Source organism: Antechinus flavipes, chromosome 4, assembly GCF_016432865.1.
Source record: "Antechinus flavipes isolate AdamAnt ecotype Samford, QLD, Australia chromosome 4, AdamAnt_v2, whole genome shotgun sequence".
Lineage (NCBI taxonomy): Eukaryota > Metazoa > Chordata > Mammalia > Dasyuromorphia > Dasyuridae > Antechinus > Antechinus flavipes.
This window is the reverse complement of record NC_067401.1, coordinates 389061329-389133417: the sequence shown is the minus strand read 5'-3', so window position 1 is coordinate 389133417 and position 72089 is coordinate 389061329. Positions and strand designations below refer to the sequence as shown.

Genomic DNA, 72089 nt, shown 5'->3' with positions numbered 1-72089 from the left:
AGCAAAGAGAGTTTCCATAGCTTTGGAATAAAAAGGTCACGAATGTGTCTGTTTTCATATAACTTGTTTAATTGAAAAATAAAATAAGATGGAAATAATAAAAAAGAAATTACAGGTCTAAATAAAAAAAATCAAGTATTTTTGAGGTTCACTGCTTGGCTGCTGAGGGATGAATCATGCAACCATAGAAGAGGTTGGAGATCAAAAGGCAGGAAGGATCTCCTGCTCTACTGGACATGGGGCTGACAATAGGGCGGGAAAAAATGTCTCTTGCCCTTAAAGGGCTATTTATGAACATGTAAATTTGCAAGGCAGGAGTGTCACTAGGTATATAGATTTATTTATGAGACTACTGAATAGCTACTTTTTAAAAACAAGTCTGATTTTATATTATATGTATATGTATGTATACATATGTGTATATAAGTATACATACATATTTGTATCTACCTATTTACTTTTCTTCTAAGGAAAACAGCTATGATTTACCCAAGTACTTAAATCAATTACTCAATAAACCATTTGCTAAGCATGTTTTATGGACCAGGTACCATGCTAAACACCGAGGATATGAAGGAAAAGCAAAAATAGTCTCTTCTCTCAAAAAGCTTACATTCTACTGGAGAAGACAGAGGTGAAAAGAAAGGGCATTGCAGGTATGGTATTAACAATCTGGAGAGAAAGAGAGAGAGATTAGCATAGATTAATTTCATAATTCAAGATCATCTAAACCAAATTTCTCATTTTACAGAAAAGAAAACAGGCTTAGAGAAGTAATTTACTCAAAGTTGCACAGCATATAGTAGATGCAAGACTTGACTCCAAAACAAATATTATGAAAAAGAGATTAATATTCTATTAAGGAGATTTCCAATATTATATTAAGACATGAATTAGCCTTTAGTCATGTGGTATTCTGCCCTCATTAAAAGTCAAACCTTTGAGAAAATGGCTATTTTTTTTTAAGTTTGCTTGCTTTCATCATTACTGCTGCATGCATTGGTTTTGTGCCATTTTCCACTCTGGTATGGAATGCTGCCCTGAGAATGTGTCTAATGAGGAGAAGAACAGAACAGTCCTTAAGACTTCTGGCACAAGGGCTGGGTTCATAGGGGACTCGCAGCAGCCACTCTTGCACAAAAGGGCCATAGTTCTCAACAGGCTGGAATGATAAGAATAAAACACAGGCCTTTCTGTACTGTCTGGCCCCAACTGGGGAATGCCTCTCTTTGGGAACAAAATATTCAGTTTCCTTAGAGTTAGGAGCCCTTCCTGGGAATGTCTTTGACAAAGATGAATTATCTCTTCCCTCCTTTATTTTTTAGTGTTTAAAAGGAAGAGAGTCTTTTTTTGCTTAGAAAGAAGCCAAAGAACTCAGGACCATGACTAAGGCCCAGACCACCATTTTTTAGAATGCTAATGCTAGAGAGGGTCTTCTGGTTCACCTAGAGATGCCATTAGTGAACCAGCTGTCACTCTTAGTACTTTCTTCCAGCACTCTGATTACAATTTACAATTTACAATTTACAATTACAAATTACAAAGTAATTTGCTCTTCTATTGCTGATTGAAAAGAATTCTTTGTGTTCATTTGCTCTTCATTGCATTTATAGTATAGAAAGATGCTGCTACATATTTAAATGTAGAGGAGGGAAACAAGCAATTTTTAAGCACTTACTATACACCTGGTGATTTACAAATATCATCTTGTTTGAGCCTTACAAAACCCTGGGAAGCACATGATAATTTTATCTTTATTTTATGTTTGAGAAAACTGAGGCAGACAGCTAAAAATGATGTACTTGCCTGAGTTCACAGTAGTTAATTTGAAACTCAGGTCTTTTTTGAGTCCAGGCCCAGTCCTCAATACTCCAGCCCACCCAGCCCCCAGTTACTCTGGTTCGTATGAAATTTCCCAGAACCCTAAAAACAAGTTCCTAGGCCTGAAGTTTATTAGGAATTTCTATGAGAATAGTAGACCATCATAGTATCATTGATTTTGAGTTGGAAGGGATCTTAAAGGTAGTTTAACTTATTTTAGTCAAATGCAGGTCCTCCTGACCCCAAATCTAGCCCACATTTATTTTCATCAAGTGAATTCCAAAGTGGCAACCATACATCCAAAGATAGAAGGTTTGTGGGAATCCTGGTTCTTGGGAACTACTCTTACAACTCAATCAATTATTTATTAAGCACCTTCTATGTGCCAGCCTTGCTATATTGTGCTAAACATTACTCCTGTCACCCATGGAGTTGGAGGTAAAGGTGGTAGATGACCAAAAGCAATGGCAGTATCTAAAACGCTGTAATAACTCCTCATGATTATAGAGCATTTTACAGTTTACAAAACCTTTTATTACATGATCCCTACAAAGTTTTCCTTTCAGTCTGGACTTGTGATTTCATGGGGATAGATAGATTACTTTGGTAACTAAATGGCTTTGTGGATACAAAACTGGGCCCAGAGTTAAGGAGACACAGGTAAATCATACCTATATTTATCTCAGTTTCCCCAACTGTAAAATGGATTTAATTCTAGCACCCTATTTTGCAGTTATTGAGAGGATTCAATAAGATAATTGTAAGGCACTTAGCATAATACCTGGCACATTTTTGCTATTCCATCATGTCTGACATTGTGACCCCACTTGGGTTTTCTTGGCAAAGACACTGCAGCAGTTTTCTGTTTGATTCACTAGCTCATTTTACAGATGAGAAAATAGAGGCAGGCAGGGTTTGCCCGTCTGAAGCTGGATTTGAACTCAGGTTTTCCTTACTCTGGGCCCAGTGCTCTAACTAGCATGTCATGGATGCTTCCTCTCCCTTCTCCTGCTATGGAAATGCCCTTCTCTAGAAATTGTCTGTAAAGTCTATCATAGAGTTAGTTGCTTTGGGCACTGTGAGGCTATAACTTGGCCACCGTCTCGGAGCCAGCAGGTACTCCCATGCCTATCCAACAAGGTTCAACTCTGGAGGAAAGAGGGAGGCTGACTACTTTGCACAGATTCACACACATTCCTTCGTGATGTCATTGGTTCTCTTAGAGAACGAAAGACCAATAACAACAACAATAATAATACAAATGGGGAAGCTGAAGATCAGAGAGCTGATGTGTGACTTGCCTAAAATTACAATTACCACCAAGTGTCAGGGACCAGAATTTGAACTCAATCTTCTGACTTCAAATTCTGTGTTCTCTTCTTCAGCCTATCTCACAAGAGATATAAACTCTGCTTTTGAATGTAAAAGTTAAATTTTTTAAAATTAAAAGTATTACTTTCCAATTTGGGGCCTAGACTAGGTTTTTTTTTTGTTTGTTTGTTTGTTTGTTTTTAATGGTAATGAGCCCACTAATTTGCACTTCCAGCTTGCCTGGTACTTTGCTGGATGGAGAACAAAGGTTACACGAGGAAGAGAATCAGATCCCTCCCACCTGGCCCAGAAAGAAGTGGAATAATTCTGAGCAAATGCACTGTGGCACACAGAATATGGTCAGAGCACATGTTCACTCTCTCTTCTCTATTACCATGGCCAGCTCTCTATGCCTTTGCACATATTTTGTCCAGCTCCCATATGCAAGAGTCCCTTGGGAGGAAGTCAATAATATGCTCTCTTTGTCTGGACACAAGCACAAATAACATTTCCTTTGTCCTTCTGGCAAGAAGGGTAAGGGGAACAGTTTTGCTTTATGTGCAAAACTTTCCTCTTCCCCCCTCCCTTCCATTCTCTGCCCATTTTCTGATATGCCCTCTGACACATCCAGAATGAAATAAAAGTATCCAGATTTGTAATTTATTCCTGAAATACATCTTCCAAGATCTACAGATATCTCACAACGTCAACCTCTCTTAACCTGAACCTGACCTGTCACCCACATTAAATTACTTTCTAAACCAGAGGCAAACTTTATATCATAAAACACCATTCATAGCCACATCAATCCAACCTGAAATCTGCATTACTCTCTTGACCCGAACTTTCTAGATATCCACAATTCATAGATCGACCAGCTTTCCTCTATCAATATGCCTCCCCCTGATAGTGTATTACACTAATATATTATGAGAGGCCCAGCTCGCTTTGTTGATGTATAAGGGCAATGCATTAGGAAAGCGGTAGCTCACTTCCATGATGTATAGCTGTAATACATCGTCAGAGGGAAGCACTTGGGTGATGAATAACTGCAACAAGGGCACCAACGGAGAGAGAACAAGTTCAAAGTGGATTCGGTTTCGCTTGCAGAGTCAAGATGAAGCACATCTAAGACTGGACCAAGTCCACCTCCTCACCCACCACAAACAATGCCGGGTCTGTGCATGAAGAAGGGCCGTCGTACAAATTCAAAGACCTAATTTTTCAGCCCATGTCTTCCCTGCTTTTCACAATGACAACTCATACAGAGGCAGGGCAGGAAAGCCAAGGAAATTCATATAAACATTCTATTGTAATGGCGCAGAGGCTTAGAGCCTATGTTTCAGATGAGGCTGATTTTCACTTCATCCTCTCCTTCCCTCCTCTGTCGCCATGTCACTTGCTCAAATCAAAAAACTCTGATGTCAAGTCGCCCAACAAAGGGAAATGTCGCAGCTTGTTTCTGCATTGCCACCTTCAACTCCACTCTCATCAAAAGTGCAAATCAGGCCTCACAAAAAAGTACAAATCATCCCCTCCAAAATGCAAATCACCCCCCCAACAAAAGTGCAAATCAGGCCTCACAAGAAAAGTACAAATCATCCCCTCCAAAATGCAAATCACCCCCCCAACAAAAGTGCAAATCAGGCCTCACAAGAAAAGTACAAATCATCCCCTCCAAAATGCAAATCACCCCCCCAACAAAAGTGCAAATCAGGCCTCACAAGAAAAGTACAAATCATCCCCTCCAAAATGCAAATCACCCCCCCAACAAAAGTGCAAATCAGGCCTCACAAGAAAAGTACAAATCATCCCCTCCAAAATGCAAATCACCCCCCCAACAAAAGTGCAAATCAGGCCTCACAAGAAAAGTACAAATCATCCCCTCCAAAATGCAAATCAGGCCCCACAAGAAAAGTACAAATCATCCCCTCCAAAATGCAAATCAGCCCCCCAACAAAAGTGCAAATCATGGCTCTAATAAAAGTACAAATCATCCTCCCAACCAAAGTGCAAATCAGCCCTCAATAAAAGTGCAAATTTTCCAATGTTATTATTTGGGGCCAGTCTAGCTAGACTTGGACTCAAGAGGTCAAAGTTGAAAGATGGTACATTCCATACCTTTAATTTGATGGGGTCTGGACCCATCATAAAGCAGTTCAAACTGTCAGCACAGAGCTGAACCAATATTTCTTCGGAATTTGGAAATGAGATGGAGAAGTCATATTTTTTGATTGGAAATATTAAAAAGATTGTGATAAGCACATGCATTATTTTACAATGGCATTTTCGCAAACAATATGATACATGGCAAAGAGAGTCAGCTGCTTCACAGAGGCTTGTTATATTACTGTAGAATTTCACATGCCCTAAGAGCTTAAAAAAAATGTTTATTGAATGAAATCAAGTGAGATATTTGCATTTAGGGTGACATCTATATTAACAGAGTACCGTGTTTTCATTTATTCAACAATCTTCATTTAACAACTACTATATGACATTGCACTGGCCCACAGATTTTATAGCAACCTTTGGACAAGTTCTTCAATATTCCGATGGACCAATAACCTACAATAGCAAATGATGGATTTAAGGGTTAGAGTGGGCTCTTTCTCCATGGATAGAGATGGAAATCCATACCTTACTTGGACCATTCCCCAATCTTTCCACAAATCTTATAGAAAGACCTCAATTCAACAAAAGATATAGTTTGCAAAAGCAGCTCATGTAGGCTTGCTTGAAGGGAATATATTCTAATTTAGACCAAGTTACCACCAAGTGTCAGGGACCAGAATTTGAATTCAATCTTCTGACTTCAAATTCTGTGTTCTCTTCTTCATCCTATCTCACAAGAGATATAAACTCTGCTTTTGAACCCCAATCTTTGGTGGTAGTTAGTTCCTCCTCAACTGAGATCTTCAAATAATGGCTAGATGTCAGATTTTTTTTGTCTAGTCAAGTCATTTTCAGGAATGGATTAGATTAGAATAACTTTGAAATCACTTCCTAACCTTGAAATTCTACAATCCTGTCAACACAGAGATTTTCCTCCAATTTTTAAAATTCTCTTTGGAAATATGTACAATTCTTAGGTTGTCTCTATATACAGTCCACATCTTTTTTTCTATTATATTAATCCTCAATGATGCCATATGCTAAGTAATCATTGGCAAGGCATGGCTACTATTTAAACAGAACCATAAATGTTAACAATAGCAATAAAAACAAGAGAAAAAATAATGGCTTAAACATTGGCAAAGAGATTATACAATTATCCTCATTTGCATGTGAAATAAATGCTTCCTAAGAAACCTCAGAGAATCAGTAAAAAAAAAAAAAATTGATATAACTAATAATTGAGGCAACTAGGTAAGAGTCAGGAAAACTTGAATCCAAATTCAGCCCCCAACATTTACTAGCTAACTATGTGACACAAGACTAATCATTTAATCTGCCTGTCTGTTTCCTCAAAAGTAAAATGAATATAATTGTTGAGGTTGGAAAAGGGGACCCCAGACTGCTGTTACAAGGTGTCTCAAAAGAATTTGAAGGCTTGAACCCATCTTCTAATCAAGGGGCAAAACTTTATTGTAAGTAACACTATTACAAAAGCAGGCTTGAATTCTAAGGGAATTCAGCAGAGAAACAGAGGCATTTATCCTGCTTCTACCATTGATATGCTAATTCAATGGCTCCAAGGTAGAGTTAGGGAGTAGGTTCTGGAATTTGGTTCTAGATGACCACATTATAGGTTAGCAATGAACTGAGGAATGGTTCTGGAACTTGGTTCCCACTAATAAGATTATCAGTCATCAATGAATTGAGGAGTGGTCTTATTCACTATTGTCTCAGGAGATAGTTTCAGGCCTCAGGAAAGTCCCACAGATCAATCTGACTAAGGAGTGGTCAGACATTGGGTGTGGGGATTTCCTGAGGCAGATTCCAAAGCTAGAATATTTAGGACTACTGACTTATTGTTAGAGTGGAAGCCCCCCCCCCCCAAGGTCAGGGGACCCCAAATCTATGGCTACATTTCTCTAGAAGCTATACCATATCATAATTAAAACATTCACCTCCCTAGATTGTTGTGAGGATCAAACAAAAAAGCTTTTAAAATGCTTAATGCTAGCACATAGTAGGCACTTACTTGTTCCCTTCCCTTCCTCTTTTAATTGTTTTAATATAGTATCGAGATATGAAATAAATCTACAAAATCATCAGCATTTATATGCAGCAGTAACAAAATCCATAAGTAAATAATAGAAAAAAATTATATTTTAAAGAACAACATAAAGTACCTGAGACTTCATCTATAAGGTACACTCAAGATTTTATCTAGTTCTTATCCACTATAGGCTCTGAGGATTGCCAAGGTCAACCTCACTTTGTTACTTTTGAAAATCATCCTTTCCTATTTTCTCCAGTAGGTTGTCCCTGCTATCATCATCATTTTCTATGTACATATTACTTCCTTCCTACCTGCAAACATGCCCAAGTCTCACTCATTCTTAAAATAGATTATCAAATTTATTGACATAAAGTTGGGCAAAATAATTCCTAATTATTGCTTTAATTTCCTCTTCAATGGTGGAAAGTTCTCCCTTTTCCTTCTTGAGATTAAGAATTCTTTGTTTTTTTAAATCAAATTAGTTTATCTATTTTTTTTCATCAAACCAACTCTGTTTTATTCAGTAGTTTTCTTATTTTCAATTTTATTAATCTCCCCTTTTATTTTTAGAATTTCAAATTTGGTATTTAATTGGGGGGGGGGGTAATTTGCTCTTTTTCTAGCTTTTTTAGGTTCAAGCCCAATTCATTGATCTTTTCTTTCTCTATTTTATGCAAGTAAGCATGTAGAAATTAAAATTTTCCCTAAATACCACTTTGACTGCATCCCACAAATTTTGATATGTTGTTTCATTATCATTCTCTTGGATGAAATTATTGTGTCTATAATTTGCTGTTTCACTTATTCATTCTTTAGGATTAGATTGTTTAGTTTCCAATTAATTTTTGGTCTATTTTCCACTGGCCTGTTATTGAATGTAGTTTTTATTGCATTGTGATCTGAAAAAAATACATTTACTATTTCTGCCTCTCTGCATTTGATTTTGAGGTCTTTATGCCTTAATATATGGTCAATTTTTATATAGGTTCCATGAATCACTGAGAAAAAAGTGTACTCCTGTCTCCATTCAATTTCCCCAAAGATCTAACATATGTAACTTTCATAATATTCTATTTACCTCCTTACCTTCTTATTTTGTGGTTTGATTTATCTAATTCCAAGAGACCAAGGGTGAGATCTCCCATTATTACAGTTTTGCTGTCTATTTCTTCTTGCAGCTCTCTTAACTTCTTTAGGAACTTAGATGCTATAACACTTGGTGCATATGTTTAGCATTGATATTACTTCATTATATGTGGTACTCTTTAGCAAGTTACAGTTCCTCCCTTATCTTTAAATTAGATCTATTTTTGCTTTTGCTTGATCTGAGATCAGGATCACTACTTTTTTTTTTTTTTTTAACTTTACCTGGAACATAAGAGATTCTGCTCCAGTCTTTTTACCTTTACTCTGTATGTATCACTCTGCTTTAAATGTGTTTCTTGTAAACAACATATTGTAGGATTCTGGCTTTTAATCCAGCCTGCTATCTACTTTCATTTTATGGAAAAGTTCATCCCATTCCCATATAACACTACTAACTCTGAATTTCCTGCCATCTTATTTTCCCCAAGTTACATTTTTCTCTTTCTCCCTTTTCCTGCTCACCAATGTTTTGCTTCTGACTACCACCTCTCTCAATCTGTCCTCTCCTTTTACAATTCCTCCCCTTTTTCTTATCTCTTTCCCCTTCTATTTTTGTTCTCCCTTTATTATTTTCCTTTTCCTTTTCCCTTTCTCCTTCTATTTCTCTGTAGAATAAGACAAGTTTCTATATTAAACTAAATATGTTTGATATTCTCTCTTTGAGCCAAATCTGATGAGAGTGGTGTTCATACAATGCTCATCCCTCTCACTTCTTTCCCTCAATTGTAAATAGGTCTTTTTTGCCTTTTCATGTGATATAATTTACCCCCTTTTACTTCCCCTTTCCTCTTTTTTTTCCAGTATAATCCCTTTTCCACTCATAGCTTCTTTTTTATATTACCACAATAAAGTCCAATTATACCTATACCCTCTAAGTATAACTCTAATAAATATATAGTTCTGAAGAGTTAAACATATCATCTTTCCATATAGGCATATAAACATTTTAACCTTTAAAAAACACATTTTTTCCCTTCTCTTTTTACCTTTTCATGCTTCTCGAGTTCTGTATTTGAAATTAAAAATTTCTATTTAGCTCTGGTAGTTTCATCAAAAATAAGTGAAAATCAGTATTGGAAAAATTACCCATGTATATGCTTTGCAAATAAATAGATTATTAAAAAAAAAAAAAAAGGATCAAGACCCCCTAACATTTTATTTAAATTAATTATCTGAAATAAAAGGGAAATTAAGAGCAAAAAAGAAAAAGATATTTTAAAAAGTGAAAATCCCCTATTTCATTGAATGTCCATTTTTTCCTCTGAAAAATAATGCTTAATTTTGCCGGATAGTTGATTCTTGACTGCAGGGCAAATTCCTTTGCCCTCCAGAATATCATATTCCAGCCCTTCAATCCTTTAAAGTGGAAGCTGCTAGGTTCTGGGTAATCCTGATTGTGGCTCCTCAATATTTGAATTGTTTCTTTCTGGTAGCTTGCAATATTTTCTCCTTGATCTGATAATTCTGGAATTTAGCTACAATATTCCTTAGAATTTTCATTTTTGGGTCTCTTTCAGGAAGTGATCAGTATATTCTTTCAATGACTCTTTTATCATCTGGTTCTAGGACATCGAGGAAATTTTCCTTGATGATTTCTTGAAATATGTTGTCTAGCTGTGAGAACTGAGTGGATCACAACATACTATTTTCATTCTTTTTGTTGTTGTGTGCTTGCATTTTGTTTTCTTTCTTTTTTTTTTCCTTTTTGATATGATTTTTCTTGTGCAGCATATTTGTGGAAATATATATAGAAGAACTGCACATATTTAACATATATTAGATGACTTGGGAAGGGGTGAAGGAAAGAAAAGGAAAAAAAAATTAAAACACAAGGTTTTCTAAGAATGAATGTTGAAAATTATCCATGTATGTATTTTGAAAATAAAAAGCTTTAATTAAAAAAAAAAGAAACATGTTTTCTAGGCTCTTTTTTTCAACGTAGTTTTCAGGGAATCCAATAATTCTTAGATAGTCTCTCATGGATCCAGGATATGGGAAAGGGGGAAAGGTGATAAAAGATAGGGCATATTGGGGGAGGGAGTTGCTATTGACATAGCACAACACTTTTGAAGAGCGATAATGTGAAATGAGAGAGAATAGAATAAATGGGAAGAAACAGAAATAACCGTAAAAAAGAATTTTTAAGCAAGTTTCTGTGATATGGCCTCCTTTCTCAAACACAGAGGGAACTGAGTTTCAATTGATAAATGATCAAAAGATATAATCTATGCCTAAAGGGCTACAAATTCATGCATATCCTTTGACCTAACAATACCACTACTAGGCATGAATCTCAAAAGAGATTAAAAAAAAAAAAGAAAAAGGACCAAGATGTACAAAAATATTTGTAGCAACTCTCTTCTCAGGAAAAAAAACCTGGAAATTAAGGGAATGTCCATCAGTTAAGTAATGGCTGAATAAATTGTGGTATGTGACTGTCATGGAATACTATTGTTCTATGGGAAATAATGAGCAGGATGCTTTCAGACAAAAAATCCAGAAAGTCTTCCGTGAACTCAAGCAAAGTGAAATGTGCTATATACAAATTAATAACAATGTTTTGGGATGATCCGTTGACAATGACTTTGCTATTCTCAACAATACAATGATCTATAACTACTCTGAAGGACTTAAGATGAAAAATCCTATCTATTCCCAGAGAAGAAACTGATTGAGTCTGAACACAGATTGAAGCATTATCTCTCACTCTTTATTTTTCATGAGGATCTTTTTTTTTTCCTCATTAGAGTGGGAGATCTGTTTTGTTTTACAATATGACTTTTATTGAAATGTTCTACATAATTTCACATGTTGTTTCTTAATGGGAGTTGGGGGTGGGGATAAGGGAGAGAATTTAGAATTCAAAAGTTTTAAAAACAAATGTAAAAAATATTGTTTAAATGTAACTGGGGGAAAATATTAAATAATGAAACTTTCCCTCTAAACCTACCTTTCTTTTGAATTTCCCTTTTACTATCAAGGGTACTACCATCCTTCTAGTGATCCAAGTATGCAAATATATTATCTTTGACTCTCTTCTCTCACTACATATATTCAATCAATTACCAAATCTTCATCAAGAGCATTTCTCACATTGTATCCTCTCCATTCACACCCTATTTCAGATGTTGATCTTTTCTCATCTGGATTACTGCAAAAGATTTCTAACCAGAGTCCTTCCTCAAAGCTTTTCCCCATTCCAATCCACACAACTATCCAAGTGACTTTCCTACAGTTCAGGGTTATGTCATGATCTCTCCAAGCTGCCATATAAACTTTAATGGCTTCATTTTACTTCTAGGATCAAATATAAATTTGGCATTTAAAGCTCTTCAAACCCTGGCTCCGCTTCAAACTTTTCTAGTCTTTTAATATATTGATCTCCTCTCCATAATCAATGGTCTGGCCTTTCTTAGTTTTCATTCAGCTTACTTCCTAATATACAATGCTTCATCTCTATCTTTGCATTGCCTGTCTCCCACACCTAGATTGTTCTTCCTTCTAACTTTTACTTTGGGGAATCCCTGGCTTCAATTGAGACAGCTCAAGTATTACCTCTTCCAGGAGATCTTTCCTAGTCCTTCTAGCTCCTAATGTCTTGCCCATTAAGGTTTCCTTTCATCTACTCTACATATTATGTGTATCTATTTATGCATATATTGACTTTCCCATTAGAATTTAAATGAATAATTAGGAGAGTCGATTTTTATCATAGCAAAATAATCAAGGTAATTCTCAATCATGAATTGGAAAAATGGATAAATGGACATTAATAAAATAGAAAAATTGAATATAGCAACATTTCCGATCCAGACAAAATTTATTAATAGCATTTTTGTTATAATATTTTACAGTTATAAACATGATTCTGAATAACAAAATTTATGTTTCAAAGCCCATTCAAACATAGGAACTTTAGGTATTTAGAATATAAATATGTACAAAAAATTTACACATTTGACTTAAAAAAAAGTTTTGACCAATGTAGTCCTGAGTTTAGAGGGGTTGAAGTAAAGATTAAAATAATGAATATAAAGATGAAACCTGCCTTAGGGAGGCCATATGAAATAGTAAATTACTATGCTGATATTTTAAGGCATAATAAATGCATGCTACTTTTAAGCAAAAAATAAAGCATGCATAAATATTTAGACTTTTGAATATTCTGGGAGGTGAAATTACAGTACAAAGATTTTATTAAAAATATCATGTTGAGGTTTAGAAAAAAATACAACTCAAATGCAAGAAAGCCAATTCAATTTGGCACATACTGAAAATAACATGTAATCATGTAATGACTAAGGTATGATGGCAGAAATTCATTAGAAGTTTCTGATTAATAAAACAATTATTAAATAAATGCATTATACCAAACAGCCAATTTCTACTAGGCAAGTAATGTGCTATACCAGTATTTAAAAGGAAAAGAGGCAAAATGCTTGTGTTGTTTAAAAGAATTACTTTCCAGGAACTGTTCGATGTCATGAAAATGGTATCTTCAACCCAAGACAGAATCACAAATTATCCACATTTCTTATATAGTTCAAAGATAATTTTATCTTTTACATGAGATCCTACAAGTAAAAATGTTCCTGTGCCCAAACATCTCATGGGCTTCAGTTTCCATGCAACTACAAATTCTTCTTTTAAATCCACAATGAAACAACTGTGCCATCTGTGAAAAGTCCTACCTTTGATTCCTTAGGTTCTTTCAGTAGCAGGCTGAGATTCTGGCATCGGGATGTGATTTTTAATTAGGCATAACAGAACTACTAAAAAAGAAAGAAAAGGTGCTCCCTATTATAATGTAGATTTGAATATTTGATGAAAAATTGGTTTTCTTCAGTTAACTAAGACTCTTTAAAGAAACAAAGACTGATTTGACATTTGAGTCAATGCCAAATTGACTCTCTAGGACAAGAAAATGAGACCTAATGTTAATTATAAACATTAATGATTTAAAGATTTGGACATACAGTCGTATAGCCATCAAGAGAAAGTGGAAGATTATAAAAAACCAAGATAAGGGGTCCCATAAATATATGCACAAAAGTATTCTATATTTTCTTACTTAGATGAAAATTCAGACATTACCTTCATTCATAAGATCCTATAAACAATAAATAAGTGCACACCTTTAAAAAAGCAAGTATGACAGAAAATACATTCCTACCAATTACCTAAACACTGACCCTTTTAGTAGGGTTAGGAAGAAATCGAGAGGGTATAATAAAGTAGGCACATAAAATACATATATTTTGGTAATCATCTTTATAGCTAGGGAAAATTAGGATTACTATATTCCTGAGTATTTTATTTTAAAAAATGATGCAAGAGCTTGAGAAGAATAGTTACAATTTAAATTTAAATCACCAGAGCTATGTTCTCATTAGCAACCCCCTTAAAAGACATATTTCCTGTTATTTTCAGGTTTTCACAAACTCTTTTTATCTGAAAATATATACAAACATATTTCATCAACTGTTGATATTTTCCACTTTTAGGGAACCACTAAAAAAGCTAATTTGAACTTCTGAGCTTTGATTAATAGCTGGTATCAAAACTTAAACTCCTAGCACCATAAAGCAATATAATTCTATCAGTGACTAAAAGCATGACGACCATAAGTTTGGTCTTGGATTCTTTACTTCACTTTGTCATAAATATTTGGGGATTTTGTTTACAAAATTCCAAGAACTCACAATTAATTAAGTGCTGATTTAATAAGGTATCTTTGATGTGCTTGCTGTTTTAACATAAGGGGGAAAATTGTCAAGTGGCTTTGTGGGTATCACATACATACATTTATTTCTTTTAAAATAAAGATTCCATAATACTTAACATGTAAAACATATTCTTCAGGCATATGTTTTTAATGCTAACTTTTCTCCTACATTAACAAAGGGACTAATCAAATTGCCTTTTTCTTTCTTTGATAGTCACAAAATAATATATACATACATATGAGTTTATACCCATTCAATATTATTAGGTGAAAGTTCCTCTGTGCAAAGAGCAGAAGATGGAATCTGGAATTTATAGACATATTTTGGTTCGTCGGTTCTTGTTAGTTTATATTTTTCTTCATCCTTACTATTTTGTTTAGATCTTTCCTTGGGTTTTAACAAATAAAGTTGTTCTTCAGATTCAAAATCCAAGAGAAGTGATTTGGCCAGAGATTGTATCTCTCTAAAGTCAACATCAGATATTCTATCATCATGGGCATTTGTTGAATCAGAAAGTGATGTAGACAGACTGAGGTTATCATTAAAATGTTCGACCAAGATACAAATATTTTCAACACAATTCTTGAGCAGAATAACATCACTGGAGGATCCTAATCCTATACAGGGAGGAGAAAAAAAAATTAATCACCTCTTAAGTTTTCTAGGCATTTCTAATTTTTGCAACTTAGTAATTTTCTTTTAGGTCAAATATAAACTAAGTACCTCAAGGCATTTAAAGCTGATAAGAAGGAATAGTCCTTGTTATTAGTTTTATAAGTTAGCAAGGAATTACTTATTAAATATTATTTACTAGTTAGCAAGAACTATTCCTTGTTAACTAGTAAATCTTTATCTCTGCAATAGTCACTCCATAGTCACCTTTAATTATGTGGACTTTTTATTAACTGAGTAAAAATGATTAGGTGTTATAACTAATACCCAAACTTAGTACATATCACTCCTGCACTTCAAAGTGTAGATAACACTTGAGTTAAACATTAAAAGAAGAAAAAGATTCTGGAAGGCAGGAAGGAGGACAGAGTACATTCCAGGCATTGAGGGACAACTTGAATGAACACAGATGAAAGGTGTCAAGCTAAGAACAGATTTAATAGCCTAGTTTGACTGGAAAGCTGAATATGTGAAGGGGAATGATGGCAAATGAAGCTGGGAATGTAGTTGAAAGTCATAGCATGTAGGGCTTTAACTGCTAGGACAAGGAGTTTGTATTTTATCGTATAGACCATTGATATCAAAGTCAAATAGAAATGAGGTCACTAAACTACACCTAAAAAACCCTGCAGGCACATATTGACTTAGAAAACTAGATAGTAACATTATCTACATTTTATTTTTATTTATTTTGCTAAATATTTCCCAATTGTAATATGTAATCTGGTTCTGGTGGCAGTTGGCAATATTGTGGATGGCATGAAGACCCGAGTTATGAGAGGAGGAAACATCTCTGTTCCAGATATCAGGAAATCATTGAAGATTTCCAAGCAAAGGAGTGACAACATATTTGTGCATTAAGGAAAATTACTAGAGAGGAAACAGACCAGAGTCAGGAAGACCAATTAGAACATTATGATAGACCAAGTAAGAGGTAAAAATCTAAACTGGTGTGACAAGGGAAATAGAGGTAGAAATATAATAGTGATAACATCAATAAAAATAGAGAAGCTGAGAGGAAGGACAGTTGGTTCTCTAAGAGATAAATATAACTGTTTGGAATATTTTGAATTTGAAGTACTGGTGGGACATCCAGGGAGACATGCCTAGTTAATAGCTGTATGATTACATATATACGTTTGAAATTCTTCTGCAGAAAAGTTAAATTTGAATTTATGAAGTTAATGATATCTTAAAGGGAGAAACTGTGGAGAAGAGGGCTAAGAACCGAATTTTGGGGGAAGTCCAATAAATGAAGGAGGCTTATAACCAGAGAAGGCAAAAAGGAAAATCAAATGGACAGGAGAAAACTAAGAGAGTAGTGTCATAGGAGTCAATGAAGTAGAAAAAATGCAGGAAAATCAGTTGTCAACAGCATTCCATGCTGCTGAAAAATGAGGCAGAAAGACAGCTAGAAAAAAAAAATCGAATCCCAAACTAACAGATTTAGCATTTTAAAAATCTGCTAGTGATCTTTAGAAACAATTTTAGTAAAATGGTAGAGTGTAATTAGTTGAGGAAAGATTGTAAAGTAAGGAAATGAAGTTCACACTTTCCCCTATTTTTTCAGGAGTGAATTATAAAACAAAAATAAAATAAAGATACTGAAGAGTTAAAGTCAGATTTTTTTTTTGAGGATAAAGAAGATAGAGTAGCAGGTGTTAAATAAATTAAATGTCTGTTGAAGTGGAAAGGGCTATCAAGTATTATTATGTCAATTATGTCAGTAACTATACTTGAAGTTAAAGCTGATGAAGAAAAGTAAGAGTCAACTATTATTAGAAGTACTAATGAAAGTGGAAGACAAGTGTGCTTACAATAAGATGATTTAATAAAACAATGAATCTCATTTGGAATAAATACCTTTTAATGTAGAAATAACAATTTGACTAATTTGTTCTAAGCAATGCTTCAACTTCAAGAATTCTGTAGCAAAATTGATTAGCTTCTCCACAACTTGATATACCGATTCCTCTTCTTTAACTTGAGCTCTAAAACCCTTCTGTATTTACAAAGCAAAGTTTATTTAAAATGTGCAGTATCATCAAAGCAGTAAAACTTTATCAAAATGACTTTCAATGGCTATAATCTTACTACTACCTTAAGTACTTTTGAAATAAAATTTTTGCAACAATATTTTGAATGTTAAGAAATATCAAGATAAAATTGTAAAGTTATGCTTCAAATGAAAGGATTCTGTGAATACATCCAGCCATTCTGGAGAGCGATTTGGAACCATGCTCAAAAAGTTATCAAACTCTGCATACCCTTTGATCCAGCAGTGTTGCTACTGGGCTTATATCCCAAAGAGCTCTTAAAGAAAGGAAAGGCACCTGTATGTGCAAGAATGTTTCTGGCAGCCCTCTTTGTAGTGGCCAGAATCTGGAAACTGAGATGCCCATCAATTAGAGAATGGCTGAATAAATTGTGGTATATGAATATTATGGAATATTATTGCTCTGTAAGAAATGACCAGCAGGATGATTTCAGAAAGGCCCGGAGAGACTTACATGAACTGATGCTGAGTGAAATGAGCAGGACCAGGAGATCATTATATACTTCAACAACAATACTATATGATGATCAAGTCTGATGGATGTGGTTCTCTTCAACAATGAGATGAACCAAATCGGTTCCAATAGAGCAGTAATGAATTGAACCAGCTACACCCAGCGAAAGAACTCTGGGAAATGAGTGTGAATCACTACATAGAATTCCCAAACCCTCTATTTTTGTCCACCTGCATTTTTTATTTCCTTCACAGGTTAATTGTACACTATTTCAAAGTCCGATTCTTCTTGTGCAGTAAAATAACTGTATGGACATGAATACATATATTGTATTTAACATATACTTTAACATATTTAACATGTATTGATCATCCTGCCATCTAGGGAGGGGTAGAGGGAAGGAGGGGAAAAATTGGAACAAAAGGTTTTGCCATTGTTAATGCTAAAAAATTATCCATGCATATATCTTGTAAATAAAAAGCTATAATTAAAAAAATTTTTAAAAAAGCAAATGAAAGAATTCCTTCTTAAAATTTAAATTATATCCATTTATATTATTCTAACAAAAAAAGTTGTTTTAAATGAAAAAATGGAGAAGGGATAGTGGCAGAATGCAGAGGTAGTGGAAGGATAAGTTTACTATCTGATCTGGCAAGAAAAACCTTTATTATTACTAGATGACCCTTTTTTGATACTATTAAATCAATCTGAATGACTTGAGGTTTTATGATCTTCATAAAAATGTAATATGTGACAGGCCAATTTAATATAAACTTTCTATGTACATTTACAGAGAAAGACAATATGGGAGCTCAGAAGGCACCTTAAAGATCATCTAATCCAACCCCATCATTTGACAGAGAAGGAAGTAGAGACCCAGAGAAAATTAAGTAACTGGAAGGTAGGTGCTATTCTTATCTCCAATTTAAAGATGAAGAAACTGAGGCAGATAGAGGTGAAGTGACTTGCCCAGGGACACACAATTAATAGGTATGATCTTCCCGACATCAATCCCACTGCTCTATCCACTGTACTACCTGCTATTTAGCAAGAGGAGAAATGAAAGATTCTTGAAGTATGAAGAATTATAGATCTAGTTACTTACTCTCATATCCAAGAATAATTCCAAGAAATGAATTCAAATGGAAAATAAGTTTATTTAACTACATGATCAGAGTCAGATTTACATTTTCAGAATCATAGGGCAAAGGCTCTTGCTTCCAGGTCAAGAACTACTCTGATCTGTGCCCATAATAAAGACCAAAAGACTCTTCTCTTTCGAAGATGTACCCAGGATACATAACATTTCTCTCCTAATTGCTAGCAATCCTATTTTCACCACTGCTTTTGCATTCTATGGCTTTAAAAAATAGCCATTTCTATTAAATCCTTTATTTTCCTAGAGTGCTTTCAAGAGATTAAATAGTATATATCATACATATATACAATATGTATAAATACTATATATAATTCTTAAACACATATCCTCATGGCATGGCATAAGTTATTATGTATGTATTCTTTAAAATATCAAGTGCCCATCTATAATTTCCTTATCAGTACATCATTCCACAATTTTTTCCATTTTTGCTTATAACATGGAAAAAAATTTAATACTTTTCCTAGTTCATTTATGTTCTCTTTATATATTTTTGTTATTATCTATGTATGTATGCACACACACACACACACACACACACACACACACACACACCTATGTTATTCACAATTTTCTTTTTTTATCCAATGATTTAAAAAAGCTAATAACTACTCATGGTAATAAAGAAATAATTAAATGAATTTATAAATCTTTTCTTTGTGTGTAGATAAATAAATGGAGGGAAGGAGTATATATTTTGCTCAGAGAAACTAGTTTAGCCAGTTTTCCTTAGGATTCAGCCAATATAATCAAATGATGATGAAAATGATGAATCAAATCGAAATGAGGATTAAAATAAAAATAAATTAATTAATTATGGAAGTGACTTTGTAGATTAAAAGCACTTTATATGGATATATAAATTATACTATTCAATTGTACTTTATATCAATTATTCAGGTAGGAAAGCATCATGATAAAATGGAAAGAAGATAGGATTAGGAACCAAAGGGATCAAGACATTCATCTCTCCACTAATGGAGGTATGTCACTTAAAATCCCTGAGATTCCATTTCTCTGTTTAAAACTAAAACAATTTAAATCTGCATTATTAATTTGTTGTGAAATTCAAATTCTTTGGTGTCAGACATATAGTAAGTGGCTAATGAATGCTTACTGATTAAAACACTGTTCACAGGTAGGAAATTATTAACTTTGGCTGATATCACTTTGAGATTCATGCTATGTATTTAGAACTGTTGAACAGAAATAATTCAGGAAGATCAAAAAACTAAGCTTCAATTAAATAAAAAAGAAAATCAACTGAAATGAATTATAGTATTTAAGGAGAAGATGTTAGGTATCTCATACCTTTTTCCAATCAGCAATGGTATTTTCAAAGGATCTGGTCAATGCCATAGCATTAGTTTTCATCTTTTCTAGAACCTATAAAGGAATTGTACTATTTAGACAGAATTAATAAGAACTACATAATCCCAGATTCTTTACCTGAAAGGAGGTAACGATGGTATAATAAAAATAAACAAAACAAAACCCTCTAGCCAGGAGATCAGGACATCTTGGTTCTAGTCCTAGCTCTCAAACACTGTGGGATCTTATATATAGCACCTCTTTACTTACTTACTTACATACACCACCTTTTCCTAGGCCTCAGATATTTAAATTCATAAAAATAACAGGTTAGGCTAAATCAGTGATATCAAACTATAACAGAAAGGAATCCTTGTGGGCTGCATATTGTATTGGAAAATCACAAAATAACATTGTTTTGTACTGCATTTTTATACATTTTGGTAAATATCTATTATATATATATTTGAGGCAATTGGAGTTAAATGACTTATGCAGGGTCACACAACTAGGAAGCGTTAAGTGTCTGAGCACAGATTTGAACTCAGATTCTCCTGATTTCAGGGCTGGTGCTCTATCCACTGTACCACCTAGCTGCCCCCATCGATTATATTTTAACCTGGTTTTCCCTCTACTCAGACAGCAGGCCAAGAGTTTGCACCTCTGGACTAGCTAGATCATCTCCAAAGTCTTTTCCATCTCTAAAACTCTATTATTTTAACATCTTATTCTAGATCATCTAGTTAAGATCCTGCCTCCAGACATAAAACTTGAAGAAGGCAAGAAAGATACATGACAAATAGGACCAATAGTGTTATAACTGACTACTGCTGCAATCCAAATCATTGCATAATGAGAATACTTGAAATTCCCAATAAATGGGCCACTCATTCTGAATCATATGCAATGTGATGCTTTGTTGATTTAATAGTTCTAGGATAAGGTGTCATACTGAGATGCAGACCATCCTTTGATGTAGACTACAACTCCTCCAAGTATTCTCTCTCCATTCGTACAATTCTTTTCTATTTGTCACTAAATCTTCCATAAAGGATTCACTTTAAAAACTGGGTACCATCCTCTGGCTCTTTAATATCTTGGAGGTTTTGGTTTTAAGTAGTCAAATTTTAACTTAAAGTATGTCAACTTGTGTCCTTTATTAATTGAAAAATAGTCAAAACTGGAAATCCTAATACAAAGTGACAAATTTGAATTCCTAACAATCAATAAGACTTGATGGAATGTGACTCCTGACTGGAATATGGGTAGAAGGGTCTACCTTATTTAAAAAGGAAAAAAACAAATAAAGAAGATAGGTCAGAGAAACAATATATAGCAATCAATTACACTCTTCTGAGAAAATTCACTAACAGGAGAAGGAAATATGCTGAAAATAGGTAGAGGGAAAAAACAAAAGTGATACAGTTGTGTGAGTATACATATGAAGAACAGGGTATTTCAAAAGTATTAGTTCAATCTAATACTATGGCTTTTAAGGACACCCTACATAACAGTGATGAATGATTTCAGTTAAGCAAATATTTGTTGAAGCTATTTTAGGGAGAAGGATGACTATCTTAGAATCTGTGAAACAAATGGAGAAAAAAAGGTATTATCTTCTTTCTCAAACTCTCCCTTTTTTCAAACTTCCCTGTCAAGGGGCAGCTAGGTGGCGCAGTGGATAGAGCACCAGCCCTGAAGTCAGGAGGACCCGAGTTCAAATCTGGTCTCAGACACTGTCTAGCTGTGTGACCCTGGGTAAGTTACTTAACCCCAATTGCCTCAGCAAAAAAAAAAAAAAAAACTTCCCTGTCACTGTTGAGAAAACCATCATTCTTCCAGTCACTGAAGTTTACAACCTATGTGTCATCCCCAAGTCTTCACTCTCTACTTCCCAGATCCAAACCATTGCCATGTCCAGTCAATTCTACCTTTGTAACATCTCTCAGATATGCTTACTTCTCTCTTCTGACACTGCCACCACAATGCCTGGCACACAGTCAGCACTTACTAAATTTTTCTTGATTTGATTATTTATATGAGAGATATAGTTTAGATTCTTTGGAAAGACTCCAGAAAGTTCAGGAAAAAGGATCAGTTCGACTTCGTGGAAAAAATTCTGCAGGGGAAGTCAACTAAGAGTAATGGCAATTCTTAAGAATGAAATTCAGAAAATAAAACTAAAAACATTTTTAATGAGGAAGAAAAGAAAATCTGTCTAAAGAGACTGAGGTAGATGCACAGGGAATTCACTGACCAACTTGGATTTTTAAAAGAAATGAACAGATGAAAATAAGAAAAGATAAAAGAGGAAACATAGCATAATCCTGCCAGGACAAGATCAGAAGCCCTAAAGCTCAGAAATAACTTGGACTGGTGATCACCAAAAAACAACAACAACAACAACAACAACAACAACAACAACAAAAGAGAGCTTCATGGATAAAGAGGAAGATCAAAGAAGGCTCAGAATATCTATGTGAGGTGACTATGTGGTGTCATTGGCTGATGGAGAGAATGCAGAACCATTCCACTTTTATTTTCCTCTGTTCTCCTTTCCAAGAAGAAAAGTCTTTAAACTAGAAAAGACAAAATTAAAAGGGTTAATAGGAGATGAAGCCCAAAACAGGAGAAGAACAGTCAGTTCCCCTTGATGAATTCTAGTAACCTAACTCAGATAAATTAAATGAATGTTGAATCACTGTCAAGGATATCTCAAAGCAGAGAAGAACAGAAAAAAAAAAAAAAAAGAGGTCACCAGACTAGAGAAAGACAGATTATGACCTAATGATCAAAAAGGGTGAGAATGAAATCTGCAAACTCTAAATCAATGAGCTTAATTTTGATTCTAGGTAAAATTTTAGAAGGTATCATTGTTATTAGTTCATACCTATGATAACATCAACATAAGGTTTGCAGTTAGATGGCTCAGTGGATAAGGTGCCAGCTTGGAGAATCAAGAAGAGAAGTTCAAATCTGGTATCAAATACTTATCAGCTACATGAACCTGAGCAAGGCATTTAAGCTATTTGTCTTAATTTCCTTCTTTGTAAAATGGAAATAATAAAAACACCTACCTCTCAGGGATGATGTGAGAATCAAATGAAAAAATAATTGTAAAAGACTTAGTATACTGCCTGATACTATATACATGTGAGCTATTATTATAAGCAATTCCCAAGGGAAAGCTTCATATTCAAACCAACTCTTCTGCAACTTACAGTCGTAAAGCATTGTCCTGGGCACAGAAAAGTTTAATAACTTGCCCAGGATCATAAAGTCAATTAAACTTGGTAGAGGGAAAATAGGGAGAAGAGGGCAGGAGAGGAATGACTTGAATCTAAGTCTTTCTCACTCTGAATATAACTTTTTATCCACACCAGTTCACTACATCTCTAGAACATATTATTAAAGAGATAGCTTGTTAATATTTAGAAAGGAGAGTGATGAGGAAGAATCAACATGGTTTCATCTAGAATAGGTAACATCAGATTAATATTATTTCTTCTTTCAATTGGGCTATTGGAGTGACAGATCAGAGAAATGCTCCAGACATTAACCTAGCCTCAAACAACGTAAGTGACTGGGTTTCAAAAATGCATAAATAGGATTATCTATATACTGTCATTTCTTAGTCGGTACAAATTTCCCTTTAATAAGGTCAAGGGAACAGAATGACTAACCAAACAAGAAAACCATACCCCTGGTTTTACCCCGGGCTTAAATAATGGGAGAACTATCAACAGTTGTTCAGGCCAGGACATCAGTGGAGACTCTAGGCTCAGGCACACCCAGGGAAGCAGACACTTGCATTAGGAGATAAAATGTCAATGGATTTTGAAAGGTAGAGAAGGAAAAAAGAGGGAGCCTGAAATATAGAGAAAGGCCTCCAATTTGTCGGGCAGATCTTCTATGAAGATCTATGAAAAGATAAGGACAATAATCACACAGGAGAAAGTATTAATGAAAAGAGTACAAACATTTATGAGCTCACATATTTAATGAAGTATATGTAGAATGTTAACAAGTTATAGTTATCACCTAACATAATCAAATAGCAACTAAATGAATTTATCAATATTCCTAAGGTAACATTTAGAAGACAGAAAGGTCATTTTTGCTAGAAAATGTGAAAATAAAATATTTATATCATTTAATTCATTTGAATATATTTTGTCTGTGTCTAACATATGAAAGGCATCTTCCACTAAAGTCTTATTCTAATATTTCAACATAGTGTGAATATGGCCTTGTGTTCTCAAAGACTGTAGAGCAATAGAGCACATGCTCTGGAAGGTATTGCTGAGCTAGACAAATCTGGAGTATGGGCCTACTTATGGACCATGTGGCTTTGCCTAAGGATTAGATTAAACAAGACAAAAGTTATTTCTAAATCACAAGAAAGCTTTCTATTATACTAATAGAATTTTTTATATTCTCATAGTTCAATCAATTAACAAATAACCATATAATAAAGCATTCATAAAAATTTGTCACAAATGCATGTTTCCCCATAATATGTCAAGTGAAGAATTAACAACATAGCAGGTATTTGAATACCATGAATTTTAATAATTCTGAAAAGGGATGCTTTTAAATAGATTCACTCATTACAAGAAAAATGAAAGCATTAGGAAACTGCATTGAAATTTGTCATCACCAGACCTAACCCATATTTTCCTAATTCTGCTACTTCCTGAACTATCAATCCATAATTTATTGCTAGGATAACCTTCAAAAAGAGCAACCACAAAATGGGCACTAGGTGGCACTGCTACATTTCAATTTCAGGAATTATTTCCACAATACTAAGAAAAAACATAACAAAAATCAGCAGAATGATTATGAAAGGAGGAGAGAGTGCTACAACTAAAGCTGCACAACATGCCACTGTGATAGTAATATTGATCTTCTAAAGTCATATATGTAAAAAAAAGTATAGATTCTATAATTAATCAATCTCTTCTGCAAGAAAATAATTCAACTATCTACATTTCTAAAGACTGAAATTATTCTGAAAGTCAACTATCAAATTTGCATTTACAGCCAGTTCTTACTTAAATTAAGGGAACATGGACCATAATGCAGACTTCCTATATCCCTCACCTTTGGCTCTACCTTCTTTGGAGATTCTAGTGAAGTAGCCAGAGGGGCTTCAGTGCCTGGAATAGAGGACATTGCATAGTTTCATTGGTACTGCTGTTGCCCCCACCACCGCAGCCCTTGCCAGTCTGCAGCCTGTCACGGAGTAAATTTTTCTAATGTAAATTTACATAAATCAAGAACTCTTTCTAGAGGATACTCACTCTATTGGGTTTTTATTACTATTTTATAATAACTAAAAATTTTCTTTCATCTTACCTTATTTTGTGAGCATTGTTGTCTGAAGAGTTCAAGTTCATGCAGAAGTTGCCTTATTTTTTCTAGTCCAGAATTCAAAAGAGTATTCAGACCAAACCTTACTCCATCACAAATAGCATTTATGAAATCCTCCTAAAAATGTATGCATTAAAAATCAAATATTGTTTTATATTAAACAAATAATCATGGAATAGTTTCACTGGAATTTACAGATACCTTTAGGACCATAATATATTTTGTAATCATTATATAGATAAAAATAATAATAGTCATTAAGCTTAAGAATAACAAGTGATCAATGTTCTATACTATTTATAATGAGTAAATCCTTGATTTGGGAATTAATTTGTTCTTCTATTAAGAAAAAATAATTATTTGTTACTTCAGTTTTATGTTCTGATGACAAATATCAGTACAAAAAACCCATTAAATCTGCATTCCTGATCACAGATAGCCTTTACCAATTCAAATAAATTTGTAGAAATTCAAATTTAGTCTCTTTTTGACAAGGGAAAGGGAAAAGAACCTGTAATTCAATTGCTATGAGGAAATCCAAATATGAACAGTCTTTCCATCAATGCTGATTAACAACCCATCAGAAACTTAGAGTTGAAAGGGAATTGCCTGTTGTCCTAAGAGGTTAAGTGACTTGCCTACAATCACACATGAATCAAAGAATGTTTTTTTTTACTTCAAAGTCCATTATGACACACTATTTTTTATTAATGACTAATGATTTTCATTTAAATAGAAAGAATATCTTCTTTAAAACAAATGATTAATCTTTATGATGAAATAGAAATAGGGACCTTATTTATTATCAGTCTCTTAGCTGCCTTCAAAAAGGCAACAATATATGACTGCCTAAGAAAAAAAAGACAAAAATCATACTAAAACCCCAAAATAAAAAACATACAATAGGTTTACAATTTATTTTAAAAATTTAGGATTATTCAAAATAGTTTAGTTTAATAGTTTTCAAATTACATATTAACATCTTAATCTTCCAAAATAATGCTATATTTTGAATGAAATGAATAACCAAAGTAAATAAATACTATATAATGCTGACCTCAGTACTGTAAATTATTTTTCATTAATTGATTGGCTAGTCTTGATTAAATTGCTGATAGCAGATCATTAAAGCTACCAAGGTAGAAAGATAAAATACTTAAAAAAAAAAAAAAAAACATTATTTTATTTTCCCAATTACATGTAAAGATAGTTTTCAAAATTAATTTTTGTAAAATTCAGAGTTCCAAATTTTTTCTTCCTTCCTACCTTCCCCCCCTCTTTCCTTAAAACAGAAAGCAATCTGATGTAGATTACACATGTACAATCAGATAACATGACTTTTTAAAAATCATCTAATGAATTAAGAGTTAATATCCTAAATTTAGAGCAAAATACACATAAAGATTTTAAAATACTTCAAAGCTTATATATAAACTTTTGAAATTTATGTAACAGATCTTTTCTAGAAAACTAAAAACTTGTCATTGACTAACAAAACTCAATAGAAATCCTCTTACATTCCTCTACACATATGTTTTAAAAAATATATATAATCCATTTTACCTGAAGATTCACCATTTTATCCCTATTGTTTTCTGAAAGATGAAATTTGGCTCCTTTAAAAACTGCTATCTGCCCGACATATCTTAATGCTTGCAGCACAGTTTGGATAATTTTCTTTTGAACCTCATTCACCATTGAGGAAATATCTGAACAGCATCCCTGAAACATTAAAATTGGCCATCTTGTTAGACTGGGAAAGTTAGAAATAAGAAAGCACTGACAAGAAAATCTGAGAAAAGTAATTTGACAGACAATAGTACAATGACCATTTGTTGTTGTTCGGTCACATCTGACTTTATGACCTCATTTGGGGTTTTCTGGCAAAGATGCTGGAGTGGTATGCCATTTCCTTCTGCTGCTCATTTTTACAGATGATGAAACTGTGGCAGATAGATATTTGGTTTAAGTGACTTATCCAAGATCACACTGCTAGTAAAGGTCTGAGGCTGGATTCAAACTCAGGCCTTCCTGATTCTAGGCCCAGTATTCTAGTCATTGAGCACCTAGTTGTTCCTATAGTTCACAGAATTTAGAACAACTTTCAGATTTAAATAACTACAAAAATGTATGGAATTTTATGATTTGAATTTTATCCTTTAAAAAAAAAAAGGACCTTATCCTATTTCTCTATTTTTATTTTTATAATAACAAATATATGAAAGACAACATGAAGTAGCAAATGACTGGCTTTGGAGTCAGAAAGATCTGGGTTTAAGTCTTACTTTTGCCACATACTGACTCTGTGACTAGGAAGTCACTTAATAAACCTAATCATTTGTCTTAGTTATTATCAATGAGATCATACTTGTAAAGTGTTTCACACAGTAAACATTTATTGTATTACATTCATTTAACCTATTAAGATCCCAGACAACTCTCCAAAACAACTGTTAAGATGCATTGGTGTAAGACTTTCCTCACTGAAAGCTCCCTATTATATCTCTGTAAAAAAGTAACACAAAGATAAACCAGATTCCTAGAATGTGATTTCAAGGACAGCATATTAAAACTGAGAAAACATTTATGGACACCTATAATTATCAAATACCTATATGTACACATTTTCTTTCTAAGCCAATTCTAAAGCTCATCGTGGCATAAAGCTAAGGTTGAGTTCTTGAAGCTACATTTTTATGTTATTTTATTTTATTTATTTTTTCTGAGGCAACTGGGATTAAGTGACTTGCCCAGGGTCACACAGGCAGGAAGTGTTAAGTGTATGAGGCCAGATTTACTGACTTCAGGGCTGGTGCTCTATCTACTACACCAACTAGCTGCCCTAAAGCTACATTTTTAAAAAGAAACACCAGTGAAAAAGAAGCTCTGCAAGTCCTATCATATTGGATAGGGTTCATCAAGTAAGGTCTAGTGACTAACTATATCATTACTATCTGAGGACAGATCTAGTTAAGTTCAGAGAGGCTCATCACCAGGTTGGCACAAGAGCTCTAAAAATCTTCAACTATTGTAATTTTGTTTGTCCATTTTATAAAATTGTAACCTGTGTAAGTAAAACTAGCACCCACATTAGAAGAAAATAATTTGGTTCAGACCCAATTTCTTTACGATAGGCAACTGTCCAAACCCCACGCAGACCTGCTTTGCAAATTACAACATTAGCTAGCTGCCACTGTGAGGGGGCTTCTCCAAGACGTCCTAGCCATTATGGGTCAGAGTGGGAAGCTGAAATGAGAGCTGTATCTACTATGTCAACATGGCTCTCTTCATACACATTAGTAAAATTACAGCTTTCTTAAGTATTAATACTTAGAAATTTACACATACAAATATACGCATGTATACACACATATATGTAGTATGTGTTCTATTGAGACTATCAGGGCATCCTAAAAACAAGAAAGTTCTTCATACTTGCCACTGATTTCATCAGCAAATACTCTCCGAGAGTATAAGGAAAACTCTTATTTTAGAATGCTATCTTAGAACTCCAGCCACGACTTGTTTTATAGCAAACTGGCAGAATATGAAATATAAACTCTAAAACACACTAATCACTTTACTACACTGTAAGCAACCTAAAATATAAAAACTGTACTTTGCACAATGTAGTAACTGAAACAAGTTTGTATTTTAGAGCATTATAATGCTTTTTTGGAGGCTTTTCAATTGTGAGGTTGCAAAGAAGCTGCTCTTGTGCCTCAGTAGCTAGTATAGTTAGAACCCAGTTTTGTTCAGCTTCTCTTCTGGACTTTTTCCTTCCTGTTTCATAGGTCCTCTCTTCTAAATCATGTTCTTTCCTCTACCTCATACTGTATCTCATAATATAGTACATAATACAATTTGTATTAAATATATTTAATTATTAAATTGTCGGGTAGGCAACTTGTCCACTTATTATTAAATATTCATAGCACAAGTTTAACTAGTCAAAGCACAAATGCATAATATTTTTACTACATTTGAAGAGAGGCTACATATCTATATATAAATTATGTTAATTACCCCGATGCATAGAATTTAGCTAAAAACAGTTTTATATAAAAGAAAACCTTTTCCAATAGCAAAAACTTTCAAGTACTAAAACAGAGGAAAATCCACTGATTAGAACAAGATTTTGCCATTTTTCCTTAAAGATTTTTTGAGATCAAATAGTTTTGGTACCTCAAGAAGAGAATTACTAAATTATCTGTAAATCAAAATTTCAAAGACATCAAATGAATTTACCTGCAAAAACAATTGTAAATACCCTCCCAATTTTTTAACTTCCTGTGTCAAGTCGTCATCAGGTCTTGAAGTAGATTGTGGAAAATCATCAAGCCAATGTTTGGTTAGAACAACAAGCTGTTCAAAAGCAGATGTCATTTGTATACAAAATAACTGAGTTGCTCGATCAGTAGAAAAAACTACAAAAAAGTATAACATTAATCAGCAACAATCTCCTGATAAAAGAAAACTTTATTCTGAACAACACAAATACATTTTAATATGGTCAAAAACAATCTATAAACAACAAACAATAATTCAAATTAGGGCAAAAAATATAGAAAATAATCATTAAAAAGCTGAGATGGCACTCACAATTATCTTGACTTTCTTCATCTTGTTGTTCATAAGCTTTGGAAATGGCAATCATACAAGAATGAATTTTAAGAAAACTGGTAATTAAGCTGTCTTCCATAGTCTTTTCCTCATCATCATTTTGACTTAGGAAATCTAATGTTGAACCAATCAATTCCTTACAAATTCCAGGCAAGAAAGATTCTGCCGAGTTTGAATAGATACTGTCTGATTTCTCCATTAAACCTATATAAATAAAAAATAACAAACAAAAAAAGATAGCAGTTGTACCCAGCACTCAATCTTTGAAACAAATCTATCTTTTGAAGGAACAATCTAAGTGTAACAGAGAACCAACCCAAAACATTTTTAAAAATCATTACTATGTAACTTCCTTATATTCTTTTTCTACAAGGTAAAACTAGAATGACTAATATTACACAGTGGAATAAGCAAATGCAATAAATACATTTATTTGTAATAATAGATTAAATTCCTCTACATCAATAAGAATAATCCTCAATAAATGAAATTCATAGATGAGCAGCAAATTTTAACCAAATTAAAAGTTTCATCTCCTCCCTTATCAGAAATTTCAACATAACTTACCGTTCTCTAACTGATGGTACTTAACAAATACATAGGAAAGAAAGCAGAAAACAAGGCAAAAATAAAATACAAACCATAAAATCAGTTACTAATAGAGCTGACTCTAAGATAACCAGCTTTATTTTATGGTACAAGAACAGACTAATGATAACCAAGCTTATATAGTAATAGCCTATTTATTCAGAGATGAGACTTTTATCAACCTCAGTGCTGTAAGTAAAATAAAAACAGCACTGAAGTAGTAGCTACATAACATCTTCATGAATTATTACTGAACTTTTCTTCTAATCTGTCTTACTGATCCTTATTTCACATATAATTCTTAATCACAACTTGAAGTTTTCTAATGTTCCAATTCACAGGACTAGAAGTTACAGATTAGAAAGGGAGGCAGAGGGGGAACTATAAGAGTCCAACACTATGAAAGCAAAAGTGACATCTGGTAGCCTGATGTAAAAGGAGAAGAAAGAAAAACTGAGAGGCACAGAAATGTATTATTGCAAAGCATAACAGATATTCCTCATGATGACAAGTCATCAAGAAGAGATAAATTATGCTCCTTATCCTGCCTGAGGTCCTATTTCAATGTTTCACCCCAGTAGGGAGATGACAAGATTATAGCAATGAGTTCAAAGGAGAATAAAAAAAATTTGATAACATGACTTAAGTTTGAGAAGCTAAAGAGGCCAAAACCTTATAGATTACTGAGGGGCACAGTAGATAGATCTCTGGGCCTAAAGTCAGTCAGAAAGACCTGAGTTTAAATCCAGCCTCAGACACTTACTACCTGGGAGACCCTGGACAAGTCACTTAAGTTTTCTCAACTAAAAAATGGAGATAATAGCATTTAACCGACAGGGCTGTTGTAAGGATAAAATCAGATATTTGTAAAATACTTAGCACAGTGCCTGGAACAAAGTAGGCACTAAATAAAAGCTTATTCTCTTCCCCACTGTATATTTATTTTAGCATTTTTTTTGTCAAGCTTTCAGTACAGTCTCAGGAATAGACTAACTATATTATCTAGATGCTAACTTAGCTGAGAATGGCAAGGTTCATCACCAGAAGCTACAAAAATCCATGAATCAAAGAAAAATTTAAAACAGCCCTCTGTTCTGGTTGTCTTTTGCTGCCCAGTGATGGTAGTGGGAAAAAGGGTGGCTGATGCTAAGACTCAGTTTTCAGATAAACTATAAACATTAATTGTAAAAAGTCTAAATGTGAACTGTTTGTTAAATGACTAACAAAATAACATGTAATTAGAAGATTTAAAACCACATCATGTTGATAATTTCGGAATAAATGAAACTAGGAGACAAAAGGAAATTATATCCAAATGGAAGGATCACTTATGGATCCTTGAAGGAGCAAACTAAGGAGCTGATTTCATTATGTACCCAAAGGTAAGAATAAACTTCATTTGATGAGACACTTTATCATCCTATCATGTGGTCATGATAACTACAGTTTAGTATCAATATATATTGCATATGATGAGAAAACAGAGGAATTCTCTGAAGATGTTTCGGACCAAATCAACACACAATTTGATACAGAGGAATATCAAAGCAAAAGACTAGCATAGGAGAGGGTAGTGAAAAATATTTGAGTGTACAGCTTTGATAAATTAAGGAAATCTCATAATGATATATCATGAATATTTTCCTCAATAAAAAAGCAGATATTCATAGATAATTTTCTACTATAGTTCATATCATTATAGCTGACTATAAAGTACAAAGAATACAATACCACTGTACTTAATGTTTAAGGATTATTTTTTATAGGCTTTTTATTCAATAGAGCATTAATAGTCTTACAAACTCTACTTCAAGGTGGAGCACCTCATGCATATATTAAGAACATACAAGATTTCTTGAGAAAAGCAACCACAGAAATAATTGAATAAAAATATCAAGCAAAGATGAAAATAGAGAAGTGCATGCTTGCTAACAGTGTTTGTCACTGATACTGAGGAAGTATTATACAAATGTCAGAGGAGATATTCCCTATAGATAGTAAGATCCCGCAGGTGTTGCTGTTTTCAGATGATATTTTTCTGATTTTATCAAAGCCCAGAACCTTACAGGTTCTCCTGAAAAAGACTCATAAATATTCAAGAGATTGGCCCAACATCTATGCAAGAAAAACTAAAATGATGAAAAATGTTTATTATCCAAATTATGCTATGCAGATAGGTACCCAGCCATTGAATCAGGAAATATATGTGTTTTTTTGTGTGTATGTGAATGTGTGTGTATGTGTGAATACACATATACATGCACACACACGCACATGTAAAAGTTGTATAAGTAAGGCTCAGAAAGGAACAAAACAGGAGGAAGCATAAGGTAAGTTGTTGCATTTGGGAAGCTGCTGTGTTTTTAATAATCCTAGTTGCTGCTCAGTGAAAAAAATCAATTTATCCTAAAACAAATCTTTTTCTTAAAAGTGCTATATAAATACAAATCTGAGAACACTAAAACTCATAAGGAATTAAAGTTGCAGGTGACCCAAAGGACAACAGAAGCAAATAAATTCAAGCCTCTTTCTAGCGATAACCTCTATGAAAAAAGTTTTATCAGGGATATCACAAGGAAATCTATGATTGGAAAGGAAGTATGTCAGTAATGCAGTCAGAGTAAAGGTTAACAGATGGAAACACTTCCTCAAAAGATACATCTGTGTAAAAATGTTTGTGCCAGTCTTTTTTGTAGTGTGGCAAGGAACTGGAAATTGAATGGCTGCCCATCAGTTGGGGAATGGCTGAATAAGTTATGGCACATGAATGTAATGGAATATTATTGTTCTATAGGAAATGATGAGTAGGCCGATTTCAGAAGCCTGGAAAGGTTTACATGAACTGATATTGAGTAAAGTAAGCAGAACCAAGAGAACACTGTATATAATAATAACAAGATTATGTAATGATCAATTGGGATAGACTCTTTTCAACATAGTGGTGATTCAAGAAATTCTAATAGAGGTGGGATGGAAAATGTCATCCTCATTCAAAAAGAGAAGTATGGAAACTGAATGTGGAAAGAAGCATAGTATTTTCCCCTATCTTTTGTTTGCTTGGTTTTTTTTTTTTTCTCATGGCTTTTCCCCTATTGATCTGATTTTTCTTGCACACCATGACAAATATTAAAATATGTTTAAAAGAATTATACATATTTAACTTATATCAGATTGTTTGCTCTCTGGGGGAGGGGAGAGAAAAATATGGAACACAAAAGTTTTACAAAAATAAATGCTGAAAATTATCTTTACATTTATTGAAGAAAGTAAAATGCTATTTAGAAAAGAATTAAAAAGAAAAAGAAAGAAAGCACTTCCTTGGGTATCCTCAAAAAGTAAAAAGCCTGGGCCTGGAGAAATGAGGACTAAAAAAAGATCTGAATGGGTAGAGATCTGTACCAATAGAGGAAATGCCCATATCAAAGAGCTCAGAAATCTATTTTAAGTATCTCCCAGGTAAATAAGTAAGAAAATAGTTAATATTTTTTAGAGAAATTTCCATCAAAAAAAGAGTTATAATTTGAAAAAAGTTCTCAAGTTTATAATGGTAAGCAGTCATGTGAAATATCTATTTTCTGATAATGATAATTTTCTGATGACAGTTAAATTAGGTGTTACCGTAGTTATACATGGATGGTTTTGCACTGTAAGCAAGTGAATATTATCTTAGGTAATCTAAGAATAAATGCAAAAATGAGATAAGCCAATCAAGTTGTCAGTTTAGCTCCCCTTACAGATTGCTTTATAGAGAGAAATAGTCATGTGTTTTAGGATTTTAGAAACATCTGAGAATCTGTTTTTACCTGAATGAGATTAAATCTGCACTTTTTTCTTTCTGTTAACCTTTATGGGACTATGTCTTTACTTACTCTATAATAATGATAACTATTTTCCTTTATGTCCTTTTATCTTCCTTATAAATTATTACATTTTAATTAATAATAATATTATTATATTAATAATATATTATATATATAATAATAATAAATTATTACATATTAACCTAAATTACACATACATAAATTTAAAAAACATTACAGCACTTAATTTCCTCCTATTGAAACACATGGCTAAGTTATCATATCTTGGCACAAATATTTAGTCAGACTGATACAATATACAACATTTACAAATTTTCCCTCCCATAACTTATATTACTAAAGTAATTTGAAATGCAAATTAATAAATTTGGTAGAAAAAATACCTGATGCAGAATTGAGATTCTGAACCGGATGGACTTTTATATCTTGCAAACATCCAGAAATTCTCCTATTCTTCATCAAACTCCTACTCCTACCAAAAAAAAAAAAAAAAAAGGTCAGAAGTAAGGAACTATATTACATGTTATATTCTTATAAAGGATCACTTTTTCCAAATGAAGCTGAACATTCTATTTCATCAAATCTCCATTATAGAAGGAGAAAAAGGAGGGGAAGAAGGAGAAAGAGAAGGTAAAGAAAGAGGAGGAGGACAAGGAAAAGGAGAAAGAAGAGAAAGAGAAGGAGGAAGAAATTTCAATAGTTAATTCTAGATCATATATATTAATGAAGGAGAGTGGTAAATAGGCTAAAATATCAAATAATTCTGTAAATTATTTATGCTGACTCTGTAACAAATGATCTGTCAAATTTATTATCATCACAAAATGTTGCTGTTACTATATATAATAGTCTCCTGATTTTGCTCTCTTCACTATCAGTTCATGTAAGTCTTTTCTGACTCACATGACTTAAGCCATGTGACCTAAGTTTTTTTTCTGAAATCTGCCCAATCATCATTTCTTATAAATCAACAATATTCCATTGCATTTATATACCACAACTCATTCAGCCATTCCCCAATTAAAGGGCATCCCCTCAATTTCCAATTCTTTGCTACCACAGAGAGCTATTTTCAAAAATGGTTGAATCAGTTCACAAGGGAGTAACTTTTAAGTGCTGTCTTATTTTCATGTTTATGAATTAAAAAAAAAAAAGTTTAAAGTCTTATTGGAAGAATCAAATATATTTTATGTCCTAGGACTTATAAATTGGGTGTTTTTGTTTGGCATAAAACCCTTTGAACACCTTGATAATTGAAAAATGCCATATTTATTTGTAAAAAAAAAAATAATTGATTTGGGGTCTTAGCCTTTATCTATGATAAACCTTATCTATGAAGTTTTAGCTTTGTACCAATGTTTATAAGTGACCAGCAAACTTGAAGAATATTAACATATAATGAAAATACTAATAGATTCTTAATGATGGCACTTCTAGCTGAGATTCTGTTCTGCCACAAAGCAGTTTGGTTCAGTTGAGTCTAAATTTGATATGTACTGCTGACAATTTCTATTTTATAGTTGAGTAAAAAAATAATTTCAAAGGACCGTGACTTGGATCTTCTTTATTTTTAGTGTAAACATAATTTTAATAGATTAGTTTTGGAACAAAAACCATTTTCCTATTAAAGTTGTAATAGTATTATATTCTATACCAAAACTAGCCCCTAAGAATTTGATTTTTCCGAATCCTTCTAATGTAGGTTAAAATATTGAGATATAGAAAATACCAGAAAAGTCATCTTTTTAGACCTCAATCGACAAGAGAAACATTTAGATTTAACTACCTCACATTTAGGCAAGTCAGTTTATCTCTTTGGGTCTCCATATCTATAAAATACATGGATTAGGCTCTTCGATTTCTAAACCTCCTTCCATTTTTGACTTTGACTTTTTGTTTGATAGGAGATGAAATATGATCCTATCACCTCAATGAAGGAGAACAGAACAGAGGCATGAATATTCCAAAGCAACAAGCAAAAGGAAATGCTCACTTTTTCCCCTTCTTCCAATATACTGCTTCAGTATATGAGTTAATTTTAACATTGAGTGTACTGTTACTGCTAAATTCTCAAAAGAAGAATTACAAAATATTAACAATATAAAAAAAAACTGCACTAAAATCAGTGATAGTAAAAATAATTGCAAATCGCATCATAACAGATTGGTAAAAATGACAAAAGAGAGAATAATCAACATTGAATGAGGTTGTGAAAATATAGTGACACTAACTAATACATTGGATTGAGCTGTGAACTGGATCAACTATTCTAGAACACAATTTGGAACTATGATAGGAAAGAATCTTAAATGTCCATTAGCTTTAACTTAGAGAGTCTACTGCTAGTCATTTGATCCAAAGGTCAAAGTCATGAGTCTAATTTCAATGCAAAGTAGGAGCATTTTTTGACATAGTGAAGAACTGGAAAAAATACAGATGTCTATCAAGAGAGGAATGGATATACAAATTATGATATATTAATGTAATGGAATATTATTGCCCCCTAAGAAATAATAAATATCCTGCAAGATCAAATAAGCCTTGGTTCTCACAACTCATCAGTGCCCTCTATCCTCTGATTCAAGTCATGAGCCCCCAAAGTTAAGGTGTTAAGGAGGGGGCCTAGAATGGCTGTGACCTCATCCCTTTTAAGCTTCCCTTTATGTGATGTTTTCTTTCATTAGATTGTAAACTCCTTAAGATCAGAGGTTGTATTTCTTTTTCCTTCCTGTATCACCAAAGCTTAGTGCAATGCCTGGCATGTAGTAGGCATTTAACAAATGCTTGTTAATTGGTTGACTGAACTGACAAAAAATTTTTTAAATGGAATCAGAAAAAAAAACTTGAAAAGCAGAGACTATTATTCTCTCCCCTGTAGAAAAAAAAAACCCTAAAGAGTGAATTTTCCAGTGACTATAAAGGGTTCCCAAACGATTCTTTCATGAGCAGTCTTTTGACAGTAACACATGTTTGGAAGACAATTAGCTCAATTCATAGATATACTATGAAGCTGATGCCAGGTAATTGACTGGGTAGAGGGTTGCACTTAAAGAATCTCAGAGTTCAAAAGGCTCTGAGAGAGAAGATCTAATCTAAGAATATCTGAGACATTTGATCATTCAGATTCTGCCTGAAGATCTTTAACAGTGGGAAATCCACTGCCTCCAGAGGCATCCTTGGACATTTTTTAGACATTTCTAATTGTTGAGATGCCTTCCCTCATATAAAGCCCAAATCTGCATATCTGCAAATCCCACTAGCTCTAACCTCTTGGGCCCAGAGGAATAAATTTAATTTCTCTTCCACATGACAGCTTGAATTATACCAGGACTTATTAGATTCTTTTCTGTATCACTTCAGGCAAGGAACTGATTTATAAAATGGCTCCCAGTTGATGGAAATAATTTTTCTTTGAAATCCTTCACATTGCTTCTAAATTCTCCTATGGTTTAGTTACTGAAAAACACATATCTATCTGGAACCTTTCCCCTTATGTTAAGATGTGCTTTATCACCCAGATTTATAATTTTGAGAGGACTCATATTATAATTGATAATACTGAAGACTCTATCACTTAATAATGTACTATAGAGATACCAAGTTTTAGAGGAAACTGGACTTAAAAAAAAAGCATGGTTAATCTTTTATACTAAATCTAGATTTATGCTAGCCCTATGACTTCATAAAAGCAATGAAATACCATATTTTTGTATTTTCCTTCAACCTGAATGGCAAGCAATTTAATACTTAAAATTGACTACTATAATTCAATCAGTTTTATAATACACCTCATGAAATTTGACCAGAAGGCACATTAAAAAAAAAAAAAAAACACCCAGTTCCTTTAAAACAAAAGAATATTCTGAGTATAAGGTGAAAATATAGTATTTACCTCCTTCTAGAAAATGAAGAAACTGTTGTATTTGCTAAGTCAGGTTCCCATTCATCTTCTGGATCATAAAAGATATCTTCACTTTTAACACTACTATTATTCTAAAGAAAAAAAAAAGAATTTATTCTGATTAATTTTTCTCCCTTAACTTTTTTTCCTTCTGGTCTTTTTCATAGCACATTTCCTGTCTTCTGGCCTTCATCTTTATTTTTCTGCCATTGGAACCCTGGATTCTGGCTCTGAGACACTAAGTTTTTGCCTTCAGTCATCTGGATCAGACCTCCACATAACTCTACTTTTCATCTCTACATTATGATACTATTCACCTCCCTTGTCAGCTCCTCTTTAAGCCATCTTCCCCCATTAGAATATGAGTTCCTTCAGGGCAAGCTTTAATTGCTTGTATTGGCATTCCTGATGTTTAAAGCATAGTACCTGGCACATAGCAAGCACTTAATTATAAATGTTTGTTATACCTAATTCCATCCATCTCAATCAAAAGCCCAATTCTACAAATGTAGCTCTGACAAGTTATAAAAGGTTTTACAAGAAAGAAAATCAAACTAAATGTTTTACTCCCTTTTTAAGTATGATATAATTAAATTAATTGATATTAAATGTTTTTCCAAACAAAAAAAAATTATTAAAATTCCATACCTCATAAAGTTCTTTCATTGCTGCAAGTTTAGATTCAAACTTTTCCAGGCTCCAGAAAGTTGAAATTCCCAGTTGAACATTACGAATTTGGACCTGAACAAAAGGCTCAATAGTATTTCCTTTGCTTGATATATCATGCCTGAATGGGGAAAAATAATAATAAAACACCCCTAAAAACATAATACTTTAGGGAACATTTTCTTAACTAGCATAAAACAAAAATTCTTACAAAAACTCTTCTGTAATTAAATATTTATATAATAGGAAAAAAAAATACTCAATATGAATTATGTAAAAAAAAAGTCTGAAATATTGCACAAATTGCTGATTGAAGAGGAAATCCTCAAACTGAAAATCCTTAAATAGGAGAAAGCCTCCTTCAACTTTGCTTCAGTGAGGGGACTCCCAAGCACAGTTTCATCTTTGTTATCTAGGTGGGGTGGGCTCAGTCCCGGAACCCATTGAATTCAATTCAAATTCTAGCTCTAGCTGAAACCCAGTGAGGAGCCAACCTGGGACTCCACCCACAAGCTTCCTTGAGCTTGTAGCCAAAGCCACCTAGTATAAAAGAGCCAAACTAAAATCCTCTCTTTGCAGAGATTCCAAATATGCTAGCTACCATGCTTGGTACCCCAAGAGCCTCTGCCCACTGGAACACTGTTTCCAGTGCCCTCCTCTCTTTATCCTCACCTATTTCCTTAACTAGACTTTAACCTTACTTCCAATCCCTATAATAAATCTCTTTTATCAATCTAGGTTTTTAGGTCTATAAATTCCTTTATAGGGGACTCTTGTGCCACCAGAAGGGAATCCCAAAACTCCCTACTTTTGCCCTGTCACTAGACCTCATTTAGACCTTATTTAACTCACTGACCATCAGTAACCCTAATTTCATTTGGGTACACCAAATCTAAACCTCATTAATCTCAAAAGACATCCTATTTTAATTATGAGAAGATATGAATTAACATTTTAGATTCATAATGAAATAGTCTAATGGATCTATGATCCTGCCATTTTGGAAGATTTCTCCAACCACTGGAGAATGCAAACCAACCGTCAATACACCTCTTGTCTACATCCACCCATAATTTCATCTAAAGGATCCACTCAACATGCTGAGGGAAACTTCCTCACTTTCCCTCAGCATCATGACAGAACCAAGGGAATGCTGTCAATCTGTCAACATTGTCTTCACCCATGTGAGCAACATATCTTTTCTTCCTATATTACTTTTCCTTGTTGACATCCTTTATTTCTGTTCTACTTCAGAATCCCTCATTGGTTATACATTGCAGCTTGCTCAAACCTATACCATGGGACTTTTTTTATGAGTTAATACACTATCTCTTCCTAGGTCTTCCTATGAATGATTACAAAGTAAAATGAAAACAATTGTTCTTTAAAAATATTTTTGTCAGTGCATAATATTTTATGTTTCATTTATTTTTGGATATATCCCTTCAATTTCTAGTTAGTTGTTGCCTACAGCACGAGATTTAAGTGCTTTTTTTAAGGAGCACTTAAGTAAAACTAATACACATCAACAATGCCTCACAGTAAATACATTATTTCACATTTGGAGTCCCAATCCCAGTTCTTTTTTTTTTCTTTTTAAATTTTTTTTGCAAGGCAATTGGGGTTAAGTGACTTACTTAGTAAGTGTTAAGTGTCTAAGGTTAGATTTGAATCCAAGTCCTCCTAACTTCAGAGCCAGTGCTCTAGCCACTGTGCCATTTAGCTACCCCTCCCCCCACCAATCCTTTAATGAAGAGAGGGAAGAACATTTTTTTCACCTATTCTCTGGGGCCAAGATTGGTTATCATAATTACACAGTAATCAATTTTGTTTAGAACAGTTGTTTTTTTAACACAAATCTTGGAAATAAAATGTTTGCAAAGCTATTTCAGTAATACAAAGTGTTACTGACCAGTAATATAAAGCTAGTTCACCAGTCAAATCTCTAGATCAACATGGATGGTTTCCCTGCTATTCCTCATTATGCAAAAATACTGTGCCAATTACCAATGCAGAGTGGCATTTGGGGTTATAGTCTTCACAAAGTTTTGGTATAGTTCCTATACAGTAAAGTATTAGGAATCTTTAGATAATTGTAGAAAGCATGACTAAAGTTGAAAGTTGGAAGAAGGAGAGTTGGCAGGGATAGAAAGTATTTTATAAGTAAACCAATATTGCATCACTCACCTATAAAAAACATAACACTTTCTTAATTTGTTGCTAATGGTGTTGGCTTCTTGGATCATCATTGAGAGCTTCATGAAATTCCAATTAGGCTGAACTAATGTAAAACATAAATAATGCAAAACTAAGCAAGAATAAGTAAATATATGTTTTCTAAGAATAGCCAAATTTCCCAAAAGTTACTAGAATTTTGAGGTAATTACTAGTAATAACTGATTATTAATTATATCATATATATATTATATAATAAATATATTATATATCATAATAACCAAAGTGATATTTATATAACATTGTACATTAAAGTACTCTATATGCATCATTTCATTTGACTTTCATAATCCTGTTGGATATTACAAGTACTATTATCCTCCTTTCATAGAGGAAACTGAAGCTAAAAGCGGTTAAATGATTGGCTCATAGTCATACAGACAATATGTTCAAGAAGCTGGATTTAAGTTCCAATCTTTCCTATTCTGATGGATTCCGATCCATTATACACAGTGCTTCTCTAACTATATAATGTAAAGGATAAGATGTATGGCTGAAAGACAGATGTATTTAGATTCCTTTACTTATTTATGTAAAAGTTATAGTTTCCCTAGTAGAATATGAATAGCTTGTAAGCAAGGAGTCTTTTTTTCCCCATTTCTTTTCTCTATATCCTAGGCATTTGTATACTGCCTTACACATATACTCATGTTTATCAGGTAACATATATAGCTTTACATTAAGATAAATACCAATATTCTCCATCACTTACTTGTTAACATCTTATCCTTGTTATTCCGATTCTGTTGTAAAATCTGTACTTCTTTAACAATTTTCTGCTTCTCAGCCTCCAAAGCTTCAAGAATCTTTGTGTGCCGAACAGTATGATCTTCTAAGGCCTAAATAACATCCATTTTTATAAGTCCATTCAAAAAGTAAAGCAAAAAACTGAAGCAAAACATGAAAACATACTGACAACACATACTTTATGATTGAACTAGGCATTTAATGGAATAAGTTTAATTTTTTACATCTAAAAATTTTGATAAAAAGTAAAAAAATCTGCCTACAAACATATGAACATCTTTTGCATACATCAATTTCTTGCCACTCATATTACCACCACTATAGTTCAGACCAGGGCCTAATCACATCTCATTTGGACTATGAATTGGACTCCCAACCTCAAGTCTATCCCATTTCAATCTATCTTCCTCAAGGCTTCCAAGTTTCTTCCTATGTCCTATGTCCCATCTTCCTATGTCCCATGTCACCTCACCCAATTCCTGATACAAATTATAATGACTCATTATTTTCTCTGGAAACAAATATAAACTTTTCTATTTGGCTTTGAAAGCTCTTTACAACCTAGTCCTTTCTTATTTTTCAAGTTTTTAAATATATCACTATACTCCCCTCCACACACTTTCTGGTCTATTAATTTAGGTTCTTTGTTGTTCTTCACATGCAACATTCCCTTCTCTGTTTCAAAACTTTTAGAGTGGCTGTCTCCCCTGCCTAGAAAACTCTCCTTTCTAAACTCTACCTCATGGATTCTTCAGTTTCCTTTAAGATTCATCTTAAGCACTATCTCTTTCAGAAGGCCTTTACAAGTTTACCCAGCTGCTACCTTATAATTCTATTCGATCTACTCTTAATATATCTTGTTGATATATATATGGTGTCTCCATATAAGAATATATGCTCCTTCGTGGCTCTCTTTAACACTGAGATGTTTGGACCAGTTCCACTTGTGCAGTGATGAAGAGAACCATCTATACCCAAAGAAAGAACCATGGGAACAGAGGGTGGAACACAGCATAGCATTCTCACTCTCTCTGTTATTGTTTGCTTGCATTTTGTTTTTTTTCTCAGTTTTACTTCCTTCTTGATCTGATTTTTCTTGTGCAATCGGATGGTTGTGTGAATATGTATACACATATTGGATCTAGCATGCCTTTTGGCATATTTGGCATGTATTGAACTACTTGCCGGGTGGAGGAAGGGATGGGGGGGAAGAAGGGGAAAATTTGCAGCAAGAGGTTATGCAGGGTCAATGTTGGAAAAATTACCCACACATATGCTTTGTGAATAAAAAGCTATAATAAAAAAGAAAAAAGAATATATGCTCCTTGAGTGCCAGAACTGTTTTTTTACTTCCCCAAAGCTTAGCACAGAGCTTTATATGTAGTAACCACTTAACAAATGCTTGCTGATTAATAGACATGAAAAATTCTAATCTATAACAAAATAAATTTTGAGGACAGATATCATTCCATGATTTTCTATTAGAAGATATTCTAATACTATTAAGGTTTTTGCCAAATTATTTGTATTTTAGAGAATGGTGACAAAAGGGGGGGGGGCAGCATCTATGAAAGGCATAATATTCCTTAGTTATTTAGATTATTTGGAATCTCTGTCAAGTAGTTCAATTATGCTTAGTATTAGGAAGTAAGCTTTACTGCTTCCTGCTTTGAAGTAGAGAAGGAAAAAAATTAATTGCACAGTAGTCAGTTTATCTAACTAAATCTTACCTACTGATTCAAACCTTAAACTTTCCAACCAAAAATAAAAGATGGAAGAAGGGAAGGAAGAGATCTATTAAATCTAGATGAAAATGAGAAATAGTATGAGAAGGCGTTATAAAATCATACTAGTCCGTAGAGCTATTCTTAATAGCTCTGTTGTTCTGGCTCTGAAAATTGAAATCTAAGAAGAGTACCAGAAAGAAGGCACTACCAGAACTTTGGCCAGACAAGAAAACTTTTTTATTTGTACGCTTGCATTTTTATATCTCCTTGCAAATCTTTCAAAACCCACCTTCTTTCAAGATCCTCAAAACAGGAAAAAAGGGCTAGTATTTTCTTTATTACTAATTAGAGAGACTAGTTATATATTGGAAGTTACCTGTTTTGTAGCCAAAGTTTCCATTTCTAATCGCTTTTTATTAACATGGACTTTCTGTTCCAGATGCTGTTTTGCTTTTTCTAATTCCTGTATTTTGTCATTAGCTTTCTGATTATTTATTTCCTGCATTTTCTTCCTCTCAGATTCTTCTTTCTTTATAAAGAGGAACAACACAACCAGAGCACAATAAATACTATTTTCAAAACAAGGATCCAGGTCCAGCAAAAGGATCATGGGTTAAGAAGTAGAAGACATGAGTACAAATCCTAGCTCAGACACTTTGAGTAAAGCATTTAACCTCAGTGGCTCAGCTTCCAACTGGATCAAAGTGCTTTTCCAGGCCTAAGAAAGCAAAACCTTAGTCAACACATAATAGACTTATGTTTACTAATGGAAAAATGACCATACCAACACAACTTAGAATAAAATTTGGATAAATAACTATAAATAATTATCAGTCCTTTTAACTTTTAGGATCTTCCCCTTCAAAAGGGATCTGTGGAATCCCAGAGAAGTGGAGTGTCAGCCAGTAACTACTAACATAACTCTAGCTACAAATCTCAGAGTATACATATTTTTTTTGCTTCTTCTTGCAGGAATGACTTTCTCTGTTGCTATTATTCCTGTGGCAGAAGAAATAAAAGTATAAAACCTCTCACCTCCCACACTCATCTGCCCAGAGTTACCAGCACCCACATTCTAGATGCTGACTCCATCGTACAATTAGCATGAGATTCCAGTAAAGACTAAAAATAAACTAATGCTGCTTTTTCTTTCTTTCTTTCTTTTTTTTTTTTTTTACCAATTCTGTTTCCAGGGCTTTTATTTTATTTTCATAGGCAGCTCTCTGAGAAGACAGTTCTTGCTGAGCCATTTCTTTTGCAATTTGGATTCCTTGCATCATTTCTTCCTTAGCTTTTAACCGTGCCTCTTCTATTTCTGCTTCAAGTCTATAAAGTAGCAAGAAATTATAGTATTCATTTTCTGGCATTTCTGTTTGTCATGAATAGTTCCAAACTATGGTCCAATGTTTCCCATTGAACAATTATTTAAACTTATCTTTAAAAAATTAACTATATTTATTGTATAAAAATGCAATTTTATTCCAGGAAGAAATTTGCTCATATTCCTTAATATAAGGATATTTTAAATAGAAATAAAATGATGATGGTTGAAACAAAATTCCATATAGAAATCAATAACATCAATGTCAACTTCTGATTGTAACTTAAGAAAATAAAACTTATGAAATGTAAAGAAATGTAATCCTCTAATTCATTATATTTCAAGTGACTTGTTTTAATTTGGTTTGATAGATAAAAACTATATAAAAACAATTTTAAAGGACTTAGGATCTGCTTTCTTGCTTCTGTGTGAAAAAATAGGCTTTCTTCTTTCTCCAGTTGTAATAAAAAGTAAAGAAATTAAAGAAAAAGAAGACCAGAGGCAAAAAACAGGGTCAGACTTTCTTATAGAGTCCCATGGATAATAGGTTAAGTTTACTTTAAACCAGGGATGCAATAGAGCGTATATATATCTAGAATATCCTAATCAAATCTTCTAAGGACTAATTCTTTTTGACAGCTGCAGCTATTTCTACTACCATAAGAAGGGATAGGAGAGAAACCAGAAAGATGCACATAAAAAGCAACACTATTTTTAAGTCAGGGAAAAACTATGTCTTTACCAGCTAGCAGAAAAAATTGAATACTAGATGGCTGAATGATGCATCACTATATAGTTAATGTTTACTTCTATGCATACAGAATTCAATACCTAATACTATAAACAGTAATACTTACTGTGATCTCTGAGCCATAAGCAATTCATTTTTTGCAAACTCAAAGTCTTTTGGACAATCATTTGTAAGAGGAGACCCACAAAATGATATTTTTCCTTTCTGTACTTCTACTGGATGATTAAATCTAAAATAATGATCTCCACCAAGAATGACACGATCGCCCTAAGAGGGGAAAAAAATAGCACAGATTTACTAAATGAGATTAAGGATCAACTTAGAAAAATAAGGAAGAGCAAATCATGTTCAAAAACTTTATAGTTTATCAAAAATTTAACAGCAATGTTAACTTTTTAGAACAATGTGGATTTCAAACACTCTGTTTACAGAAATTAATTTTTTGTATCAATTAACTTACATGATGCAGAATGGTAGATTCTGAAATATGTTTTCCATTTACATATGTTTTTGCATCTCCTAGTGGAATAATACTGACTGTTCCATCAAAATTTTTAATAATACTATTAAAATAAAAAGCAAAATTATTACAAGTTTAAGACACACAAAAGGGGGAAAAATAGACTATTATAATAAGATTTCTCCTTGTGGAATTAAGGTTTATGCTTAATGTCACAATCAACATATTGTCTTGTTATTTTAAAAGTACTTTTAATTATGATGAGCAAGAAAAAAATTAGACCCAGTTAAGAAGATCACATACAAGAAACAATTATGTCATTAGCAAATTAGAAAACTAGGGTTTATGGAAGGGTTCACTATTGACATTCCAAAACATTTTCAGTAAGATCAAAATCTAGATCATTTTCAACATAAATTATAAAAGAATACAAAGTTAACTATAATTTCTTTTAATTAAGGCCTTTGGTATATATATTTTCAAAATAAACTAAGTTGCACAGTACTGGCATGGAAGAAAAAAGGGTCATGGTGATGGAACAGGTTGGGATGGATCAGGCCCAAAGATGCAGCTGAGGGCCTTGCTTTCCTACATGCACTCAGAAAATATGTTCAAAAAAGCAGATGATGGTGAAAATGACCCTGATGAAGAGCAAAGAGTTAAATGAGCAGGAAAATGAACTTTAAATGACCCATTCCATCTTTTTAGCATGATATCATATTAAAAACAGGTCTGTATATTACAAGAAACAAATTTGTTTCTTTTATTTAAAAGATATCTTTTCCTAGAATATTATTGTAATATCTTTGTAAAACATGATGAGGGAGTATGATGGGGCAAGCATAGTATTGATTGTTGGTAACTGGATGGTTCAGAGTAATGCTAAAAGGAGGGCAATTTCTAGGTCGAATAAGAGAAATGTAATAGCAATTAGGAAGAATTTTATTGAGAATGGGAGTTGGGTGGAGCCTAGAAGGTCAAACCCGCATTCATAGGGGCTAGATACTTCTAGGTAAGAAATTGTACTGTTCATGTATAGAAGATAGTACTCTAAAGCAGCACTTCTTAAATTTTTTCCACACATCTTCCCCTTTCACCCAAGAAATCTTTATATGATCCCAGATAGATGAATATATAAAACAGGTATACAAATCAAACATTTGCTGATAATAAATCAATTTCACAACCCCCACAATTTAGTTACAAGACTCCATATGGGGTTGCAACCAACATTGGGAAAAAAAAAAAAGGAAAGACAGTTGAAAACTATCTCCGATGAATAAGTTCTCCTATCATCCTCAAAAGTCATATAGGGATTCCCAAGACAATAAAAGATGAAAAATAGCATAGTTGAAGTATATATGTATATGTATAAAAAGCTGTAAAATGGTTAGTTTAAAGTGTTTACATGTGCACATATATACGTGCAAACACTTTAAACTATAACCATTTTACAGCTTTTTTAAATTAAAATTAAAGTTTCAACAGGTTAAAATTTTTTTCTTCAAAGATACTGTTTTTATGAAATAACATACCAGTGATCATCAGCAATTAGCACCCCTGATAACTGAATATCATGATCTGAATTTGGTTTGTACTTCCCAACAGTAGTTTTTCCTTCTTTTATCATATAGAGTAACATCTCTGATAGTTGTGGATCTTCATTGAGATTGACAAGATTTGGTAAACGGTTATCCATTTTGAATGTAATTCCTGCTTTCTAGGTAAATTCATCAAAAAAAAAAAAAAAGTGAACTTAATCAGATGTGATTTTGTTTAAAAATTCTACCTTTTAAGCTGCAGTCACATGTGCCTAACTGCCTATTAGATAAATCAAATTCCATAAATGTAAGATGAAACTCATTATCTTTCCCCCAAACCCACCTTTATGCCAAACTTCTCTATTTGTATCAAAGGCATCACCATACTTCTAGTCACCTAGGTTCAGAAACTTCATGTTCTTCTTAATGTCTGACCAAAAGCCAATCAGTTGTCAGTTTTTTTTTTCATTTCTACCTCAAAGAGTCTCTCAAATACATGCCTTTCTCTTCATCACACAGCTACCACCTTATTTCAGGTCCTCAAAATCTCTTGCCTGTACTATTTCAATGACCATCTAATTGGTCCCTCTGAATTCCATCCTCCACATAATTACCAAAGTGATTTCCTAAAATATAGTTTTGTCTCTGTCACTACTCAATATTCTCCATTGGCTTCCTAATGTCACTAGAACCAAATAGAAATTGTTATTTTGCTTCTGAAACACTTTCTAAGCTTAATATACAGTCCTCTCCTTTCTATATGCTATGGTCCTCAAAATATGTGACTTTCCAGATATTTTATACCTGTAATTTAGCCTCTGCCTTTTAGCAGAAAAGGCTTTTCTTCTGAAAAAGCTTCCACTTCTTTCAAAAGCTGTTCAAGAATCTACCTCTATATAAAGTCTTTTCTAATTCTCCCAACTGTCACTGTTCTGCCCCTTATACTTAACTTGTATAATAAATATATATTTGTTTATATACATGCAGTTTCTTTCTCCAAGCAACAGCAATTTCATTTTTAATCTTTATATCCTAAGTATAGTTGTTGGCATATTATACACACTTAAATATGTTTGTTGATTAAGAAACTTGAGTACTAATATTCTGCATGAAACTTCACAATAGAATAAAAATATAATTTATCTATAATCTTCTCCCTTTTACTTCTTCATTACTCTTAATGGCACTGGTTATCCATTCTAAAGAATCCTCAAGTTATTTTTGACTCCTTTTTTTCCTAGCACTATACTAACCATCACTGCTACACCTGAAATATCAAGTTGTAGCAGTTCTTCCTAACATCTCTTACATATTTTCCTTCCCTTTTATTCCCACTGTCACCATTCTAGATCACACAGTCATTTCATGCCCAGATTATGCTAATAGTCCCTCCATTTCATCCTGTAAACTTCTGCCTGGTTAATTTTCCTAATTCATATCTCTGAGACAATCTAGGCCTCCTCACTACTCACAAATCTTCAGTGTCTATAGAATAAATCCAAAATCCTTAGCCTACTATTTAAAGTGTTTAAATAAACAATTTGGCTCCCAACTACCACAGTATGTATTTTATAGCAATTGATCTCCCCCTACCGCCCAACATGAACCTTCAGGCAAAATATCCAAAGAGACTGCGTTTTTTTCCTTTTCAATTATTCTCCTCATTTTCTTACTAGCAAAATTCCACCCAAATTTTAAGGCCCAGCTCAACTACCACTTTCTCCATGAATCCTTTCCTGGAGGTAGTTAGCCTTAAATAAAATTGATCTCTCCCTTCTCTGAAGTCATGAAGCATTTGTGCTACTTATTTTATGACTAAATTGATTGCCTTTTATTAGTTATTTTTATGTGATTGTGCCTTATTCTGACAACTAACTTACAGTTAGAAAGGCACTGGCTAGAGGTCTATCATCTTTATTAACTACACAGCAACCATTTTTTGGTCTCAGAATAAAGTAGTACCTGCAATTCCTTAGTTTCCTGAAGCTTTCTTTTTTCTGCTTGTTCAAGTTTTTCTCTCCATGCTCTTTTCAGAAAGAAACAAAGTCATTAAGGTAAATATTATAACACATAAGAAAGAACATTCTGACCATAAGTACGAAACACTTGAAAAATTACCCAAGAAGCTTAGGGCATTTTTTTTATTCTGAAAGTATTTCAAAATAGAACAGATTAAACTGAAATTTTTTTGAAAGCAGGGGAATGCACTTAATACCTGGAAAAAACTCCCTACTACTTCTAAGATTCCTACATGGTAAAAACATTTAAAATTTAAAATAATTACTCCACCTGTGCATTTCTGCTATCTCCTTTTCTTGTTGGTGAAGTTTCATTCTTAAAGAAGTTATTTCTTGCTGACAGCGTCTATATCGTTCAGGGTCAATATTCCGAGTATTTCGTTGAGTGGCTTTCAGCTTTTCAATTTCTGCTTTTAGTTCTAAATATTTTTCAAAAGAAACATGCACACATGATTAATATATGGCATACCTGAAGGTGTAGTTCTTCATTTGTACTTTGAAATTGCTTTTTTAATACTTAAAGCATATTAGATTTATTAAAAAATGTATTTTATCTTGATTTTTAATGACATAAATATATATGTTTCCATATTAACAAAGATTATTCCTTCCTTAGGTGACAAATCAAAAAGACAATTGTTTCTTTATTGTATAAAAGAAACTGAATAACAAATATGTTAAGTATCTATGTACAAAGGATGTAGTTTACAAAATAATTCCAGATATCTCACATTCCATAGAAACGTTTTCTTAAACATCTTCTGAGAAATCCAAATAATTATGAATATTCAAGTCCTTAACTAATCTTTGATAATTGTTTCTAAAATATAAATTCAAGAAAATAATCTATGATAATTATCTTTCTGTCCAAAAATGTTTTTCTAGAGATCTTCCAAGACAGAAAAGATTTATTTGAAGAAGAATATCATTTGTCCTCATTTCATAAAACTCAGAAGTAGCTAGGCAGGGAAGGTCTGTGTTGTAGAATAAAAAGTCTATGGTTCTTGCTTTTGCCTAAATTAATTGTTATATGAAACTGCAGGCAATGAGAGCAGGCAATAGGACATGGGAAAAATGATGGATTCATACACAACATAAATAATTGTCCCATTTCCTAAAAAAGATCATTCAACAAGGTAAGGTTTAGTCATTTGAAGAATGCATAAGCCAATATATGAATCAGAATTAACAAGTTATTAGAAGAAACTACTTTAGAAAAGCCAAAGATAGAAATGCAAATCTAAGTTGTGCCTAAGTCACTTAATAAAGCAAGATCAAGTAGGAATGAAGAGCCCAGGGATGGAAGTAATGAAAAGAAGTCCAAGAAAAGGTGGGGCAGTAGACAAAAATGCCAATTTGTATAATTTGGAACATGAAAATATGTAGCAAAAGTTAGGAGTTTCTTGAAAATGACAGGTAAATGTATTAAAGGGCCCAGCATTTCCTGATGTGACTTTTTTTTAACTCCCCTTCATTACTGCCTTCCTTAGACTCTTCATTCCTATTAGCCTTACTTAGTTCCCTTATCCTTTCTCTATCTCCCTGCCTTTATCATTCCCAAACACACTGGAATAATGATAAAATCAGGAACTGAGAAAAAAGTCATAAACATTTTTATAAATCATCAATTTCAGTGTTGAAGTTATTTATGAGGCTAGCATTACATCTATTGTACTTATCTAGGTAAATGTGTTGATAGAAAAATATTCACCTCTAATTAACTTGGCATTCACATCCTCATTTACTTTGGCAATGTTGATTATCAGACCGGCTTGCTTAGCATATCGAAGTGTGCTCAATGTTTCTTCTATGCTACTAGCAGCTGGACTAATTGTAGCAATCATTGCAGTTTTTGAATTTCCACCTAAGCTTTCTTTTAACAACCTTTAAGAATAGAAGTCATAGTCTTTACTCTAACAAGAATTTAATAGCAGTAATTGTCTAATAACACAAAACCAAACTAATACAACAAGTATTCTATCACAGATTAAATGCTATTTGGAAGAATTTGAGAATATGTAAATTATATAAGAAGTTCATGAAAACACTATTTTATCAGCCAATTTTTCATTTTTATCACAAAGAAGAAAACAAATTTTAAAAGAGGGTTAATTAGAATCTACTTGAGTATTATCTACCCTGATCAGAAGTAAGGCGTTAAGTTATACTCTGGGATAAAGCCATACAATAAGCAAGTCTTATTTTAGTTGATTCCAGCTCTTAGTTATCAGTTTATAAAATATATTGCCATTATCTAAAAATCTATGATTTATGCTGAGCAAGAGATGTATTGCTTCCTATTTTTTGATTCCTTGTTCAGAAAGTATTTTTTTCCTCTTTCTTAATTATACTTTTAAGAAATATAAGGGGAAAAAAAGAAAATATAAAGAAAAGACAGTTTCCTATTGATATAAATATTGTGCATATCTAAATGTGACAATTCTTTTAAAGAAATTAATTATATGATATAAAAATCATCACTCATATGATCTGACTGAATAAAATGATATCACAATACATTAAATTATGTATTTTTAGTTTAAACATATTAACTAACCTAATTAGCAAAGTGAAGTTGATTCCTACTTGAAGGACTTGACAATATTAAAAAATGTGAACTTCAACAATAGCTGATACAAAACAAATTTTTGAAAAGACTATATTAAAGGAATTGAGTGAAATGTCATCTACATTCCAAGAAATAATTCAGCTTTACAAAAAAAAAAAATGTTAGAATAACAGTGAGAGGGACTGAGATTCCCTAATAATACAAATGACATTAAATTATCTTTTATTAAAAATTTTCTGTGACCAAAAATTTCAATATAGCAAACAAATGAAACATCATATTAAGTCATTTTATTCCTTTAATTCAAAAAAGTATTTATTGACTACATTACAAAAAAAAGTACTGGGAGGTAAGAAAGAATAAACCAAGGCTGAAAAGAATAGAATGAAAAAAAAAAATCAGAATTTCAGAGTGGAAAGGGATCTCAGAGGCTACCTAGTACTCAATATATACCTTCTATGATATAATTAACAAATAGTCATCTAGCTTGTGCTGAAAAACTTCTACTGAGTGGGAACTTTTACTTCTAAATCAGGTCTTCTCCTTTTGAGTAGATCTCAATAGGAAGATTTTCATGACATCAATCCTAGAATGGCCTCTACCTGAAACTTCCTTTCAGTGATTTTAATTTTGTCTTTGGAACCAAACAAAACATATCTCTCTTCCCTGTGACAGGGCTTCAAACACTTGAAAGGAGCTTTCATGAACTGCTTAAGTAGCTTTTAGGAGCTACCCAAGCCATTTCTATTCCAGGAAAACAGTCCCACTTTTTCCAGCTTCCTATGGTACATTCTTTCAGCTCTCCACCATAGAATAGATGTTCTCTTGTTTATCCAAGATGTAGTACCTAGAACTAAATATAAAGTCTACATGTAGTCTGACCATGGCAGAGTATAGAAGTATTATCCTCTCTTTTGTACTGAACTCAAAATACTCAAATCGATTAATGATTACATTGACTCAGAAGTTCCCTTTCATGATAAAGATTGTGATCTATCCATTCCTGACCATCCTCTTGCTTACATATTCCTATAAGTTCATTTTTGCCTTCAAAAGTCCATCTCATAGGGGCAGCACTAACTTCAGCTGCTATTGATCCTCCTACTCCAGACATATAGGTATCTGCTTTAATCTTTGGCCAGTGACTGGGCCAACTGGCACCTCTAATAACTGTACGATCCGCACCTGTGTCTACCAATCCTTCCAATGGTAGGCCATTTATATAGATAGTGAGCATAGGTCGGTCAGCCGTTACTGCTGCTGTCCAGTATATTTCTGGTTTTTGTGGTCTGGAGTCAGAACCTGGGTGACTATCACGAGGCTGCTTATTAGGATTCTGTATGAGTAAACCTGATGCTACTACATCTCCTGGGTGATAAGTCACACATTGTCTACCTGTATTAGTGACTGGGATATTATCTACACATTCCCCATTTTCCCACATCAGTGTGTGGATGGACACTGTTTTGTACATACAAGGAGGTGCTGCTGCTCTTGCTCCAATAAGAAAAGCATTTCCAAAAGTTATGCTATTACATTATATGGATGATATATTGGGTTGTGCACCTGAGGAACAAATTCTAGAAGCATGTCTACAAAAAACCATAGAAACACTAAGATACTACAAACTTCATATCGCTACAGAAAAAATTCAAAGGCATGCTCCTTTTCAATATTTAGAATATGAAATATATCCTAAGGCACTTACACTACAAAAACTGTCTTTAAGAACAGAGAGGTTGAACACCTTAAATGATTTCCAAAAATTAATAGGAGATATCCAATGGATGCGTCCAGTATTAGGTTTAACTACCAATCAATTGCAACCCCTATATGACAATATGTCTGGAGTAGGAGGATCAATAGCAGCTGAAGTTAGTGCTGCCCCTATGAGATGGACTTTTGAAGGCAAAACAAGAGCTCTCTCCAAATGTCTATAAATCCAAAGGTCTGGTACTACAGCCTCTGCCTCTGCTTTCTTCAGCCTCCAGCCAGCTCCAGTCTTCATGTCATTCCGGTGAAATCTCGACTTGTAGCGTCTTCCTCTCTGAAGAACTTCGACTGGCCCATTGGCCTATTTATGCTCCTTCCAGAAAGAGGGATTATGGGTTTTCTCCCATAGTGCTCTCTGGCCCAATGACTTCAAGGGAGGTGTGAACTCATTGAACTCCAATGAGTAAAGGTGTGAACACAAGCCTTGTATTGATTAGTTCTACTTAGTACCTTGTTTCAGGTTCTGCCCAAAACATCTTCTTGTAAGATTAGATCAACTCTAATTAGTTAGCAGTTAGTAAGGATTCCAACAGTTCATCATAAAGAAAAATCACCTAACATACTAAAGGTCCTTCAACCCATTTTTCTGGCCACTGAAGGAGAACTAAGAGAGTTCCAGCTATACTAGTCATCTCTCACTTTCACCATTGCCCCTTTAGCCTATTAAAAAAAAACTCCCTGATAACACATTTTACTGTTATTTTCTCAGAATTCTTCATTACTTAATTTATTATAGTGCTCATGCTCATCAGGTATTTTTTCACTGCTCTCAATGTCACATTTATTTTTAATTCTTCAAAGACTGTTCAATTCCATGTCTTACTTCCATATAACAACAATATTGAACTTTTAATAAAAATCTTAAAATATAGGCTATTGCTTGCATGAAAAGCATAGCACTGGACATTCTAGACTGTGTTGTTGTTTTTTCTTAATGCATTCTAAGACTGCCTAAGCATTTAAGGCTACCAGATTACATTAAATCACAATATTAAAGTTACAGCCCACCAAAATCCAGATAATTTTCAAATCATCTTATTTTTTTGCTATATTTCTTCCATCCTATACTTGTGAAGTTGATTTATCAAACCTAGGCATTTATCTCTATTATCCAATTGAGTCCACTGATCTAGATCAAGGGTGGGAGAATCTTTTTTCTGCCACATGCCATTTGGATATTTATAATATTATTCATAGGCCATACAAAATTATCAATTTATAGAATTCAAGCACTGGGAGGTTGCTGTACCTATTTTTCAACACATCATCACATGGTTGCCTTAGCAGGGCTAGATCAAATGATTTTGCAGACCTAATATGACCTGTGGGCTAGACCTTCCCTGTCTCTGATCTAAATGGTCAAAATCTTCTAAAAGTAAATACTAACTCTGTCATTTATTATAAGCTATTTTTCTTAGCTTTATGTGATCTTCAAACACAATGAGCTATGTCTATTCATGTTTCTGATTAGAAAAGCTAAAAGGGAAAGGACAAGACCAAACACAGATGCCTGGGGCATTCTATTAGAGATTCCTTAGCATACTGACATCTAACTATTAGGAATTATTTTTTGATTCCAGTTCAAAAATTATATTCCTGGACTATTATCTAATTAACATCATTCCTTCTTCATATCAATTTGTTCTATTCTTTTCCAGTCTAATCATTTTCCTTGGCAGAGAAAACAAAAGTAAAATATTTTAGTGGTTCTGCTTTCTATCTATCATAAAATATCATCCCACTCACCCTGTATATGAATTCCAATCTCTTCTCTGAATCTCTTTCCCACAATAAAGAAAAAAGTAAAAAGAAAAAAAAAATCAACAAAATCCCTTGTTTTTGTTGTCATAGTTTTCATCCCCAGCTTCATCCCATTCTAGCACTCCTAATGCCAGTCTAACAAGAATTGGCAATATGTCTTTGTTACTTGTCTTTGTTTCTAACTTCCAAAACCATTTTTTAAAAAATTAAGTCAGGTGATAAAGTCCCAGTATTTAGATATTTCTCCCTTTTCCACTTTACTAAATTGCTTATCTTTGTGTCTTTAGAATTTCATCCCATTCCCCCTGCCCCAATTTACCCTATAAAATTTTAGCCCACGGAATACTGTGCTTCCTCTGAAGCCTTTGAAATAATGGTCTCCTAAAATTTGGAATCCATTTCAAGTATATATTTGGTTTCCTCCCTCTCACTATCACAAATTCTAAAATAGACTAATTACTCTTCCTCGAGGGTTCTTATGTTTTTTACCTTGGTAAGAAGTTGGTGAGAATCAAATCTACAATAGCAAAACATTTTTTTCTTTTATTAAGGTATAATGAATTTTATTCTCTTTCAATAAGTTTCAAAATCCATGAAAGTCTGGTTATTCCCTATAGGCTTCCAAGTGGTAATTCTACTACAAGACATCAATTGCAAAGTCACATCTCTGTAAAATGGAAAAATAGCCCTGCTTCCAAGTGCTCAGGGAATAGTCTAAATACTGTATGTCTAAACTAAAAGATAGACATATTAATAATCACTGTGATAACACATAAATATAAGTAGTGCATATTATCTTACAGCTGAATAAAATAAAATTTTAAAAGGTAACTCACAGAATATGAAAAGCTATTATGTGAATATACACACTATTTTCCCCCTTAGTTAAGTAGTTATTTTATATAATATTTTGTATTTCAAAATATACTCACCATGTAAGAACAGATTCACGATAAGGAATAAAAACTCTTTTTCGGTTTGCTTGCTCAGAAAGAGCAGAAATAACCTTTCCCAAAGTTAAGAGTGACTTGTTAATACTCACACCTTCCTAAATTAAAAAAGAGCAGAAGAAACCATAACTGACATTTCACAATAATTTCTCTTCTACTAATTTACTGCTACCTCAGTTCTGATTCAAGAGTCCACAAAGATATTACTTTGAAAAAGCAATTATATAATTAAAAACAATTTAAGATCACAGCTCACATCATACCACAGGAGTATATTCTTTTAAACTGAAAATTAAGATGACTGCCATTTGAAAATTTTGTGGTCTTTTCCAGATGTAACATTCTTTAATATAAGTTTCATCAAAATGTAAAGTGGAAAACACTCACCTTCAGCCGTTCCCCACTAGTCCGTGTTGCTGAACAACGTTCACTGCCTGCCAAATCAATTAGATTTATGCGACTGATGATCCTGTGATCATGTTCTTCATCTTCCACAAATTCTGTCTGTAGTAAAAAAGATAGTGAAAAATCAATGCTCAAAAATCAGAATAAGTTATGTTTAGGCTAAAATCTTCAAAAGGAAAATAATCATAGAAAATTGCTTTATTTTTGAAATTATATATCACTCCCAATTTTTGTGATGTGGCAATTTTATCACATAATAAAGCATTCACGCTCTACATTCATATAACAACATTATAAAATATATAGAGCTTATAGAATTGGGCTATCTAAATGAAAGAAAAAACAAACATCAAAGAATGAATTTATTGCTTTAAAAAGCATTACAAATTATTAGCTATAGTGACAGAATGATCCTCTTGGTCATATACTACTAAATGCCTTCTTTATGTTATTCACTGTATCATATAGCAGAAAAACTCAAGCTTCCATTTCACCTCTGAAATATATGCAAACCAATCATCAAAAAGTACCTTTGTTTGGGTCATCACCAAAGTAAAAACCGAATGTGACCGGGAACTTTTATCATTCATACCAGTAGCAGCAGTTGCTCTTTGCTTATTTCCCAATTCAAGCCAACCCTAATTTAAAAATTAAAATTAAATTAAATTTAAAAAGGAAAAAGGAGAGCAAAATAACAGACTAAAGGTAAAGTCAGTCTCGTGGCATAATGGAGAAGCTATAATTTTTAGAATTAGGAGATCTAGATTTGAATACCTTACTTCCCAGATATGTGACCACAGGTCAGTTTCATAATCTTTCAGAGCCTGTTTCTTCTTCTTTCATGGAAATAGTACTTGTACTATCTTTCTCAGGGAGTTGTTGTGAAAAGTATATTATAAGCTTTAAAGGTTTTAAAAGCTTTATTAACAAAGAATTATTAACAGAATTGATATATTTTTATCAGTTTTTAATCTTCCTTTTTTTCTCTCAAATAAATCTCAATTGGATAATAATAATACTCTATCTTTTTTTAAAAAAATTCTATTCTCCTGGTTTGATATAAAAGATATATTTTTCTATAAGAGAAATAACATATTTCTAGCTACAAAACAAAGACAATTCACACACACAAAAATTGACCTTTTGTATGTGTCATTAGTAGTTAAGAAGTAACAATTTTACAAGCAATAATCATCTTTGCAAATAGGAGAGGTTTTTTTTTTAAAGTAAAACAGACATTATATCTTACCTGGACATCAGAATAAGAACTCACAACATTCCTATTTTTTTAAAGACAAGAAGGAAAAACAGATCTCACTAAAAATAATTCTAATTTTTATTTTCATAAAACACAAATAAGGTTTCAAATAAATTGTGGCTATCTTTAAACACATTACTGAAATAATTCAGAGTCTTTATTTGATGTCATTTCCTATTTGGTAGGAACACATCATTTGTACTTGACAGGAAATAAAATAGTAACTCAATCTTAAAGAAAATGACTATTCATTTAATATAATACCCAACTCCCTAAATATAAAGTTAAAATTCTACACATAAGCTTATCTGGTTTCAGAACAATTCTGGGTTTGTTAATTGTTCCAATCTCTTAAAAGGTAATTTTGCTCCCCTTCTTAAAGAAGCACAGTACAAAAGGCTATAGGGTCAAGGATCATCTATTTTAGCTCAGATGCTTTTTTCCCACCTCTCCTGGCAGCACTGACACAAGTTCCTTAGAAAAAGGAATGGTAGGTTAGAAAAGGAATATAGGAAAGCTAAGAAAATTGGTTATAACGAGAGCTAACTGTAGGAATCTCTATGCTAGGGACTCTGGAAGATACAAAAAGATAAAAAGATACGACTGTTGTTGCTGGGAAATTCTATGGATATAGCTTACAAGAGACAGAAGTAGCAGAAAGATAAGGTTGAAGAGGGTGGAAAAAGGAATGGTGGTCCAGAATATTTGATGTGGGTAAATAGCTAGGAACTTAAGAATTTAGTGTCCTTGGTATAAACATTTCAAATTCCAAATAAGTAAACCTATTTCTCTGGTACTATTTCTGCCAACTCTTCCATGTTTGAAATCCTGATATTATCTCTGATTCTTCCTTCTATATTAATCCTATATTAAATACTAAGTTTCATGAGAGCTAAGAGTTTTGTCACCTAATTTTTGTAAAGCATTTCTTCTAGTACAAACCTTAACACTATTTACAACAAAGGTATTAAACAAATATCTATTAAATTAGGGGAATAACATTTACTCTAAAAAGTTGCATCTACACATCTAGAATACTAATAAAAATATATTCAGTCCCATTTTTCCCTAATACATTTCAAAACTTACACTGACAGAGCTTCTACATAGGGTCCGGAAACTGGATGCTCTCTTATTCTGAGCTGGTAAAAATTAATATTAGCATTATCATATAGTTACATCATATAAATTATATAAATAATGCAAAACATAATTTAAAGGCATCATTTTTCTACCTTCTGAATTTTAGAGCAAAAAAAAAAACCTAACTTTTTTTTACTCAGAAATAAATAGCAAAATATTCTCAAAATTAACAATTTGCAAAGTAGAAAGATTATTCAAACACTAGCAGTTTTTAGAACATGTGAAATTCAGAAAACTTATAAAAAAGAATTTTTATTTTAATCAAAAGTATTTATGCATTTCCAAAAAACAGTATCTTGATGTAACTTCTAGCAGTAGCTACCACAGAATTCTGCACAGGAACAGAAAAACTAGTAAGAACTTTGAAACAAAAGAATTTATGTAACTTTATAATACTACTACATATTATGTTGTTCCCCCACTCCATAGTTTGAATGTGATATATTTTAAAGTTAGTCTACTGTCAATATAAGAAAACAGAAAAGAAAAACCACATTAATGATGTTTAGAAGTGAAATGATAAAAAGGAAAGAGACAATAGGTATAGATTTTGCATTCATCGTCAGAAGCAGTCCACATATCAGCTAGTTTTATTAAATTTTTTTCTTTTTCTTTCTTATTCTTTATTAGGGGATAAATGGAAATGAATTTGGAAATGGATGTGAATTCAATAAAATGAATTAATTAAAAGACAAAGAAAAAAGAAAATTAAATGTTTAATGAAAAACTATTATATATGTGTGCACAGACACACATTTATTTATATATACACATTCAATTTGTTTTTATGCCACAGAATAACTGGACAAATATATTAACCTCTCTGGAATTCAATTTCCATAGCTGTGAAATGAGGATTCTCTATAATCCCTTCCAGCTTTTAAATCATATCATTTTTATCTAGAGAGAATATATACTTATATTAAAAGAGAATTTTACATGATATCCATGAGATAAAGAGTGGATTAATAGTCTTTTTAAAAGACTGTCCCATCTTAAAACTATGCCAAGAATATTTTTTAATTATACATTAGTTAGATAAAAGGGGGAAAGTTCAGTGGCTTTTTTTTTAACCTTGCACTCAATTAAAATTAAAATAAGTATCTAACAAGTGATTTTTTTTTTGTTAATCAATAGCATTATTACTTAATGTGTTCAAGAAACAATACTGTAACTAACTCATATACACTGTTTTGTGTATAGCATCTTCAAAAACTGAAACTATGTATTCACATCTCATAAATTTAAAACAGATGAATAGAATAGAACTTTGAAATCTTACAGGTTGCTTCTTCTGTCCATTTTCAGCTTTACACACAAGTAAATCATGAATTTTTTCATTGTAGATTTCAAAAAAACTCATTTCAAGGTGATAGGAAACCTAGTAGAAATAGAAAAAGCAAAATGCAATAAACCTTTAAAGCTAGATCCTTAAATTCCTTGCATGAGCTAGCATGTTATTAAAATGCATCTATTGTATCCAGAATACTATGGGTAATACAAAGTATAAGATACAGCCCTTTTTCCTTTTTTTTTTTTTTTTTTAAATAACTTTTTATTGATAGAACTCAGAGCAGGATAATTTTTTACAGCATTATCCCTTGCATTCACTTCTGTTCCTATTTTTCCCCTCCCTCCCTCCACCCCCTCCCCCAGATGGCAAGCAGTCCTTTACATGTTGAATAGGTTACAGTATATCATAGATACAATATAGGTGTGCAGAACCAAACAGTTCTCTTGTTGTACAGGGAGAATTGAATTCAGAAGGTATAAATAATCCGGGAAGAAAAACAAAAATGCAAGCAGTTTATATCATTTCCCAGTGTTCTTTCTTTGGGTGTAGCTGCTTCTGTCCATCTTTGATCAATTGAAATTGAATTAGCTCTCTTTATCGAAGAGATCCACTTCCATCAGAATACATCCTCAAACAGTATCATTGTTGAGGTATATAATGATCTCCTGGTTCTGCTCATTTCATTTAGCATCAGTTCATGTAAGTCTCACCAGTCCTCTCTGTATTCATCCTGCTGGTCATTTCTTACAGAATAACATTCCATAACATTCATATACCACAATTTACTCAACCATTCTCTAATTGATGGGCATCCATTCATTTTCCAGCTTCTAGCCACTACAAACAGGGCTGCCACAAACATTTTGGCACATACAGGTCCCTTTCCCTTCTTTAGTATCTCTTTGGAGTATAAGCCCAGTAGAGACACTGCTGGATCAAAGGGTATGCACAGTTGGATAACTTTTTGAGCATAGTTCCAAATTGCTCTCCAGAATGGCTGGATGTGTTCACAATTCCACCAACAATGTATCAGTGTCCCTGTTTTCCCACATCCCCTCCAACATTCCACATTATCTTTCCCTGTCACTCTAGCCAATCTGACAGGTGTGTAGTCAGTCCTTTTTCCTTGAGAAGCACCAGCAATGTGCAGAATATTGTATAAGATGCTAGGAAAGCTAGGAAAGTCAACTGCAAAAGGGAGATAATAGACATAAAACTTAAGTTAAAACAAGGCAGTATATGATTTAGGAAGAAAATAAGAGATTTAGGCAACAAGGAACATGGGATAGTAAGAGAAGGAAAAGATCACTGTAGTCTAGCTATAGTGTTTTGAGAAAGCCTCACGGAGAAGAAACCTGAGTCCTAGAGGTATGCGAAAAATTAAGAAAGGCAATCCCAAGAACCAGCAAAAAGGAAATCATAGGAACAGCAATGAACATGAACATTTGTGAGATAGGAAAGTCATCAGCCTTGCTGAAAGAAGGGAAATAATGGAAAAGAAATGTATTTGATTTTAAAAAAATTATATAGATATTTATATTTATAGCATGGATAACAATGGAATTTCAATCATTTTCAAGCAGAATTTTGTTAGACAAGGAACTGCTCCTCCTAGATGCAAAGAATTAGTATTTGCAGAGTATAAGATAGTGAAAAGGAAATGGTCAGTGGGAAGCATGTCAGATCAATACATCATAAAATCAGAGCACACGTTAAGTGAATGAAAATGCATCTTTGCCAAGAAATTAAATCTTAAGACAATCCAAAAGATTTTCATGTCAGTTAAGCAGTGTTGACTAATTGAAAATAAGCTGGAACTTTAAATTATAATATAGGTAATTTGGTTCAAACAAATACTAACTGGGATAAAGGAGAGAGGTGGAAGAAAAGACAAAATACTCTGTAAGAAAGGGGGGAAGAGGATGTATAAGAAAGAATTTGAGGGCTTCCTGGAAGGGGTAGTTCCTATGTCCAAAGATGGATACAAATTAATATTAATTATGCAAACACATAAGAAAAAAAAACAACTAGAAGGCAAGACAGGAGGAGAAGAATGGGAGATAGTACCTACTGCTGTTTGTGATCAATTGTGATTAAAACTTCAATAGATAATATTCTTATATCTATCCACCAAATGAAATGGAGTTTTGGGAAGATAAAACTGGTCATGAAATACAAGATAACTTAAGAAAAAAATTGGTGGCAGGAAAATAAGTTAGGAAGCAACTACAGTGTTAAAGACAGGAGACAGTGAAGGCCTGGTCTTGGTTGGCTACAACAGAACTAAATGAGAAGGAAATCATTTAAAAGACATTTCAAGGAAAGACTTCCAGCCTAGTAACTCTTTAAATGCAAGAGTAAAAGATAAACTTGAGTATGTAGAAGAATAAATAACACCAACAGAGAAATTAGGGCAGGGAATTAATTTTTTTTTTTTTTTAAAGAGGGTGGGAATATCAAATTTAGGATCTTCTGGTGATGACAAGATAATCCAGTAGAATAGAAATAGCCAATCAATGAATGATAATATGGATTGGGAGGGAGGCCAGAAGTAAAAGCATAGATTTGTCAGTCATCCACATAGCTATGATGGTTAAAATGTTGAGAATATATTAGGGTTTTTTTTACATAGTAATTATAACACTATAAATGGAAAGAAAGATGAAATATCAAAAAATCAAAAGTAAATGTTACAAAATTATAAAGATCAGGTGGGACTTAAATGAAAAAATGTAAGAAGATACCCTCAAATTCTTCCCTGGAGGGTGGAGGTTCACAGGTTTTACACATTATACATTTTTTGATTTTTAAAATGAATCAATCAGCTGTACTGGCTTTCTTTTTTTCTTCTCCAAAACATATTATTTGTCATATGAGATGTCTGGGGTGGAGGGAGGGTGACAGAGGGAATATATGTAAGAAACAGAAAATATTAACAAAAACTTATTTTTTATAATAATATATTAGTTTTTTGAGTAAGGCTCTATAATGTGAAAAGAGTCAAAGACTAACCCTTGTGAAATGTCTGGACTAGAAGTAAAAGAATGTGCACTGAGTCAGGAAAAAAATTGGAAAGCATCCTAAGATACTAGAAATGGTCAAAGTAGTAAGAGAAGAACCAGGAAAAAAAAAAAAAGATAGGAAACTAGGCAAGTGTTAAATATTGCAGATCAATTATGGCACTAAAATTAAGAAAAGACTACTGGATTCGGTTATTAGATTAATAAAAAAAATAAGACTAAAGCACAATGTCTATATTGAACCTACAAAGAAAACAACAATATGATAATTTTAAAAAAACTAGTTGGATTGTTTATCTATTCTTAAATCCAATTAAAGGGGCTTCCTTTCTGTCTTTACACATGACACTCTATTTCCATTTTTTTGTTATTTAATAAGCCTTTCCCCCCATGCAAAATATACTAGAACATACTGCCCTACTCTGTTCTGCTTCTAAAAATTTCTAATTTCCATTAAAACTCAGTTTCCATCAAAATCCCCCTCCTACATGAGACCTTTCTTAATACTCTACCCCAAAAGCTACTGTCTCCCTACCAAATGACATTGTTTTCATTTTGTATATATTTATATGTATACTATTTCGTCCTACAGAATGTAAGCTTCCTAAAGACAGGATTTTTCATTATAGTCTTTGTATCTCCAGGAGCTAACACAATGTCTGTTATATGATTAAGTGATTAATAAGTGTTTCACCTTATTGTTGTTGTTTGAACTCTGTGTTTTCCTTGGCAACAATACTGAAGTAGTTTGCCACTTCCTTCTCCAGCTCATTTTCTAGATAAGGAAACTGAGGCAAACAAGGCAAAGTAACTTGTCCAGGGTCACACAGATAGTAAGTATCTGAGGCCATACTTGAACTAAAATCCTCCTTATTCTAGACCTTGTGCTCTATCCACTGTACCACTTAGCTGATCAAATGTTTCAGGTGTCTGGTACGATATATTATCTACACATACCCACACACACTACATAAACAGAGTAAGAGAAAGAAGAAAAGAGAGAGATGTGTGTGTATATATCTATTATATATCCATCTACAAGAAACAGATGAATAGGTAAGTTAAATTTGATTTCCAAGCAGCAAGTTTCCTAACAGTTTTTTATTAAAAGGCACTAACAACAAGCATATAAGCAGCAGAAGGAAAGGTGGAGTTCTCAAGTAAATATTTCTGAGTTTTAAGAAACCAGAACATATGAGAAATATGTGATTCTTACACAAAACTATGCTTCTACTTAATGACAACTTGACTGGAAAAGAAAGCTATCATTGATGAGTAAGGTCTATACAAATGCCATTTACTCTTTGTTTGCTTCAAACTAAATTCCCCAAATATGTGCAAACAAAGAGTTTTGCTCCATCACATTTATGGGGTAATATATATTAACAGCTTGAGGCAACTGAGTATGAATCCCATCACTAAGGATATGGCTCTTGCCTAGAAAACTAGAAGACAGTCAGCAAACAATTAGCAGTAGCAGTCCTGTCTGGATAAATACAGCTGGCAGAGATGCAAATTTCCAGACATCTTCTAAGAGACTTGGAAATTCATCTGGAAGAACCTAATGTAATTATGGTATAAGAGACTAGGAGAATATACATTTTTTCTTTTTTTGTACTTTTCCCATAAAATGGGATTCTCCTCACAAAATGATCGTGCATTATATAACTATAAATTGAAAATAAAGAGTAATTATACATAATGCCATTGACTAAGTTATTTTCTCTGATTCTCAAGACCTTATATTTGAATGATCAAACACCTAAGCCAGAAATGTCAAACTCAATCTCAAAATTCTTGAGTGCAGCCCAAGCCTAATCAAAATATAACAGAAATATGTTTCAAAAAAAATTAAAACAATAAAAATCGATGTTAATTTGTGGTTTTCTTAGTCAAAAATGCAACCCATAGGGATCCATTTCTATTCGAATTTGATACCATTGATCTAGGTACCAAAATAAGTGCCAATATCATTTTCAGTAGCTTATTCAAATTGCAAACAGACCTTTGGGGCTTAGAGAGCATGTAAGGGAATCTATATTACTTTATATAGGTTTAAGTAATGACAGATGTCTCAAAAATATTTGTTTTTTGTTACATTAGACAGAGAATATAATCTTTAGTCACCTCTCTAGCTCCCATGAAGCAGGTAGGTGATTCAGTGGACTTGCAGTAAGGAAATCCTAAATTCAAGTCTAGCCTCAGACATTTACTAGCTAATTACCCTGGGCAGGTTCTATTTGCCTCAGTTAACTCATTTGTAAAATAGGGCTAATATAGCACCTACTTCATAGGGTTGTTGTGAAAATCAAATGAGATATTTGCAAAAAAGCATTTAACATAGTTCCTGGCACATAGTAGGTACCTATATAAATGCTTGTTCCCTTCTTTCCTTTCTTTCTTTCCCTAGCTATACTGAACATACATGGTAGCTTAGAGTAACTACAGATCCTAATCATCATATATATCACCAATACCAGAGAAGTTAGAAAGAGAACAGAGAAGAAAGCATTATCATGATCATGTCTCCTTATAATACTTTATTTACTACTTCTATTTGTTTTAATTGGCAAGCTTTGTAGAATAAGCATATAACACACAAATATTCCAGGCATACCTCTTGTGTTTCTTTTTTGGCTATTTGAGAAAAGAGATCTTCACAAAATCTGGGAATTATCCCCAGTTCTTCCCCAAATCCCATCATCCTAGAAAGAAAACATTATATTAAGGAAAAACTATAACTTTAAAAAGCAACAACATTTTCTAGTTTCTTTGGTCATGGTAAATTAAAATCATATATCATATTATCCTGACTATATCCTTAAAACAGAAGCCACTAGAAGAAAAACTGAATGTGCAATAGGAATTTATTCTAATATAAGTGTTAAAAATTCTCTATTAAGATAAAAGATAAGTGATAACAAAGTACTCCCCATTCCCAATGTGCCCTAACCCTGTGACATTACTGCCATAAGTTTGTCCTTACTATAATTTATTTAAAGTTTAATAAATATGCAACTTAAAAGTTTAAAAAATGTCTGGATAATTACACATACAGTAAAACTTACGTGTATGATTTTCCAGAGCCAGTCTGTCCATAAGCAAAGAGACAAGTATTATATCCTTCAAAGGCTCTTTCCAGAAGTGGCACAGCTAATGTCTCATATACTGTACTCTGGCTTGCATAGTTAGGATGACATTTGTCAAAAGACCAGAATGAAAAGTCATAAACAAAATTATAGTTCTGTTTCATGTCGGGATGTTGTACGGTTGTCTCTTGGCCATTCATGAAAACTACCTGAGATGCGTTATCAGTTTTCTCTCTTTAAAAAGAAATTAAAAAGGAAAAAAATAATAATTAATGTGTTTCTTCTTTTTTGTCCAGTATAAAATCAAGACCTTACAATTATTTTAAACATGATTATCTTTCATAGGATATTCTACTTTTGAAAATATAATTGATTTTTATATGGGGGAAAACACATGAAAATGTTTTCCTATCACAGCCTTAAGTCTAATTCTTCCTTCTTTTCAGTAAGGAAAAAAAAGTTATCTTCCATCATTTAAAATATAAATATTTGTGTGTATATATATATATATATATGTAAATTTCATTCTTAAAAACTCATGGATAATTTATCAAATATAATCTATTTAAATACATATCATCCTCCTGTATCAAAAACAAACACTTAAATAATGTATTTTTTCCAATTTTATCAATATTTACCCCAAGGCCTTAAATTCCTTCCCTACTGTTTATTAACAATTTTTTCTACTATCCTGTTAAAATGTATTTTAATCAATATTTATTAACTCTCTCTATATACTGAGCACTAAGTGAAGTGCTAAGGATACAAAGGCAAAAATACAAGAGTCCTGGCCCAAGAAGCCTGTGTTGAAATGATAGACAATATGTAAATACACAGAAATATAAAATGTATACAAAACAGGGAGAGGAAGCAAATACTTCCTGAAATATGTGGGGAATAAGATCTGATCAAAATGATACTTGAGCAAAGTTGTAAATTAGAAAATACATGAAGCAGAAGTAAGGAAGCATAGCACTCTTGGTACAGGAAAGTGTCAAGGCAATACACAGAGACAAGAAATAAAGAATAAAAGCACAGTAGCAGAAAGGCCAGTATTGTTGATCCATATAGAACATAGACTGAAGGAAAGTGTAAAAAGAGCAGAAAGACCTTGTGAAATCTTGAAGAACCTTAAAATGAGTTTAAAAGGAGTTTATATTTAATCCTAGAGGAAACAAGAAAAGAAGGAAGGAAACAAGCCTTTTATATCAAGCATCCTAAGTGCCAAACACTATATACTTTACAAAAATGATCTCTTTTTAACATTTACAATCATCTTGGAAAATAAGTGTTGTTATGCCCATTTTACAGTTGAGGAAACTAGACACAGCAGTTAAGTGACTTGTCACAAAGATGGAAAAGGTTTGAAGTCAGACTTGAATTCAGTTCTTGCTGACTTTAGGTCTGCTGGTCTATTCCTAAGCAAGGCATCTTTGCCAAAGACTTTAAAAAGCACTTATTTCTGTACCTCTTAGTAATAGTGTCTGTTACAGTTATCCAAATTATCGCCTAATACAGTTGGTTCATGAGTAAAAGGATGTCTTACATAGACTTTGTATCACACCCATTGTTTAAAGCAATGCTCTGTTTACAAAAGGGGTGAAAATGAAGCAATTGGGTCCAAAGGCCCTGAAGTCCCTTCTGCCAGCTGTAGGACTAAGACCTTGTGATCCTACTCTCCTCCATGAACACTACATTGTAGTCAAATTGGACTATTCTCATCTCCCAAATATGCCCTACTCTTTTCCATTTTTACAGCTTTGTTCATACAGCTCTGTACATGGGGGGAAAAAAAGGGCTCTTTTTGCTTGCCAGAAATACTTTAGTATCCAAGACAAACATAAATAGATCTAAGAACCAGGAGGACTTTGAATTTCAGTGTCTATTACTCAGTCACTAGTTGAGTAACCAAGGGAAATCATTCTATCACTCAATGACTGAGTTCCCACATCTGTAAAATAGGAACCATAATAATTCCATTTCTACCCCAAAGAACTGTTTTAAAGGAAGTACTTTGTTAAATTTAAATTGCTTTTAAAATAAGTTTTATTTTTACTTGTCAAAAGTAGATGAAATATAAACTCATTTGTTACAATCATTTTGGATTTTCATGTCAAAAGTACATACATACCTGCTGCTGAAAGGTCTTACTCGTACAGCCACTGTCACTTGACTATTCTCTATCTTCAAAAGATTTGATTGTCTATATGTGTTCTGAACTGCAGTTTCTTCTCTCAATAAAGTATTTTCTTGTGATCTTTCCCTTTTATTTTCAAAGAAAGAACTAGGTGTACTCTTTTGTTTTTGCACAATCTGAAGACATGTCCTGTTTTTCGGAGTTGACAAAGCTGTGACTCTGCCCTGTGGAATACTACTTTTTGGTGTAAATTTGCGTTCTTCCATAATCCACTTTCTGGGTTTCTCCATATTTCCAAATTTATTATTTAAATTTTTCGTTGTTTCCTTTCCAACACTTCTATGACTTAAATTTCCTGTTGTAATTATCTTTACATCAGATGAGTTCTGCATAGGCTTCATTCCTGCTGAGTGTTCTAATCTACTAACTTCATTCTGACTTTGGGGCTCAACTGCTTGAAAAACAGAACACCTATCATGTAAAAGGTTGCCATTTTGTGCCCTGGGAATTGAAATTTTTTCATTGTTTTTTTCATCAATAGGTGGGTTTTTTTGTTTTATATCTTCAGCTACAGATGAAACAGATTTACCTAAAGACAGTTTATCAGTGTTTGCTGTCTTTACATTTTTATTGCTCTGTTGCAAATCAGATTTTTCATTGTAGACTCCATCTGGCACATTTTTATTTGTCTTACACTTTTCCAAAGAGTCTGTTGTTATCCGACGCTGCAATGTAAGTTTTCCTGTTGTTTCTTCCTGTAGCTGACTACCAAGCAAAGGTTGTTCCTGAATTTTTCTAGTTCTTCTTTGGAGTGCCAACTTGCCTTCCAAATTAGGTGTGAGAGATACTTCTTGTACTTTTTTACAGGCTGAAATAACATAGGTCCTATTTACTTCTTTGATTTTATTCAGAGATTTTAACAACGAATCATCATTTTCACACTCTGGAATCTCTGATTTCATATGTTGCTTAAGTCTACTGCTTTGGTTAAGGGCAGTAAGTGATGAGTTATTTTGTGAAGATAAACCAATGGCATCATTACGATTTTGTACAAAAGTTGTATTATACATTGACATGTTAATAACAAATAGTCTTTTAAAAAGGACTCAAGCTGAGGAATTTAACTCTTTGAGAATGTTTATGATTTCTGGTCTTTTCTTAAAGACATTTTAAAAAAATCTGTCAGATTCAAAGAAGGAAAAAAATTAAATTTCAGACAAACTTAAAAAACATTTTAGTATATTAAGAATCCTACACTTTATGGAAATCATACTAAGCATATTAATTAGTAAGGTGCTACTTAAATGAGAAAGGAATAGGTGGGCTTCAGCAAATAATATCCTACAGATAATCACATCTTTACTGTAAAACAAACAACTGAAAGTATTGACAAATACAAGATCCCACTTTGGACAAACTCTTGATTTGGTCGGACAAAATACAACCTTAACGATCCTCTTCAAAAAGGCATCTCTCCTGCATATTTAAATCACACAAGATTTCTTAAAAGACACAACAAAATTTTTTTTGAAAATTCTTTTATCATATCAATAAAGGCATAAAACAAAGAAAGAATTTTCAATAAAAGGAAGCAGAAAGAAGAATGTTCAGTAAAAAGTCCAAAGGGAATAAGGATTACCTATAAATGATGACGTACTACAATGTTCCCATTTGTAGATATGTTTATACATATGTGTGTGTATGCACACATATTATGTATGTGTTCCTGTTTGTGCTAATGTCATTGAGTCCAAGAACACTGCAGTCTTCTAAATGATATTCATAATCACTTGAGTTTTCAGCCTATCTACACAAGAAAAAAAAGAAAAAAGTCTGAGGCATACCTATTGTTCAGATGATGACATACAATTAGATGGATAACCAGTCCATTCGTGTATATACATACTTTCAATAAGCAGTATAGATAGACAATGAACTAACTGAACCTGAAATTAAACAGAGGAAGAAAACGAGAGATTTTTTTAAAGAAGTTGTGCAGTGATTATAATGACACTAAGCTTTTCTCTGAAACGAAAACCCATCTTTTAACATTATAATACTTTCAGTGCTGCTATATATCTATAAATTATAGAATACAATGGATTATCATTTTCAGACTCTAGCATCTCTGACTTCATATGTTGCTTAAGTCTGCTGCTTTTGGGTAAGAGCAGTAAATGATGAGTTATTTTGCAAAGATAAACCAAGGGTTCCATTGTAATTTCGAACAAAAAGTGTATTGTTCCAAAGAATCAAAATTAAAGGCCATATAAAAGGCAACAGAGATATGCATAATGGGTATAGAATAATACATTACCAAAGATGAATTGCACACAAGAAATAAAATAAAAAAGCATCAGAGGAATGTTCAACTAGAAAAGGTGAGCTAGTTGGGTAGTATTAACAAAGGAAAATAGACAAAGTCTATGAAAGACAGTGAGGCTTAAATAATATCACAAGATTTAGAGGAAGATCCTCAACATATCAAGTAGATCTTCTGTTGCTGTTTGTTCTTTCTTGAAGAGGACCATGACATCAGGGACGGGGTGCCATGACATGCAAAGTTAAGTGGATTTATCGGAGAAAGGGCTGTGAAAAGTCACCCCCCTCACTTTTTCCTCTGAAGCCATCTGAGTCAGTGGCCAAATGTAGATCAGGACAACTGGAGATAGCCTGAGATGCAGTGGGAAACCTTTGGCCTTTTTTAAAGCTAGGGTTTAAGCTTAGTTGCCTGAGGCAGTGCCTATTTAGGGATTTAAGACTAGGTAAGAAATGAAGCAGAGTGGCCCCTTTTACCAAGTGCTATCACTCCCCTTTTACAGATGAAGAAACTGAGGCAGAGACTGACTTGTCAAGGGTTATCATCACCTTCTGAACTGACTGAGCAAACTTCCAAGTTAGACCTTTCTGTTTCTGGGACAGCTCAATAAGGTAATGGCTGCAAGTATGATTATTAGGGGGAGTAAAGGAAAACCTAGTACGCGGGGCAGGAAGATAGAAACCACATCTGAACGCGGCTCTCTTCCAATTTCGCTCCCCTTAGTGGGCCAATCCCCGCAGGGCCTGATGGGTAAATTATCAACGCGCA

The 72089-nt window shown here is 33.1% G+C and overlaps 1 protein-coding gene across 1 annotated transcript; it reads right to left on the bottom strand.

Moving 5' to 3' along the window:
- Positions 1–12247: 12247 nt before the first annotated feature.
- KIF14 (kinesin family member 14) lies at positions 12248–70165 on the bottom strand. The gene is made up of 29 exons (XM_051998694.1): positions 68996–70165; positions 66841–67095; positions 66390–66477; positions 60741–60839; positions 59405–59457; positions 58307–58337; positions 57588–57695; positions 57040–57156; positions 56635–56750; positions 51311–51483; positions 49871–50018; positions 49544–49607; positions 47576–47760; positions 46041–46143; positions 45687–45847; positions 44687–44834; positions 43885–44037; positions 41747–41873; positions 40987–41080; positions 38782–38920; positions 38125–38225; positions 34616–34704; positions 29803–30027; positions 29449–29627; positions 26764–26922; positions 25186–25317; positions 19825–19899; positions 16708–16846; positions 12248–14789 (listed from the first exon to the last, which is right to left on the bottom strand). Exons 1-29 carry the CDS (start codon positions 70075–70077, stop codon positions 14416–14418), a joined length of 4917 nt encoding a protein of 1638 aa, XP_051854654.1. The 5' UTR covers positions 70078–70165; the 3' UTR covers positions 12248–14415.
- Between the last annotated feature and the right edge of the window lie 1924 nt (positions 70166–72089).

Bases quoted from the DNA above. Each gene is read 5' to 3' on its own strand.
- KIF14 (XM_051998694.1), bottom strand. From the start codon at position 70,077: ATGTCAATGTATAATACAACTTTTGTACAAAATCGTAATGATGCCATT. The intron at 49,608-49,870 runs GTGGAGTAATTA...CTTTCTGAAAAG, and splicing joins GAGATAGCAGAAATGCACAG to AGCATGGAGAGAAAAACTTG. The intron at 16,847-19,824 runs GTATGAGATACC...TTGTAAATACAG, and splicing joins CCATTGCTGATTGGAAAAAG to AAGGGTTTTAGAGCTCAAGT.